This window comes from Elaeis guineensis, chromosome 3 (genome assembly GCF_000442705.2).
Source record: "Elaeis guineensis isolate ETL-2024a chromosome 3, EG11, whole genome shotgun sequence".
NCBI classification, from domain to species: domain Eukaryota; kingdom Viridiplantae; phylum Streptophyta; class Magnoliopsida; order Arecales; family Arecaceae; genus Elaeis; species Elaeis guineensis.
Window position 1 is genome coordinate 93,332,208 of NC_025995.2, and position 71,558 is coordinate 93,403,765.

General features: G+C 38.4%; 2 protein-coding genes and 1 long non-coding RNA gene across 5 annotated transcripts; 1 reads left to right on the forward strand and 2 right to left on the reverse strand.

The window, feature by feature from the left end:
- Window positions 1-32,585: 32,585 nt before the first annotated feature.
- On the reverse strand, window positions 32,586-36,106 carry LOC105041978 (pectinesterase). The gene is made up of 2 exons (XM_010919062.3): window positions 35,174-36,106; window positions 32,586-33,678 (listed from the first exon to the last, which is right to left on the reverse strand). The coding sequence occupies exons 1-2, from the start codon at window positions 36,036-36,038 to the stop codon at window positions 32,981-32,983; spliced, it is 1,563 nt and encodes a 520-aa protein (XP_010917364.1). The 5' UTR covers window positions 36,039-36,106; the 3' UTR covers window positions 32,586-32,980.
- Window positions 36,107-41,005: 4,899 nt separating this feature from the next.
- Window positions 41,006-50,607, reverse strand: LOC105041977 (uncharacterized). Its single transcript, XR_831454.4, has 3 exons — window positions 50,451-50,607; window positions 48,947-49,163; window positions 41,006-41,971 (listed from the first exon to the last, which is right to left on the reverse strand). It is a non-coding gene; the product is annotated as an uncharacterized lncRNA (long non-coding RNA).
- A 341-nt stretch (window positions 50,608-50,948) lies between these two features.
- Window positions 50,949-60,588, forward strand: LOC105041976 (ubiquitin-conjugating enzyme E2 34). Of its 3 annotated transcripts, none has more exons than XM_010919060.3 (11): window positions 50,955-51,113; window positions 51,710-51,878; window positions 52,022-52,173; window positions 52,615-52,669; window positions 57,310-57,348; window positions 57,561-57,624; window positions 57,739-57,800; window positions 57,881-57,920; window positions 58,280-58,307; window positions 59,167-59,258; window positions 60,039-60,588. In XM_010919060.3, exons 3-11 carry the CDS (start codon window positions 52,117-52,119, stop codon window positions 60,316-60,318), a joined length of 717 nt encoding a protein of 238 aa, XP_010917362.1. In that variant the 5' UTR covers window positions 50,955-51,113; window positions 51,710-51,878; window positions 52,022-52,116; the 3' UTR covers window positions 60,319-60,588. The 3 variants fall into 3 exon arrangements, with proteins under 3 accessions (XP_010917360.1, XP_010917362.1, XP_010917361.1); XM_010919059.3 differs by having other exon boundaries at window positions 51,710-51,764; XM_010919058.4 differs by lacking the exon at window positions 51,710-51,878 and having other exon boundaries at window positions 50,949-51,113.
- The last annotated feature ends 10,970 nt before the right edge of the window (window positions 60,589-71,558 follow it).

Sequence of the window (71,558 nt, forward strand, 5' to 3'; positions counted from 1 at the left end):
TGGATCAACTCAGTAATTGTGCGAGCATATTTCAAAGAATTTCAGATCTAAAAAATCTTGCATAATCCTAAAATAAAATTAATCATAAACATCCTTTTAGATCATATCTAAACTTTTATGATTCTAAATTTTATTTTTTCATGATTAAAATAATTTTAATCATATAGATTATATGTTTTACTTTTCATACAATTTTGTACCATATACAACAAATCTAGGATTTTAAGATCTAAGATTTTACAGAAAAATAAGTTCTTCCTTTCATATTTTTCTTCATGCGATTTAATCATATGGTATCCCTACACGCCATAAGAGCACTCCATCAAATAAGAAGAGAGGATCTTTAAATCTTTCTTATTTTCATGATCGAACAGTTTGGTGATCAATCCAATCAAAGTACTTGCTAATCGAATCATCTAATCTAATCACATATTATATATGCTTGAATTTGGATCTAATATAAATTATATCAGATCTGATCATAACCTTATATTACATCTAAATCAGATCATAAATATCACATGCAATATGTAAAATCAGATTTTATCAAATATCAGCACAAACTAGAACAATCTATTCACTATAAGGAAAAAATTCTACAGCAGAACAATCTTAATTCAGTTTGTGCGATCAATCATTAATTAAATTTAGATCTAAGATATCATATATCATATCTAAATAAAATTAAATTTTAGATTTAATATATACATATAACATGTCATAATGAATCTAAGCTCTGATATCACTATTGAAAAATATAGACAATTTCATGTATGTATTTTAAAATTTTTTGAAATAAAATACAACGAAAGATAACTAGATTAATCATATTAACCTAATATGCACATAATCTAATTATCAAATCAACCTACTCTAGGATCTATGACATGATATGTTACACATAAAATTTGAAAAATCCAAAAGATAAAATCTACATGCATATATGTGAGCAGTAGATCAAATCTACATCTATCTGAGTTCAGAACTCAATATCTGAGTATGGATCGATGATCGCCGTTGCTGAAAGATGTGGTAAAGATAACCATTATTGGTTGCTCGCAATCACACATGCATCTAGCCTCTATAGAAGGTCCACTTGAAGTCTCGATCTGATTGATCTCCTCGGGAGTGCTAGCTCGCGTGAAGACTATCTTCTTGACTGATCTAGATCTTTTCTTCAAATCTCTCGAATCTTTCTAGAGGTTGAAGATAGATATCTGGAGAAGATGAGGATGGGAAAGAAATATTGAGAGGAGATGCTCTTCTCTCTTCTTTTTCTCTTCCCAAACGCTTAAGACCAAATCCTAAAAAACTAGATTTTGCACTCACCCAAGAGAAGAGGACTCTCCTCTCTCTTTCACACCTGCCTAAAGAACTCTCACTATGAAAGCCCTTCTTCTGGTCTCTTACATGCACAAAAGTAAGAAATAAAATCTTTTTATTTCAATGTGTAAGGAGGTGGGTTAGAAGAGTCCAAGAGATGTTGGACTCTTCATGAGTTATCGCACCTTCTTTCAAATCTATACCAAAATAAATATGGGACATCCCCTTTCTTATTTTTCATGGTAAAATTGATTTTCCATCTAATTTTTACAGTGAAAAAATTCTCTTTGTTGTACAAAATAAAAGAATAAAAGGAAGTGGGCGGTAAGATCTTATAGATAAGGTCAAACATTAACCATATAATACCAGATATTATCCATATTTAGATGTGAGATATGGAAGGCTCTTTTGCATGGGGAAAAGTTCACACAAAAAAAATTTTGTGCGTTGTTGGTGCAAAAATCCGTCGGTGTCAGAGAAGCTGAAGTCGAGGGAGTCGCGGTCGCCGTCGGAACCTGCAAAGAAAGTCTAAATCGGAGTTGGGGGTGCTCCGACAAGACCCCCCGACGCTCAAGTCAGTTATCTGCCTCAACAAGAATGGAGTGCTCGAACGAAAATTTTAGCAGAGTTTCAGGATAGAAATTAGGGCTTAGAGAATAACGTATCTGGAGTCCCCTTTTTATAGACAGAGGGTGCAACAGACTGACAGCGACGTTTATAACCACCTGGTCGTGGGCCGCTCGGGGCCAGGAGGAGTTTATTATGAAGAATAGTGGAGTGGAGTCGTGGCTATCACCGTGGCCTGCCACATGGAGCTTGTTGCGGGGAGTGGATCAGTGTCCGTTGTCGCGACTTGCCAGAGAGTAGTGGAGCCGTGCGGAATCCGTCGCAGGAAGTGGAGCAGAGTCGTGGCTGTTACTGTGGCCGCAGGAAGTGGAGCAGAGTCGTGGCCGTTACTGTGACCCGTCAAAGGGTCTAGGCCTGTCGGCCGAAGCTCGGTCGAGGTATCTGACGGAGATAGGCAGCTATCCAACTGAGAGGAGCTCGGATGGCACTGGCGAGGTTCATCCGCTGGAGGGGTCCGTCTGCTGGAGTCCATGTGTCGTAAGAGTTCGTCCAGAATCTATCCACTACAAAAGTTCGGTCAGAGTTCGATCTCCATAGAAGTCCGGATGGGGATCATTTATCGAGGAGGCTCGACCGAAGCCTGCAGTAGAAGCTCGAAGTCCGACCCTTGTAGGAGTTCGAATGAGGTCTACTTGCAACAGGAGTTCAGGGCAGAAGTCCGACTCCCGTAGGAGCTCGGTTGAAGTCCACCTGCAGTTGGAGAAGAAGTTCGGCTCCTGTAGGAGCTCGGATGAAGTCTACCTGCAGTTGGAGAAGAAGTCCGGCTCCCATAGGAGCTCGGATGAAGTCTACCTGCAGTTGGAGAAGAAGTCTAACTCCCGTAGGAGCTCGGATGAAGTCTACCTGCAGTTGGAAAAGAAATCCGACTCCCGTAGGAGCCCGGATGAAGTCTGCCTGCAGTCGGAGAAGGAGTCCGGCTCCCGTAGGAGCTCGGATGAAGTCTGCCTGCAGTCGGAGAAGGAGTCCGGCTCCCGTAGGAGCCCGGATGAAGTCTGCCTACAGTTGGAGAAAAAGTCCGACCCCCGTAGGAGCTCGGATGAAGTCTAGAAGGTGGTCGACCACCGTAAAAACTTGGGTGGAGTCCATCCGTCACAGAGAATCCAGTCGACACTGATGGGGGTTTATCCGTCGGCAGAACTCGAGAACGTTGCGGAGGTTCGACCGCCGAAGAGGCTCGAAAAGATGTCGCCGAAGGTCGGACGTTGGTAAAATCCCCGAAGGGTCACACCTGACATGAACTTCGGTTGGGGGGGTATTTTATACCCAACATGCGTGATGAAGAATGGCATCCAAAAGTGGTTGGTGCAAGGGAGGAGTCCAATATTTCATGGACTCTAAGTTTCCTTATTTGACTCCAAACCAAATCACATCTGATCAAGTCCAAATAAATAGATAAAATTCAATCTAATTATATTCATAAATTTTTAATTAAATTTTAATCAAATTAAAAATTAATTGAATCAAAATTTTGATTAAATCAGAGATAATTTTCTCTTAGCGATTAGGTTATCTCATAATCTTATCGGGTTAAACCTAATTGACTCTAATTCAATTAGATTTGATTTAATCCTCTTTGCTCAATCAAATTGAGCTAATCAATAATCTAATTATTAATTAATTTTTTATTTATTTACTAATATTTAGTAAATAAATTTATTATAATTTTTGCATAAGGTTAACCATCAATCGAATTGACAATCGATTAAGCCCTTAAATGATTCTCAATCGTTGATCAACTACATGATCAGTCAAAATTTTTTTTGACTATGATCTCATAGGTTTGAACCTAAATTGATAGCATAAAAATAAATTTCTGAATGAATCGATGTAACCATCTAACAATGAGATCCGACATTTAGATAGGTCGAATGATGGCGAAGCAACATTCAAGAACTTACTGGCATATAATTATCGTATAACCCCTTTGACCCTAACGCTCAAAAACGATCTAGGATTTAACTGTCAATCCTACGTAAGTTATCTATATTATATTTTAATCTTTCAAATCTATCACATGGATTATCCGGATCCAGATTTTACTAAATTGAAATACATCGATACATTAACTTCTACTAATTCGAAGGGGTCAATCCCATTTTGACTCATACACCGACTTGATAAGTACTTGACTATATTCAAAAAAATTTTCATTACTAAATTAAAAATTTAGTTAGTCCGGTATCAAATATAGTGAGTTGCTTGTAAGTCACCATGATGATCTCAAGTCGAAGGGATACTTATACTCATACCCTTCGCAAGCTACTCTTGATAGCAGAGTGCTTCGCAGTTGGTCATATTCGTGATGATATACTATATCTCACTTATATGCCATATCAGTATCTCCACACCATTTGGTTACGAGGACAACCAACGTATATGGTACACAATGACGTACACTTGATATCACTATCATCCTAGTAATAGCATATCATTTGATCATGAACTAGTTTAAGAACTACGTGATAAATCCTCTTTTATTTATCAAAATAATTTTAAGGACTTCACACAATATAGGAGTTCATTAGATGATATAATCTTATGATAAAAAAGATCAAATAACTTTTATTATTGATCAATTCATATACATTTATAATTAGCACAATCGTCAAACGATTGACTTTAGGACACAATTTCCAACAGCCACTTGATCCCATCTCCATTATATCCTCTGACTTGAGACTTGCTCGAGGTAGCCACCTGACGACGTCGCTTATCATCCTCTCAAGTCTTTCATCTCGTGTCTGATCCATCTCCACCTGAAACTTCATCTCACACTGGGCCCTTGCTGGCATCTTTCATATAGATTGCTCCTCTTTGCACAAGAGAGTATCGATCAACCCTTCGCGATTGATCTCTACCTTGATTGCATCTGTCTTTTTCATCTTTAATCTTAATCACCACTTTTACAACCTGCACTCTAGTACCAATCTAGCTCTGATATTAATTGTTGCGCTCCAACACCATCCTGGCAACACCTAGCTATGATACTACTTGTTGGATAGGATCCGATACCACTCATTATAGTAAAAAGAAAAAGAAATAAAATAAAAAATATATAATCAAATATGTAGAATAGCCTAAGTGCTATCTCCATGAGGCATGCAAGTTTCATTATGAAAGAGAAAACAAGCACAAGAAATGATCCTCATACTCTTAACTTTCCATACACAAATCTCTTTTAACTACAAGCTACCCTCACAAAAGCTCTCTTAAAATCTCCCAAGAAGATCCACTCATAAGCATGCCAGTGCCAGGATTCTCGATATTTCTAAATGCTTTCTATGATGCAAATCGCTATATCATACTTCTACCGCACTCTGCCTGATGCTATGCTCTACCCCCAACCCCCTATCAGTGTTTTGCCTACGTCTGCTCTGCCGATAGCTCACTCTCATGCTCGTCGAATTACCTCTCGACTGTTGCCAAGCCCACACTTGGTTTTGTTGTGCACAAGGCTATTTACAGCCTCAAAACCCAAACTACATCAGAGAAATACTCCTGATCAGAGTCTAAAAGCCCTTTGACGGTCTGATCCATGCCGCAAGCCTTTCTTGGATGTTAGATGGTGCAAAATGTCTTTAGATCCCATCCTAATCTTGCTTCTAGCCATTCAATCAAGTCCTGGATCATGCCAGTGAGCCTCTAAAGCCATCTGATCGTGCATCGGTTCATAAAAAACCCCATGGACCGTGAGAAACCATTTGGAAACGCTCTTCAATCCATGATGAACCATGCAAAATGCACAGGGAAACGTCGTCGGTCCACACCTCACATGTGGACCGTGTGAAGACTGTGTCGGTCGTGCCTGCGCGTGCCTACCTGGGCTTGGGCCGCGCTCGCCTGGGCCTGGGTCACGCACCCATGATCGACCGTGAGGGCCTGGGTTGGCCCACACACCCACATGCACCTGGGCCAAGCCCGCATGTTGCTGGGCTGCACTCACATGCCTGAGCCCCCTACTGGCCTTAGGGCCTTCTTTCCTTCCTTCTAGCATTCACACTGCGGGCCCCACTAGTTCGTGTGCTGCATGCTCCATTGCTCTATGTCTCCGGACTCCTCGCGATGTACTCTTCGAGCTAGACTTCTCCGCATCGAGGTTTTCGCTCCTGTGGATCGAATTCAAAGTATCAAATCTTAGCAAAAACTCCAATCAAAATCATTCTATGGGAGGCCCCAGAGCTGCCATTGAAAAAAATGTCAAGTATTTTCATCATAAAAAGAAAGGCCATATAAGGAGTCATGCTATAAGTTCAAGTCTTGGATAGAAAAGATAGAAAAACAAGAAGATAAGCCCCTAGTTCTTGTTTGCTATGAGTCAAATATAGTCAATATCTCTATTGATTCCTGGTGAATGGATAGTGGTGCCACAACTTATGTTGAAATTTCTTTGCAAGGGTTCATAAGCAAATGGAAACCAAGTTTGAAGGCAGTTGGACTAAAAGTAGGAAATGATCTTGAGGTTGAAGTTGCATATATAGGAGTTGTCAAGTTGTCGTTAGAGTTTGATTTTGAGATTTTTTTAGAAAATACCTTTTATGTACCTTCTTTTAAAAGAAATTTAATTTTCATTTTTTTTAGATAGGATTGGATTTGATTCTAATTTTCATAATAAAAAAATTAATTTGATGTTTAACTCTCAGATTGTTAGTTATGGTATTTTGAATAATGGATTATATAAATTATATTTAGCTGGTGATAATCCCTATGCTTCTTTAAATATGGAGAATGTAGCTGCAAAGTATTCTATGATCAAAGATAGATCCTCTATGTTGTGGCACAAACACTAATTAGGATATATATATCTAAGAAAAGAATTGATAAATTGATAAAGGATGACATTCTATCCATCTTAGATTTTGGGGACATAGAGACTTACGTTGATTGTATTAGGGATAAACTGACTAAGACTAAAAAAAAAATGGATAATTCATAGTACATACCTTTTGAAAATAATTCACACTTATATTAGTGGATCTTATTCCTCTACAATCTGTCATAATAAATACTTCATCATATTTATTAATAATTTTTTTTCAATATGATTATCTTTTTTTAATTAAGAAAAAATCAGATGCTCTTAAAAATTTTAAAATTTTTAAAATTAAAATTAAAAAATAATTAAAAAAGATCATCAAGATTGTAAGATCTAACCATAGGAGTGAATATTATGGTAAACATGATATAGTAGAACAGCACATGGATCCATTTGCTAAGTACTTATAGGAGTGTGGGATTGTTGCCCAGTATACTAAGCCTAATAGCCCTGAGCAGAATGGTAGGGTTGGGAGGTGTAATTACACCCTTAAAGATATGATGAGGAGCATAATGAGTATATCTATTTTGTTAGAATATCTGTAGGGTGAAGCTCTTAAAACTGTCTTGTACATCCTTAATAGAGTTCCTAATAAATCTGTACCTAAAATATCTTTCGAACTTTGGATTGATAGAAAATCTAGCTTAGATTATTTTCAGATTTGGGATTATCCTGCAGAAATAAGAATATATAATTCGACAAAAAAAAGACTGACCTCAGAATCAGGCGTTGTTATTTCATTAGATATACAAAACATGCTAAAGGATATAGGTTCTATAGTCTTGAGAGAGGTAATAGAATTATAGAGTCACAGACTGCAAAATTTTAGAACTTGATGTGGCTAATGTTGAATCTTCTCTGACTGTTGATATTAACAGTAGTCAGGTTGAAACTGTCTCCATTCCTGTGTCTGCATCATATGAAAATATTGTTCCTACACTCATTGATAGAGTAGATATTCAGACCCCTGATCCTCCTGTTCTTATTGAAGATCTTCAACTAGGTCAACCTGTTGAGGAGGTGCCATTAAGATGATCTATCAGATAGAAAAGGTCTGCTCTTTTCGATGATTTCTTTGTCTATCTTAAAGAAAAAGTGACTGTAACATTGGGCATGTGGTTGATCCAATAACATATAATGATGTTGTGAGCTGTCTCCAATCTGATTTGTGGATAGATGCTATGAAGGAGAAAATACAATCTATGGCTTGAAAAAATATCTAAGTAATGATACTTAAAATTTGATGAGTGGTAATCTGAGAAAAATAAGATTGATCAGTGCATCTATCTCAAATCAATGGAAGCAAGTTTATTTTTCTTGATTTATATGTTGATAACATCTTGCTCACCAGTAATATTTTGGTTTGCTTAATAAGACTAAACAAATGCTATCTAGTATTTTTGATATGAAAGATCTTGGAGAGGCAATTTTTTCCTATGTATTGAAATTCATAGGCATAGATCATGTCATCTATTGGTTTATTACAGAAAGCATATATTAACATGATTTTTGAAAGATTAATATTCAAAATTACAAACCATATGATACACTTGTTGCCAAGGATGACAAGTTTAATAAAGATCAGTGCTCCAAGAATGAGTTTGAGAAAGATCAAATGAAGAATATACCTTATGCTAGTGCTATAAAGAGTCCGATGTATGCTCAGATTTACACCAGATCTGATATTGCCTTCATATTGGGAGTTCTTGGTAGGTATTTGTCAAACCCAAACTTCCAACATTGGATTGTTGCAAAGCGAATGATGAGATACTTACAGAAAATCAAAGACTATATGCTTATGTGTAGAAGATCTGATAATCTAGATTTGGTGGGCTATTCAGATTCAGATCTTATTGCATGTCCTAATAATTTTAAATCAATTTTAGAATATATTTTTACGTTAGCTGGAGGTACTGTATCTTGGAGGAGTATTAAACAAAACTTGACTGCTTCTTTCACTATGCAAGCTGAATTTATTACTTGCTATGGGACTGCTACCCAAGCTATTTAGCTAAGGAATCTTATTGTAGGATTTCGGATTGTTCATTCTACTACCAAACCACTAACAATTTATTGTGATAATAAAGCTGTTATATTCTTTATAAAGAATAATAAATCTTCCAATGATCTAAATATTTGAAGCTGAAGTACCTGATAGTAAGAGATCTTGTGAAGAAATGGGATATAACTGTTGAGCACATAGATACATAGTCCATGTTGACTGATCCTCTGACCAAGGGTTTGAGGCCTATATGCTTCATAAGGCATGTTGAAAATATGGGCATATTGAGTTCTTTTGATGTACTTGGTTCATGGGAATGACTTTGTATTTATGTTTTATTGATGTTTATTGTTATGGACCTTTTTCATCTCATACACTTATGGTGAATATTAATATACATTGTTGATATGGTAAATTGATGGTACATTTATATTAATTTTTTTGATTATGTGTAATATTTATTTTAGTACACTTGAAGATATCTCTTGTTTATGTATCTGTTATGTGAAACCTAAGACCCGGTGTCGAGTCTTAGATATGTTGTACTGTCTCATCATTGACAACTGTTGAGTATGTGATAGAATGGTTTATTGTTGAAGCCATTAAAATTTTTTTTGCTTATTTTGTATCCAATATGTTGAAGAGAAATTGGATGATCGATAATGAAAATAGCATGTATTTGGATCACTTTTGGATGTTATTTTCTTGCTACACTACCATAGTAAAACTCATAGCGATAGTGTTAATGATGTTCGTAATCATAGAAAGATTTTGTGTCAAATAAAGGATGAATGACTCCCATGATTCAGCGTGATTGATAATATTGGACCAAATCAATTTAAAATATTATCCATGGATTATATATTTTTCAAAAATTATGCTCATGAACTGTATTTTCTGTTGTTCAGTTCGAAAATTATTTTTAAAAATAAAATATTTTTAAAATTTTAAAATAAATTATAATTAATGTTGTCCAAGTGAGAGAATGTAAGAATTTTTCTAATTATGGGTTATCATTAATTATTTATTTATTTTATTTTATTTTATTAAAAACGGACTGATTATATGATTTAGGTTGATGAACATGTATGTAAACCCAATGTTGTTAGTAATCCTTGTATTTTGAGCTATATGGGGGTTTGAACCTAACTTAAACCTGTGATTGGGAGAGCCGGTTAGAATTTGTTTTAGATTCGGCTAGATCTCTCTTCACTTCGTATAGGGCCGGCATTACAAGCCACGGGCCAGACCACCCTTAAATTAAAGTCAATTGTGCTTGTCTGAGGTGGCGAAGGCAACTGTTTCCTCTATAAATACATGATGCAAATTGGTGTCATCATGATTATTGTTACCCAACGCTGGCAACGGGTAAGACGTAGCTGGATGTCATATGGGTCAAACTTAGATGGATCAAAGAATTATCAACTCATAATTGATAATTGGTATATTTGTATTTTACTCCAAAACATAAATCTAAACCTAATTGTGTAATTTTATATGGACTTGAAACGGTTGTCTGTATCAATTAAGAGTTCACTTGTCAGCCATGTATCTTAAAAGATGACAATAAATTAAGATCAAAAGGATGTGCATATGTATGTTTGTGTATGCATCCTTGCTGGTGCTTTTGTATGGGCATCCAGATGATAGCTTTAATCTAAATATAGAGAAAGATTATGATAAGATGAAACGGAAATAATTACAAACGTGAAGACATTTTTGTTGCATTTTTTCTTGTCTTATTATTTTAAACAAACTACATGACCTTTCCAATTATCCAAACCGAGTTCTGAGAAGTGAATGATGCAATGCATTTCTGTCACTACCTTGTCAAAAGCATGCAGACCCCAACAAGTCCAAGGTGATCAAATCTAAATTCTTCTATAAATAATCAGCTTACATCGTAGATAATCTGTTAGGACCTGTGCAAGGTATGTATTTAGTTCCATAATGGTTAGTTGCCGAAAAATCTTTAGTACTTATACAGCGCCAAAAAACTCATATAATATCTTTCAACTAGTTTTTTTTTAGATGATATTCTAGATTATTACAAATGGTATTATAACCTATAATCTATATAGAACAGGAGATACTACACAGGTCTATTAGGTCGGATTGATTATGAGCCAATCATGATGTTACGAATAGATGCATGGATTTGAATCCTTATCTGATGGGAATGTCAGAGCCTAAACAAGGAGAGTATGTTAGGATCCATGTAGGATGTGTATTTAGTCCCACATTGATTTTACATTGAAAAAATTTTGAGTAGTTATACAATACCAAGGAATCCAAATAATACCTTCTAGCTAATCTTTTGGAGTGATATCTTAGATTGTTGCATAATTCAAACTCGAGTCAATCAAAAAAATCCTTCACTCTGACTTATTTGTTTGAGTGGGTTCAAATAAGTTAGAGGGTCCTGGACTCCTTGTCAAGAATGGTCACCCCTGGTTCGAAGATCAGTGGCTTAATTGGTATAGGAGAGATGCCTAATCCACATTGTCATCAACTTTATATCCCATGGAAATGGAAGCAAGTAGGTGGAGCCACGACAACGGTAGCATGTTCTTGCTATGGCTAATCTTTTGCGGCATGTGCATTTCATAGGCTAAGGTGTCAGGTCAATTTTTTCTCCTATTGACAATACAACTAGGGAGGGCATATCCTTTTCGATGATGTTCCCACGCATCTTTAATTCAACTTATCCTAACTGATAAAGTAATCACATGCATCTTTAAATTATCGTCTTGTGAGAATCTTGCAACACATATTTTCCTTTCTTTTTTTTTTTTTTTTTTTTTTTTGACTGAAACAGGAGGTAGCAGAAGCTACCTCTTGCTATTTTAGAGGATAAAAGGTAATAACATAGAGAAACAGTTACAGGTGGAAGACAGGAAGGATTACAATCATTTCAAAACAAGAACAAAGTCAAGAACAATACCTTCGTACCATATTATGTTGCCCCGGCACCAAAGGTCTTCTTGAGAAAATTCCATTTTGGATGAACAAGGGGCACCCTAGCTATGATAAGTTAACAAAATCTTCTGAATAATAAATAAATAGTGCACTTTCTATTCAGAAACACATGATTATTCTGCTCTCTCCATATCTCATAATAAGTTGCTACTGTCAGCCGGTGCCTCGCTTTCTTTCCTATTTTGTTGAAGTTCCTCTTCTTCCATTCAATCCAAAGCTGTGAAAAAGATGAAGGCCGGCCTCTTAATCTAAGTTGAAGCTTGATAGTCGATCCAGATGCTTTTTGTGAAATAGCACATAAAAAACGGATGGCCAATGGGCTCAGTTCATCCACCACATAATATGCAACCTGAGCCGATACTCCACTCTTTCCTCGCAAGCATCTCCCCCATATGCAAATGGTTTTTGGTGACCAGCCATGGAAACACTTTGTCACTTTCTTTGGGATTGCTGCCCTCCAAATCGCCTTGCTAAAGGGGCACCTCAGACCTTCAAAGTTGATGAAATTGTAGAATGCGTCCACTGTAAACAAGCCATTTTATGCCAATTTCCAAAACTGATACATCCGGAATATATGATGGTCGAAAGGAAGCAAGCATGTTATTAAGTAACTCCCATACATTGATTCATCTCCATTGTAGTCGAGGGTCCCTGCACTTGAATATTCCAAGTAAGGTTCCTCCAATTCCATTGAGAGGAGACTGATAAGTTTGGTTTGATGGCTCGAGCATGTCCAAGTAACTCAAACCTATTATAAAAAGGAATCATGTCCACCTAAACATCCTCCCAAAATTTGGACTCCCCATTACCAATCTTGGAGGCCACATAACTCCAAAAGGTTGCATTTTGAGAGCAGATATCTTTCCAAGTATCTTCTAACCCTCATCCCAATCTCTTCCTTGATAATAAGCACAATAGATCAGGCGCCACCATGGGTTAGATGAACCAAACAAGAATTTTCAAGCCTATTTTGCCAAGAGAGATTGGTTCATCTGCTCAATGTTTTTCACGCCTAAACCAACTTGCTCATTTATCTTACATACATTATTCCACTTGACTAAGCAATGAAATTTTTTTTCTCACTATCTTTCCAAAGGAAGGCTCTCTGCATTCTACTAATTTTGCTAATTATCAATTTTGGGAACTTAAAAACTTACATATAATACAAAGGGTCTGCTTGGGGATGCTGCAGTTTTTGATCAAAAAATAATTTTTAGTAAAAGTTGTATTTTGATATCAAAAACTACTTTGACTTTTTTATTTAGCTGTCAATATCTCAAAATTGTTTAGAAATAATTTACTGTATATTTGATTAACAGACTCAAAAGCAGCTTTTGAATAATAAAATGAATAAAAAAGATAAATATCTAAAATGATTCTAAAACTGTTTGAATATAAATTTTTTTTTTCATCTTTCATTTTATAAGTATTTTTTTAAAGTTATCTAATGACTTTCTTATTTCTCTCAAAATTATCTTCATGTCATTAAGCGGGGATGGAGATAAAGGAGATTATTCAAAGAAAAAATCCTGATACACAAAAAAATTTGCAAAAAGAGGATATGATGTGGATAGAAATGAGAAGAGAGAGATGAGAAGAGATTAATAATGTGGATGAAAATGAGATGAGATTAATCTGAATAAAAAAGAGCTTCGATCAACAAAAAAACAAACAAAAGGAGATATAAATAGAGATGAAAAGAGACTAATAATCCTAGAAGGGACATAGATGGAGATGGGAGGAGATTAAAATAATCATAAAAATTAAAAAAAAAAGAGGATAAATGGAGATGAAAGAAGATTAATCAGGGATGTAGATGAAGATAAAATGTGATTAATCCGAAGAAAGAAAAATAGAGAAGAAAGTGAAAAAAAAAAAAAAAGATATATAAGGGGTATTTAGAGGATAACATGTAATTTTTCTTGAAAAACTAACTTCTCACAAATATGTTATTTAGTTTGTAGTGCTGTGTCCGTGGAAAGCATGAAGAGATTAGCTTTATGTAATTATGTTGTGAGAAATCTTAAATGCAATCTAAAATTTCTTTTGGATTGTAGTCAAACATTCAAAATTTTATTTTTAGATTTGAAATCACTTTTAACGATTATAAACACACCCCCAAATACATACAAAAGCATTGTTGTTAGAACGGCATTTACCAAAGTTAGTCTGCCTCCCCAAGGTGAAAATTTTCCCTTTCAAGCTCTAAGTTTTGAGCTCATCTTGTATAGTAGTGGTAGCCAACATTGCTTTGGAAGTTTTTAAATATGAAGTGGAAGGCCCAAATATATGAAAGGTAAATATCCTTGTTTACAACTCAACCAAGATGCAAATAAAGAATTTTCCTCCTTGGATATGTAAACATAATATAGAGCTCTTGTAAAAGTTGACTTTCAACCCCAAAGTACATTTAAAGTAGGCTTAGCAATGGGTCGGATGTAGGTTTGGATTGACCCAAACCCGACCTGATACCCCAGCATTTTGACTCAAACTCGACCTATGATCCGACAGATCAATATTTTCTTTATCCATACCCTATCCAATTAGGTATTGGGTTATCCGATTGGATATCTGCCCCATTTACATGAGATTTTTTAGGTGAAAATAGAATCATTGAACAATAATCCACTGCTACTCTTCAGTCTTTGAGGCTTTAACCAAGCTTAAAGGCTACAAGGTCCACATTTTATATAATCAATCTTTAGCCCTTCACTAAGCCACAAGGGGCATAAGGCCATATGAAAACGTAAAAACTTCAATTTGGAAGCTTACTATTCTGTAGTTCTCAAAAAGTATATATAGGAATGGATATTTTGGAAAATAAAATGTAATTAAAAGGATAAGATAGGAAAACAATATATATATATGATCATATCGGGTTCGGATCGGGTAATACGTCAGGGCGGCCACTATATATTCGAACCCAATCTAATCCGAGATATAAATTTATCGGATTCAGATCGGATAGAGTTAAAATTCAGTCAACACGTTGACCAACCCGACTCATTAGAGCTGGATCGGGTTGGGACCCATTTAGATCGAGTGTAATTGCCAAGTCTAGTTCAAAACCTAGGTGTATTATGACTTTGGCCACCGATGCACTTTACTTTTTGCCAGCACAAAATAAGAGATTATCGTTGGCAAATTGTAAAGAGGATAAGCCACTAAAATCCACATATCTCCAATGCCTTCTTCGAGGACAATAGTTGAGGCCCTCTTGAGCATCCAAGACAAAATATCAACTGCTAAAACGAAAAGCAATGGTGATATGTAAATAAGGATTAAGGCAAGGTCTCCAAGAGGGCCTCAACTATTGCCAAGAATAGTAGACTACATACCCAGCCCCTCCATTAGCTAAAAACTCTCTTGCTCTATGAAGAACAAAGTCCTAATTCAATTTGTCAAAGGCTCTGAAGTCCAATCTACAAAGAATTCATTTTTCCTAGATCTCTTGCAATAAGCTAACATTTTATAAGAACTAAGAAAGCATTCAGTGATACTCCGAGCATCCATAAAAGCAGATTGGGACTCCTCAATAAGACTAGAGAGGAATTTAGAGAATCTTTAAGATAAAATCTTGGTTATGATCTTATAAAGATTGTTCAGTAAACTAATATGATGGAAGTCTTTAGCTTCAAGCATACCTTCTTTTTTGGAATAAGAGAGATGAAGGTAAAATTCAACCACTCCAAGTCAAGCACTCTCCTGTGAAAGTCTCGAAGAAGAATTAGTAAATCATCCTCCATAATAGTCCAAAACCTTTAAAAGAAAGAGAGGAAAAAACCATCGGACCCTAGTGCTTTGTTATCCTCAAAAGAAAAAACAGCTTCCTTGATCTCATCTAATGTTTTTCCTTTTTTTTTTTTTTTTTTTTTTGACTGAAATAGGAGGCAGCGGAAAGCTACCCCTAGCTTTTTTAGAGGATTATTATAGGTAATTATGTAAAGAAACAGTTACAGATGGAAGACAAGAAGGATTACAATCATTTCAAAATAAGAACAAAGTCAAGAACTATTCCTTCGTACCAGATTATGTAGCCGGTACCAAAGATCTTCATGAGAAAATTCGGCCATTTTGGATGAACAAGGGCACCCGAGCTATGAGAAGTTAACAACATCTTCTGAATAATAGAATAAATAGTGTACTCTGTTGCGGCCAATCCCTCCATCGTCCGATCATCGGTTTGTCACGCACCTGCAAGAAAAGTCCTCACAGACTAGAGATGCCTCCGGCGGGGACCCTCCGACGGTCAAGTTAGAGAGGAGACTAGGCAACAGTGGAACTCAGCAAGAGGGAGGGAAAGCTAGAGAGCTCAAGAGCTTAGAGGCGCTTCAGAGAGCTTGAGAAAGCTTACCAAGACTGTTGCCTTACACCGTTTTATAGTAGAATGCGGTATGGTCCCGCCATTAATGGTGCAGACAACTGGAGAGTTGTCAAATCACCGAGAGCTGTCAAATCGGCGTTGGTTGTCAGGTCATTAACCCATGTCCTTAGCAGGACAATGCCCCACGGCGGTCGTACGGTATGTCCTTGGCAGGAGAATAGCTCATAGCAGTTGTACGGTATTTGGACAGGCTGGCCGACTGTATGTCGGTATTCGGCTGTCGGGTCATCGGGTGGTGATCCGGAGACACCGTCGGCTGATCTGGTGCCTTGTGGAAGTCGGATGTCAGCTGCCACCCCCGACAGTAAGTCGGTGATGTGGGTTCGACCGCTCGGTCGGTCGGGAGCAGTATGGGTCTATTCGACCGGTACACCTTCGGTCGGATATTGTCGGCAGTCATTGTTGGTCTGGTCGGTAGAGTCATCCATCGGTCCGATCGGTAGAGTCGGACGTCGGTCGGACCGGTCCGAGGGTGAGTCGGCGTACAGGGGTCAGTCGGTATATCCCAACAGTTGACCCGCACTTCTGAGTCCGATGTCGTGTTGGCCCGCATGAACACGTGGGTGATGGCCTCGGACGAAAGGAGTGGTTTTCCATCACGTCATGCCCCTTACCGAGACATCCCCGAGTGTATAGGTCGTAGCTCCGACATACATCGTTAGGACGTTCGGTAGGATCCAGCATAGTTGATCAAGGTAGTCAGTGGCGTGCGCCATGCTAAGGACAGAGCAAGCCCCGATCGCAGGCCGGCGTCCTGACTATCGTGCAGGTTGCATAGGATCCAATGGTTGAGAGTCGTCCTGACTGTAGGTCGAGCGTGCACGTCAGGTCGGATGTCGGTCAATCCCCGAACATGGCATGTCGACACGATCATCCCGTAGAGTCTGATAGTCGAGTAGCATCCGACGTATTCGGATAGGATAATGATTCAAGTCGAATATCCGTTGTCCGGCCATTGGTCGGGCATGCACGTCGGGACGTATGATAAACGATGACAAGCCGAATATCCTTCATCTGGTCGTGACCAAGTCGGTGTGTCGCAAGTCGAATACCCGTTGCCCGGACCTTGGTCGGGCGGATACGTCGTGGTGCATGATAAACGGTAGCAAGCCAAATATCCTTCGACCGATCGTGACCAAATCAGTATGTCGCGAGCGCGACTGCGGTCGTCCTGGCGTTTTTCCCTTCTTAGTCGAAGCTAAGTCGGCAAGTTAGCTAGCCGCGTTGGTCGAAGCCCTTTGCCTTCAGAGGCGAAGGCCATCGGTTCAGCGATCGACGATCGATGATCGAGCCATAGATTCGACGTAGATTCGGCGTAGATTCGACGATCGAGCCGTCGGTTCGACGATCGACGATCGAGCCATAGATTCGGCGATCGACTATCGAGCTGCGTTGGTCGAGGCCCTTTGCCTTCAGAGATCGAGACCGTCGTAGATTTGGCGATTGACGATCGAGCCATGGATTCGACGATCGGCGATCGGGCCGCATTGGTCGAGGTCCTTTGCCTTCAGAGGCTGAGGCTGTCGTAGATTTGACGATCAGCGATTGAGCCATGGATTCGACGATCGGCGATCGGGCCGCGTTGGTTGAGGCCCTTTGCCTTCAGAGGCCGAGGCCGTCGTAGATACTCCACTCCTTCGATCTCCATCAGGATCTGCACACGAGGAGCAGAGAGAGGGGTACAGGAGTCATACCTGCGATGCGTCGGTCTCAGACTCCATTGTCGGGGCGAGACCCATCTATCGGTGGGGCCTGCTGGGTTCAGCAGGAGCCTGATTTTTCTTTCACTTCTCTTTCTGACCCGTGCCCTCAGTCAGGTGCCGGTCGGAAGCTCCTTCGTCCGGCACATGTATTTGTACGCGCACTCCAGCAATTCGGCATACGTCCGGGGGAGGGTCTTGTCTAAAGAATATGTGAACCGGGACCCCCTTAGTCCCCTCTTCATGGTCGAGATAGCCATGTCTTCATTGAGATTTCGGACCTCAAGTGTGGCCACGTTGAATCGGACCACAAAGTGTCGGAGCGTCTCGTTTTCTCCCTGTTTGAGGGAGAAAAAACTGTCCGAGGTTCGCGGCGGCTTCCGGTTGGTGCTGAAGTGGGCCACGAAAGAATGCTCGAGCTGTCCGAAGGAGTGGATACTCCCTGAGTGGAGGCCAGAGTACCAGGCCCTGGCAGCTTTACGGAGCATGGCAGAGAAGCCGATGCAGAGGAAGGCATCGGTTGCCCCTTGAATTGTCATGAGAGCCTTGTAGCTCTCCAGATGGTCGACTGGGTCGGTGGAGCCGTCGTAAGGCTCCACATGAGGCATCTTGAACCGACTAGGGATTGATTCGTCGAGGATAAATCGGGAGAGAGATTGGGTGGTCCGGAAGTCGACGTCGTTCGAAGACTTTTGACCATCCGCCTGGAGCTGGAGAAGCCGACGGTCGATTTCTTCGAACTTGCGTTCGTAGTCGTCTAACCGTCGGTGTTGTGAAACCCTAGGGGTCGAACCTCCCGACGAATTTGAAAGTGAGGTGAACGGTGTCCGCGGCCGCTTCTCCTTCCTCGCTCGCTCCAGATGTCGAGACCGGCGGGTGTCGCACCATGGCCGCCTCGCTCCTTCTCGGTGGGAGTGCTGAGATGGCTGCTCTTGAAGAGGAGACGAAAGTTGACGCAGGCATCGGTAGCTGCTTCTGGACGGCATAGGGTGCACCGCCGGTTGTTCCGCCTGCGGTTGCGGCAACTGTGTCGGTTGCTGTTGGAGGTTTTTGACCGCGTCCGTCAAAACGGTCATTTGCCGCACGATCGTCGCGATCTGCGCCTCCGTGGTCACCACCGGATGCAGAGAGCTGGGTTCCGCCATGGAGGGCAAAGGAGGGGCCTCTTCCCGATGGGAAGAGTGCCTCGCCGATCCGATAGCTCTCGATCGCTGAGCCCTGATTTTCGTCATCTCGAGAGGTTTTTCAAGCTCTATGGAGCTCGCTGTCTTACCTCTGTCAACCCCTACCTGGCGCGCCAAATCTGTTGCGGCCAATCTCCCCGTCGTCCGATCGTCGGTGTCGCGCACCTGCAAGAAAGTCCTCACAGATCGGAGATGCCTCTGGTGGGGACCCTCCGACGGTCAAATCAGAGAGGAGACTAGGCAACAGTGGAACTCAGTGAGAGGGAGGAAGAGCTAGAGAGCTCAAGAGCTTAGAGGTGCTTCAGAGAGCTTGAGAAAGCTTACCAAGAATGTTGCCTTACCCCGTTTTATAGTAGAATGCGGTATGGTCCCGCCATTAATGGTGCAGACAACTGGGGAGTTGTCAAATCACCGGAAGCTGTCAAATTGGCGTGAGTTGTCAGGTCATTAACCCATATTCTTAGCAGGACAACGCCCCACGACGGTCGTACGACATGTCCTTGGCAGGAGAACAGCCCATAGCAGTTTACGGTATTTGGACGGGCTGGCCGACTGTATGTCGGTATTCGACTGTCGGGTCATCGGGTGGTGATCCGGAGACACCGTCGGCTGATCTGGTGCCTTGTGAAAGTCGAACGTCAGCTGCCACCCCCGACAGTGAGTCGGTGATGTAGGTTCGGCCGCTCGGTCGGTCGAAAGCAGTATGGGTCTGTTCGGCTGGCACACCTTCGGTCGGATATTGTCGGCAGCCATTGTCGGCAGTCATTGTCGGTCCGGTCGGTAAAGTCGTCCGTCGGTCTGGTTGGTAGAGTCGGACATCGGTCGGACCAGTTCGAAGATGAGTCAGCATACAGGAGTCCGTCGGTATATCCCAACACGCTCTATTCAGAAACAAATGATTATTTCACTCCCTCCATATCTCGCAATAAGTTACTACTGTCAGCCGGTGCCCTGCTTTCTTCCCCATTTTGCAAAAGTTCCTCGTTTTCCATTCAATCCAACGCTGTGAAAAAGATGAAGACGGGCCTCGTAATCCAAGTTGAAGCTTAATAGTCGCCCAGAAACTTTTTGCGAAATAGATGGTCAATAGATTTAGTTCATGCATAATATGCAACCTGAGCTCATATTCCACTCTTTCCTTGCAAGCATCTTCCTTATATGCAAACGGTTTTTTGTGACCAGCCATAGAAATACTTTCACTTTTTTTGGGGTTGCTGCCCTCCAGATCGCCTTGCTAAAGGGACATCTTAGACCTTCAAAGTTGATGAAATTGTAGAATGTGTCACCGTAAACAAGCCATTTTATGCCAATTTCCAAACCGATGCATCCGCAATATATATATGATGGTTGAAAGGAAGCAAGCATGCTATTAAGTTACTCCCATTGATTCATCTCTATTCTTGTCAAGGGTCCCTGCACCTAAATATTCCAAAGTAAGGTTCCTCCAATTTTCCATTGAGAGGAGATTGATAAGTTTGGTTTGATGGCTCGAGCATACAGTAACTCAAACCTGTTATAACGAGGGATCGCATCCACATAATCATCCTCCCAAAATTTGGTGGACTCCCCATTACCAATATTGAAGGCCACATGTTATAGCCCAAAAAAAAAAAAAAAAAAAAAAAAAAAAAAAAAAAAAAAGAGAGAGAGAGAATAGGGGATCAAACCGGGAAGAAGACTCCCGGTAGGAGTCTTCTTCTCCGGCGAAACCCAGGCAAAATCGGACTCCTAGGACCCCTCGGAGTCCTAGGATTTCCTATAAGAATACCCTCTTCCCCTTGAGACCAAAGATCGGCCTCTTCCCTCTCTCTTTCTCTCCGTTTTTCTCGATCGAAGACCGCGGACATCGTTTGATTTCTCGCCGTGATTGCCGCCGACGAGGCCACCGGAGGTCAAGGTAAGTTTCCTTTTTTTTTTTCCTCTTCCTTTCTCTTCCTTCCGTGCTCCTGTGCGCGGCTGCCGGCGACGAGAGTCGCCGATTTCCGAACGGAAAAGAGACCCTGTTTTTGAGCTTTTCTCTTTGGATTTTCCGGCACCGACGATCGGAATTGATCGCCGGCCACGCTCCTCCATGACCGGGGGGTGGCCCCCGTCGGCCGCCGGCCTCCGCCGCGGCGGCCATGGCCCGAACGGCTAATCAAGGCCGGAGGACCAAGGGTCCCCTGTTCCGGCACGGGAAGAACCAAGAAAAAAAAGAAAAGAAGAAAAAGAAGAAAAGAAAAAGAAGAAAAAGAAAAAAAAAATAAATAAATAATAATAATAATAATAATAATATATATATATTTATATATATATATATATATGTATGAACAAATAAATAAATAAATAAATAAATAAATTGAAATTGATGAGAGAGAGTTTCTCTCTCTTCTTTCAGTCTGAACCCTGACTTCTCTCTCTGGAATTGGACTTTCTCTCTCTACTTTCTCTCTCTAGGATATTTCTCTCTCTTGATGGATTCCTCTCTCTCTAAAGTTATTCCTCTAGGATTAGCGTAGTGGGAGGTCTCATCTGATGATTTTGATCGAGTTTAAGAAAGAGTCGATTTTAAGCGAGATTTTGATTTTGGGATTTGTTTAGATTTAATTTTAAATTAAAATTAATGTAAAAATATAATTTTGAATAATAGGCACGGAAGAATCACCTAGAAGTTAGTCGATCTGTTCATTCAGTGCTCCGTGAAAGGTAAGTAATGAATCATCTTCTCGAGATATTTCATATTTATTCTGAAAATAAATAATTATTCTCTGAAATTATGCATGAATTATGAATTATGTTTTGAAAGAAAAGTACTTTTGAAATATTATGGTACGTCGATTTATGCACATATTCAGTGAAAAATTATGATATATTATGGTACAAAGTATTTTGATACAGATCGAATTTATGCTCTCAGCCTAACTATGTTTCAGTGGCCCCGCCAATGGGGATTATACGTTGGTACTCAGTGGATCCTGTCAGTGGGGGTTTGCGCTGGTGTTTGTGGACCCTGCCAGTGGAGGTTGTGCGCTGGTATTTGTGGACCCTACCAGTGGGAGTTGTGCGCTGGTATTCTGTGGACCCCGCCAATGGGGGTTAAACGTTGGTCATAGTTAAGGCTGTTGAGTTACGAGTGTTTTAAATCGAATCGAATTTATGATTATATTATATGTGAATATTTAAAAATATTTGATTTGTATTAAATCAGCATGAAATATACTCTTATATTTATTTACAGTATTATTCTTGAAAATTATATAATATCTGAATTATCTAGTTGAGATATTTGTTACTTACTGGGCAGTCTAGCTCATTACCTTTCTTTCTATTTTTCAGATTCAGATAATTAATATCGAGCGTGGGACGAAATATTGGGACAGAGCTTTTAGAAGCGAGATTAGCATTGTCAACTTCATTGAACTTAGATCTATTGTTTTTATTTTTTTAGCAAAAATTTTATTGGATGTAAGACATTTGATTTAATTACTTGAATTATAGTTGAATAATAATTATTTGAATTTATTCCGCTGTGATGCATTGATATCGTGATGAGATGCCTTGCATATTTATGGAGAGAGTTCTTCATGAGTATGCGGCGGTTGCCGCGACCCTCGATTCACGATCTCGGGTCGGGGGCGTGACAATTAATATGGTACCAGAGCATAAGTGGATAAATTATGACCCATAGAATTTGACATAGTATGAGTGTAGGTGGGTAAACATTAGGAATATTGGGACGTTAGAGTATGAACATCATAATAAACCCATCCTAACAAATAGATAAATGAATCTAATAAAGTTTTACTACTACAAGGTTATCATGCCTCCCCGTAGAATGATAAGAACTACTCAGGAATTGCAAGAGAGACATCACAACCACGGGATGGTAGCACTCCCCATCTGACCAGTGGCACCTCTCAGGAGGAGGGAGTCGTAGATCCTAATGGGAGTGCTTCGAGAGCTCGTCAAGAACAGATATGACTCAGTTAATGCAGACCCTAATCAGGATGGTACAAGCGCAACAACAAATACAGCAGCAAATGTTTGAACAACAGCAGATACAACGAGATACACAACAACATTAGCATCCACCACCCCAACAGGAAGAGCAACCAGTACAACGGAACAACATTTCAGAATTTAAAAAGCTTGCTCCTCCAGCTTTCAAGGGGACTACTGAACCTTTGGAGGCTGACAACTGGATAATGGAGATGGAGAAGGCCTTCACTGTCCAAGAGTATCTTGATGAAGAAAAGATTCGATATGCAGCTTATTTACTACAAGGAGAAGCATACAACTGGTGTCAGCGACTACAGCACAAGCATGAACAAGATGGCGAAATACTTACTTGGGAAAGATTTCGGAATGCATTCTATGATCAGTATTTTCCTCGGAGTATAAGGATTCAGAAAAAGCAAGAGTTTATTTATTTGAAGTAAAAGGGTATGAGTGTGACTGAATATGAAGCAAAATTTACAGAGTTAGCAAAATTTACTCCGAGATTAGTGGATGGTGAGCAAGAACGTGTTCACAAGTTCGAGATGGGACTGAGAACTGAAATTCGAAAACAAGTGGTTCCATATGAATTGACAACTTATGCAGATGTGGTAAACAAAGCACTGATAATTGAAAGGGAAGTCAATGAAGAACGCATGGAAAGGGAAAGAAGGCAAAGAAAGAGAGCAAAATCAAATGATGTACAAGGGCAGAATAATATAAACATCAAAAGATCAGCTAATGGAACAGTAGACAATAAGACTCAACAGATTGATGGTGAGCCGTGCTCCAGATGTGGCAAAAATCATGCAGACAAGGATTGCTATTGGAATACCGGTGCTTGTTTCAAATGTGGTCAGAAAGATCATAAATTGCTAGCTGCCCGCTAAATACTGAAAATCAAGCTGGCAAAAGAACTCATGAAGGACAACATAAGGGTGGCGGACAGATTTCTAAAACCCAGGGAAGAGTTTATGCGCTTACTCAACAGAATCCACAGGCTTCCAATACAATGGTGACAGGTATGAAAAATTTCGAGGATGAAATTTCTTTTTAGGGGTGAAGAATGTTATAGTCCAAAATAAAAAAAAAAACAAAGAGAAAATAGGGGATCAAACCGGGAAGAAGACTCCCGGTAGGAGTCTTCTTCTCCGACGAAACCCAGGCAAAATCAGACTCCTAGGACCCCTCGGAGTCCTAGGATTTCCTATAAGAATACCCTCTTCCCCTTGAGACCAAAGATCGGCCTCTTCCCTCTCTCTTTCTCTCCGTTTTTCTCGATCGAAGGCCGCGGACATCGTTTGATTTCTCGCCGTGATTGCCGCCGACGAGGCCACCGGAGGCCAAGGTAAGTTTCCTTTTTTTTTCCCTCTTCCTTCCTCTTCCTTCCGTGCTCCTGTGCGCGGCTGCCGGCGACGAGAGTCGTCGATTTCCGAACGGGAAAGAGACCCTGTTTTTGAGCTTTTTTCTTTGGATTTTCCGGCGCCGGCGATCGAAATTGATCGCCGGCCACGCTCCTCCGTGATCGGGGGGGTGGCCCCCGTCGGCCGCGGCCTCCACCGCGGCGGCCATGGCCCGAACGACCGATCAAGGCCGGAGGACCAAGGTCTCCTGTTCCAGCACGGGAAGAACCAAGAAAAAGAAGAAAAGAAGAAAAAGAAGAAAAGAAAAAGAAGAAAAAAAAAGAAAAGAGAAAGAAGGAAAAAGAGAAAAAAGAAAAGGAAAGAAAAAAAAGAAGAAAAAGAAGAAAAAGAAAAGAAAAGAAAAAAAATAAATAATAATAATAATAATAATATATATATATATATATATATATTATGAACAAATAAATAAATAAATAAATAAATAATTGAAATTGATGAGAGAGAGAGTTTCTCTCTCTTCTCTCTCTTCTTTCAGTCTGAACCCTGACTTCTCTCTCTGGAATTGGACTTTCTCTCTCTACTTTCTCTCTCTAGAATTTTCTATCTCTAGGATATTTCTCTCTCTTGATGGATTCTTCTCTCTCTAAAGTTATTCCTCTAGGATTAGCGTAGTGGGAGGTCTCATCTGATGATTTTGATCGAGTTTAAGAAAGAGTCGATTTTAAGCGAGATTTTGATTTTGAGATTTGTTTAGATTTAATTTTAAATTAAAATTAATGTAAAAATATAATTTTGAATAATAGGCACGGAAGAATCACCTAGAAGTTAGTCGATCTGTTCATTCAGTGCTCCGTGAAAAGTAAGTAATGAATCATCTTCTCGAGATATTTCATATTTATTCTGAAAATAAATAATTACTCTGAAATTATGCATGAATTATGAATTATGTTTTGAAAGAAAAGTACTTTTGAAATATTATGGTACGTCGATTTATGCACATATTCAGTGAAAAATTATGATATATTATGGTACAAAGTATTTTGATACAGATCGAATTTATGCTCTCAGCCTAACTATGTTTCAGTGGGCCCCGCCAACGGGGATTATACGTTGGTACTCAGTGGACCCTGCAGTGGGGGTTGTGCGCTGGTGTTTGTGGACCCTGCCAGTGGAGGTTGTGCGCTGGTATTTGTGAACCCTGCCAGTGGGGGTTGTGCGCTGGTATTCTGTGGACCCCGTCAATGGGGGTTAAACGTTGGTCATAGTCAAGGCTGTTGAGTTACGAGTGTTTTAAATCGAATCGGATTTATGATTATATTATATGTGAATATTTGAAAATATTTGATTTGTATTAAATCAGCATGAAATATACTCTTATGTTTATTTGCAGTATTATTCTTGAAAATTATATAATATCTGAATTATCTAGTTGAGATATTTGTTACTTACTGGGCTGTCTAGCTCATTACCTTTCTTTCTATTTTTCAGATTCAGATAATTAATATCGAGCGTGGGACGAAATATTGGGACAGAGCTTTTAGAAGCGAGATTAGCATTGTCAACTTCATTGAACTTAGATCTATTATTTTTATTTTTTTAGCAAAAATTTTATTGGATGTAAGACATTTGATTTAATTACTTGAATTACAGTTGAATAATAATTATTTGAATTTATTCCGCTGTGATGCATTGATATCGTGATGAGATACCTTGCATGCTTATGGAGAGAGTTCTTCATGAGTATGCGGCGGTTGCCGCGACTCTCGATTCACGATCTCGGGTCGGGGGCGTGACAATTAATATGGTACCAGAGCATAAGTGGATAAATTATGACCCATAGAATTTGACATAGTATGAGTGTAGGTGGGTAAACATTAAGAATATTGAGACGTTAGAGTATGAACATCATAATAAACCCATCCTAACAAATAGATAAATGAATCTAATAAGATTTTACTACTACAAGGTTATCATGCCTCCCCGTAGAATGACAAGAACTACTCAGGGAATTGCAAGAGAGACATCACAACCACGGAATGATAGCACTCCCCATCTGACCAGTGGCACCCCTCAGGAGGAGGGAGTCGTAGATCCTAATGGGAGTGCTTCGAGAGCACGTCAAGAACCAGATATGGCTCAGTTAATGCAGACCCTAATCAGGATGGTACAAGCGCAACAACAAATACAGCAGCAAATGTTTGAACAACAGCAGATACAACGAGATACATAACAACATCAGCATCCACCACCACAACAGGGAGAGCAACCAGTACAATGGAACAACATTTCAGAATTTAAAAAGCTTGCTCCTCCAGCTTTCAAGGGGACTACTGAACCTTTGGAGGCTGACAATTGGATAATGGAGATGGAGAAGGCCTTCACTGTCCAAGAGTATCTTGATGAAGAAAAGATTCGATATGCAGCTTATTTACTACAAGGAGAAGCATATAACTGGTGTCAGCGACTATAGCACAAGCATGAACAAGATGGCGAAATACTTACTTGGGAAAGATTTCGGATTGCATTCTATGATCAGTATTTTCCTCGGAGTATAAGGATTCAGAAAGAGCAAGAGTTTATTTATTTGAAGTAAAAGGGTATGAGTGTGACTGAATATGAAGCAAAATTTACAGAGTTAGCAAAATTTGCTCCGAGATTAGTGGATGGTGAGCAAGAACGTGTTCACAAGTTCGAGATGGGACTGAGAACTGAAATTCGAAAATAAGTGGTTCCATATGAATTGATAATTTATGCAGATGTGGTAAACAAAGCACTGATAATTGAAAGGAAGTCAATGAAGAACGCATGGAAAGGGAAAGAAGGCAAAGAAAAAGAGCAAAATCAAATGATGTACAAGGGTAGAATAATAAAAACATCAAAAGATCAGCTAATGGAACAGTAGACAATAAGACTCAACAGATTGATGGTGAGCCGTGCTCCAGATGTGGCAAAAATCATGCAGACAAAGATTGCTATTGGAATACCGGTGCTTGTTTCAAATGTGGTCAGAAAGATCATAAAATTGCTAGCTGCCCGCTAAATACTGAAAATCAAGCTGGCAAAAGAACTCATGAAGGACAACATAAGGGTGGCGGACAGATTTCTAAAACCCAGAGAAGAGTTTATGCGCTTACTCAACAGAATCCACAGGCTTCCAATACAATGGTGACAGGTATGAAAAATTTCGAGGACGAAATTTTATTTTAAGGGTGAAGAATGTTATAGCCCAAAATAAAAAATAAAAAAAAAAGAGAAAACAGGGGATCAAACCGAGAAGAAGACTCCCGGTAGGAGTCTTCTTCTCCGACGAAACCCAGGCAAAATCGAACTCCTAGGACCCCTCGGAGTCCTAGGATTTCCTATAAGAATACCCCTTGAGACCAAAGATCTGCCTCTTCCCTCTCTCTTTCTCTCCGTTTTTCTCGATCGAAGGCCGTGGACATCGTTTGATTTCTCACCGTGATTGCCGCCGACGAGGCCACCGAAGGTCAAGGTAAGTTTCCTTTTTTTTTCCCTCTTCCTTTCTCTTCCTTCCGTGCTCCTGTGCGCGGCTGCCGGCGACGAGAGTCACCGATTTTCGAACGGGAAAGAGACCCTGTTTTTGAGCTTTTTTCTTTGGATTTTCCGGCGCCGGCGATCGGAATTGATCGCCGGCCACGCTCCTCCGTGACCGGGGGGGTGGCCCCCGTCGGTCGCCGGCCTCCGCCGCGGCGGCCATGGCCCGAACGGCCGATCAAGGCCGGAGGACCAAGGGTCCCCTGTTCCGGCACGGGAAGAACCAAGAAAAAGAAGAAAAGAAGAAAAAGAAGAAAAGAAAAAGAAGAAAAAAAAGAAAAGAGAAAGAAGGAAAAAGAGAAAAAAGAAAAGGAAAGAAAAAAAAAGAAGAAAATGAAGAAAAATAAAAGAAAAGAAAAAAAATAAATAAATAGTAATAATAATAATAATAATAATATATTTATATATTTATATATATATATGTATGAATAAATAAATAAATAAATAAATAAATAAAATTGAAATTGATGAGAGAGAGAGTTTCTCTCTCTTCTCTCTCTTCTTTCAGTCTGAACCCTGACTTCTCTCTCTGAAATTGGACTTTCTCTCTCTACTTTCTCTCCCTAGAATTTTCTCGCTCTATGATATTTCTCTCTCTTGATGGATTCCTCTCTCTCTAAAGTTATTCCTCTAGGATTAGCGTAGTGAGAGGTCTCAACTGATGATTTTGATCGAGTTTAAGAAAGAATCGATTTTAAGCGAGATTTTGATTTTGGGATTTGTTTAGATTTAATTTTAAATTAAAATTAATGTAAAAATATAATTTTGAATAATAGGCACGGAAGAATCACCTAGAAGTTAGTCGATCTGTTCATTCAGTGCTCCGTGAAAGGTAAGTAATGAATCATCTTCTCGAGATTTTTCATATTTATTCTGAAAATAAATAATTATTCTCTGAAATTATGCATGAATTATGAATTATGTTTTGAAAGAAAAGTACTTTTGAAATATTATGGTACGTCGATTTATGCACATATTCAGTGAAAAATTATGATATATTATGGTACAAAGTGTTTTGATACAGATCGAATTTATGCTCTCAGCCTAACTATGTTTCAGTGGGCCCCGCCAACGGAGATTATACGTTGGTACTCAGTGGATCCTGCCAGTGGGGGTTGTGCGCTGGTGTTTGTGGACCCTGCCAGTGGGGGTTGTGCGCTGGTATTTGTGGACCCTGCCAGTGGAGGTTGTGCGCTGGTATTCTGTGGACCCCGCCAATGGGGATTAAACGTTGGTCATAGTTAAGGCTGTTGAGTTACGAGTGTTTTAAATCGAATCGGATTTATGATTATATTATATGTGAATATTTGAAAATATTTGATTTGTATTAAATCAGCATGAAATATACTCTTATGTTTATTTGCAGTATTATTCTTGAAAATTATATAATATCTGAATTATCTAGTTGAGATATTTGTTACTTACTGGGCTGTCTAGCTCATTACCTTTCTTTCTATTTTTCAGATTCAGATAATTAATATCGAGCGTGGGACGAAATATTGGGACAGAGCTTTTAGAAGCGAGATTAGCATTGTCAACTTCATTGAACTTAGATCTATTGTTTTTATTTTTTTAGCAAAAATTTTATTGGATGTAAGATATTTGATTTAATTACTTGAATTACAGTTGAATAATAATTATTTGAATTTATTCCACTGTGATGCATTGATATCGTGATGAGATGCCTTGCATGTTTATGGAGAGAGTTCTTCATGAGTATGCGGCGGTTGCCGCGACCCTCGATTCACGATCTCGGATCGGGGGCGTGACACCACACGACTCCAAAAAGTTGCATTTTGAGAGCAAATGACTTTCCAAATATCTTCTAACCGTCATCCCTAATCTCTTCCTTTAAGTAATAAGCACAAGAGGTCTGGCGCCACCATGGGTTCGATGAACTAGATAAGAATTTCCAAACCCATTTTGCCAAGAGAGATTGGTTTATCTACTCAATGTTTTTCATGCCTAAGTCAGCTTGCTCCTTTGTCTTATATACATTATTCCAATTGACCAGGCAATGAAATCCACAAGTGCTCTCATTATCTTTCCAAAGGAAGACTCTCCGCATTGTATTAATTTGTTGATTATGCATTTTGGAAGCTTAAAAACTGACATGTAGTATGAAAGCATTATTGTTAAAATGGCATTTACCAAAGTTAGTGTGCCTCTCCAAAATAAAAATTTTTCCTTCCAAACTGTAAGTTTTGAGCTCATCTTCTCCAACAGTGGTAGCCAGCATTGCTTTAATAGTTTTTTAATATGAAGTGGAAGGCCCAAATACATGAAACATAAAGATCCTTATTTATAACTCAACAAGGATGCAAATAAAGAAGCTTCCCCCTTGGCGATATTTAAACATAATATAGAGTTCTTGTGAAAGTTAACTTTCAACCCTGAAGCACATTCAAAGCCTAGCAATATGGCTTTGGCCGCCGACGCACTTTGCTTTTTGGCCAGTATAAAATAAGAGAGTGACGTCGGCAAACTGCAAAAGAGGATAAGCCACTAAAATCCACATGTCTCCCAATACCTTCTACGAGAGCAAAAGTTGAGGCCCTCTTGAGCATCCAAGACAGAACATCAACTATTAAAATAAAAAGTAATGGTGAGAGGGGGTCACCTTGCCTTAGCCCATATTTACATTACATCCATTTACCAAGTTGTCTAGAAGGATAGCGATGAATGCCAAGGACAGCAGACTACACACCCTGCCCCTCCACTAGCTAAAAAACCCTCTTGCTCTGTAAACTTTAAGAAGAAAGCTCCAATTCAATTTGTCAAAGATATTTTTGAAGTCTAATTTATAAAGAATTTATTTTTTTCCAGATCTCTTGCAATAAGCTAATTTTTCATAAGATTGAGAAAGCATACAATGATACTCAGACATTCTATAAAAGCTAGTTGGGACTCCTCGATAAGTCCAGGGCGAAATTTAGAGAGTCTTCTATATAAAATCTTTGTTATGATCTTGTAAAGATTGTTTAGTAAACTAATAGGATGGACATTTTTAGCTTCAAGCATACCTTCTTTTTTCAGAATAAGAGAGATGAAGGTGAAGTTCAGGCACTCCCAATCAAGCACTCCCCGTGAAAGTCCTAGAGAAGAATTAGCAAATCATTTTTCATAATAGTCCAAAACCTTTAAAAGAAAGAGAAGGAAAAAACCATCGGACCCCAATGCTTTGTTACCCTCAAAAGAAAAAATAGCTTTATTGATCTCATCCAATATGAATTAATGATCAAACTCAAATAAAATAAGTGAGGGTTCCCCATACAATAAGCTCCAATCAATAGAATGCACGGGTGAGGAAGAGTGACCAAAGAGCCCCTTAAAGAAAATGTGAAGCTTTCCTGCAATTTCCTTTTGATTGTTATAATGAAGTTCCTCCTCTTACATCCGGAATCCATCTTGTAGAGGTCAGCGATATTCCTATCCCCTTCCTTGAGCTATGTTATCTTTGATCTTTGCTTTCAATAGATTTCCTCCTAATGATTAATCTCCTCCAAAAACTCTCTCCAAATACTTAAGAGTTTAATTCAGCAATTGATAATCCTTCTTTCTCCTCCTTGTCCAAAATGTCGATATCACGAAGCAACTTGATGTTTGTTCCAAATTTTTTCATCAAAGGACCACTTTTTCAGAGCCACTCGCATTCCTAAGATTCTCTACCCATGCACCAGCTAAGTTTGAGCTGCCTTCGATGCAAAAATATTGTCATACAAGGTAGTTATACTCTCTCTCTCTCTCATGGTCATCCAGAAGATTTGTTCCTGTCAATGTCATCCCAAAAAATGACAGCACATAAAAAAATCTGTATCAATTCCTAGAGTTATTAAAAATACGTATCAATTCCTTAGGTTAATTGGATCATATTAGGATAAGTTTTATTCAAATGCAAGTTAATCATTGCACCTTCCATTCTAAGCCTCACTAATGTGCTTTGTTAATAGGTTTTGCAGTATAGTTCGAAATTAAGGTTGCATTTGGTTAACTATTAAAAAAATATTTTTTTATTTTTTGATTTTTAAAAAATAAAAATAAAAAAATAATATTTGATAACACCATAAAAAGCAAAAAGTAAAAATTAAAATAATCAAAATAATTATTTTATATAAAATAAAAAAATTTTCTTTCCAAAACTTGCTTTTGTATTTTTTTTGCTTCCCCACATCTAAAATACCAAATCAAAAAGTAAAGAGTTCGAACTCTTCTCCCTCATCGAGTTCTTCACCTCCCCATCCCCTCCTTCCTTTCTTCTCGAATCTTTCTCCCTCGTCGAGTTCTTCATCTACCATCCCCAAATGTTGCTTCTTATTCTATAGCAACGTAGTTACCAAACATAATTTTTATTTTTTTATTTTTACTCAATAATAAAAATTAAAAAAATTAAAAATATTTTTTAAAAATTAAAAATCAAAAAATAAAAAGTGTAACCAAACGCATCCTAAGATTATTACCTCCATTTAACATACAATAGCAAAACCCAGATATAATGGACCAAAATAGCCAACCATAAAATCATCCACAGGAATAGAAATTGGTTCATTTACCAATCCACAATCGCCATAACCACAGGTCTTACTGAACAATTAAGATTGACTTCTCGAATCCCTCTTTATGGTCTAATTAGGTAATTTACGAGTAGTAAAATAACAAGTCGATAGTTGTGGAACTACACATGAATGCAACACTTCGTGGCTTGTCGCCTGTTAGAAGTAAAAAAGACATTATACATTAGTCACAATCCTTCTAGGAGCCTAATAAAACTTCCCAGCCGAAACACAAAGTTTAGCTTTAATTGCATCTCTTTATTCCAAAAAATACCTCTTCCTTGCACCACTAAATACATATCCATGTGATCCCATATCCCTCTTCAATAATTACTCCATGCCCATCTCCTTCTTAGGAGCAAATTGCTTAGAAATTAATACTACAGGACCGATGCCTACATACAAAACAAGTCAAACATTCTCATGTCAACATCGACACATATCTAGCATCATGCCAAAGAATACGAAACAGGCAACTCGGCACCAAATATCCTTTCTCCTCTCTCACACTCCATATTAATTTGTCACACCGTCAAACCAGAGGTGTACTTGACCCCAGTGGAGGGCAGCCAGAGGTTCCCATCAATAAACTGACCCACGGTGAAATTAACCGCCTCAGCCGAGTTGGTCATAACGTGGTACCCGGTCCACTTGACTCGGCCAGCCAGCCCCGAACCGGGCCCGGAGTTCATGTACTCGGCATAGTAGAGCGTATCGAGCGCGAAGTTCCCGTCCCACTCGAGCCAGCCCTCGGGCCGGAGCAATCCCCCGAGATAAGACTGCATGAAAACGGTCCGGGAGTACTCCTTCCACGGCCGGCCCAAATAGGTGGCGGTCGAGTTGGTGAACCCGGCCAGGTCGGAATCGGCAGAGATGTTGCAGAATTGTAGGGCGAAGCCGGTATTCTGGTTGGGGTCCTTGCGGCCGTGGGCCGTGACGGAGTTCTTCTGGTCAGGAAGCGGGCGGCGGGCGAGGAGGACGCAGTTCTGGAAGACGGCGGCAGCGTTGCCGAAGACGAAGTCGACAGTGCCGGTGATGAGGCACTCGCGGTAGAATTGGCGGAGGGCGTGGGCGTAGAGGGTGTCCTGGTAGCCAAGGAAGCTGCAGCGGTAGTAGACCGAGAGGTCGGAGTCGGAGCGGAGGGCCACCGCCTGGTGCTTCGAGGGGCCCGCCGTGTTCTCAATTGTCAAGTCCCGGGCGATGAACCCCTTGCCGGAGACCGCTGCACGCATGGCCACGCACACAAACACACACGTGTGTCAGCATCTTCGAATTTGGACCATTAGGACCACTCAAAAGTCTTACATCAGAGACAACCTTGCCGACTTTACAACATACCGAGATATGCTTTGCCCACTTCGTATTATGTCACCCAGTGCAGATTTGTAAGTGCTTGAAACATGGAGCTTTTATCGTTTAGATTACCACAAGCATTAAGGATTGTTTTGCCGTTTTCGCTTGAAAGTAGTACTATAAGTACCTTTAATTGTGCTTAGAAATCCAGAGTGCCACAATGACTTGAACGGGATGAGAAACAGAGGCGAAATGATGATTTTGTCCTCCTCGCTTTCACCGAGTGTCACCGAATTGCTGGGAGAGATCAGAGAAGACGACAAAAAACATCAATTATTCCCTCTGATCACAGCCGGATACAGGGGTTTGGACTATGTGATCCCATCAGGGCCATTTGGATGGACTTCATATGATCAGACGGACAGAGATATATGAGAACGTCGGTGCGGCTCCCGTCCAACCTGGATATATGTACATTGGACCCCACGCGCTCAAACTGGGGGAGGGGGAAGGAGGTCAGATCGTTGTCACTTCACCTAAATGCACGTAAGTCTCAGCTAGATCCAAAGGATATAATATCCTCCAATTACCAACAACTATTAACCTTTTAGTTCTTAGGAATGATGAGTAGTTGCTTACCATACACTTACCCATTATGATTGGCATAAAAACTCAATAATTTTGATCAAAAGAGTGATGCTATTCAGGCTCCAGAGCCACGTCGACAATAGTTTGCAGTACGTGCCTCCTTCGTACCAATTAGGCAGGCGTGATAGGGCCCACATTTTTTTTTTAAAGCTTTTTCTGTTGTAACGTCCTCGTAAATGCTACTAAATAATAAAAGAGTCCTCGTAAATGCTACTAAGTATACAAGAGACACCGAACACCAAAAATCCAAACGACACGCCACACATTTCGCGGATCTTGACCTTTGCCAGTACAACTCCCCCACTTCAAAAATATCCCCTTATGCAAAAACAATACTAAAAGGATAAAGTCTTTGACCAGCATTAATTCAACTCAAAGGAAGACGAAGTAGATACGAGTAAGAGACTAAAGAGTAGGCCATCCCTAAAAGAGTAGGCATCCATATCTCAGTGCTTCTATCTATTTTTTTATTATTCTTTTATATGGTAAAAGTTTTGATTGTTCATTTAAATAATTAAGTATTTGAGGCAAGCTGCTAGTTCGATATCAAGTGACCACCGGGAACTAAATAACGCTTACACCAAGATTTGAGGTAGAATTATTTCGAGAATGACTTCTTATCCCTGGTTTGTAGCTTATTACTTATAAATTATCCTTCTGGAAGAACAATTATATAAAAAAATTAATGATTTTAAAATTAAATGTAAAGTATTTTCTCTGCTTATCGGAAAATAAGAAAGAAATCAAAAGCTAGAATAGTGTCTCTGGTTACTCACCGAAAGTGGCGCTCCGGTAGGTGGTCCAGCCGTCGACGAAGTTACGGCTGCCGGAGATGATGGTCTGGCCCATGCCGTCGCCGACAAGCATTATATTCCACCACTTCTTCTTAATGTCCACGTTCTCGTTGTACACCCCTCTCTTCACGTAGATCACATACCTCTTCGTGCTCTCCGTCGGCGCCGCCTCCACCGCCGCCCCCACCGTCGTGTACTGCCCACTTCCGTCCTGCGCCACCACCGCGTCCGCCGCCACCGCGCCCGGTGCCTGCAGCAGCCTCCGGTCCCCCGCTGATACCCATTTGGGGAACCCCTCGCTCACCTTTCCCAACAGCCTTCGCCGGCCGGCATTCCCGCCGCCGGATCCGGCGACAACCTGACGAAGGCCGTCGGCGACAAGGGAGGTGACGGTTTCGAGGCCGCCGCCGACAAGGGAGCCGACAACGCTGCTGGTCCCATCGAGGGACTCCTTGCAGGTGTCCTGATTCCCGAGGGCGGCGCTCAGCCAGGAGCGGAGGTCGGAGCGGCGGTTGCCGGTGCCCTCGGCGGCGGAGGAGGTGGCCGTGGAAGTTCTGGAGGCCTGGGAGGCGGAGATGGTCAAGGAGAGCTCGTCGGAGGAGAGGTCGAGGAGGTCGAGGCAGTCTGAGATGGCGGAGGAAAGGCGCAGGTCGCCGCCGAGGACGCCGGAAAAGGTGGAGATGACGGAGATGAGCCTTTGGATCTCGTCGAGTGTGGAGCTGAGGGTGGAGAGGAAGGAGCTCGAGGGGGCGAAGGAGCTCCCCAGCGACGTGGAGTTTGTGAGAGAGAGCGCCGGCGAGAGGAAGAGGAGAAGAAGAAAAGCGACGGCGATTGGAGAACGAGCCATTTGAGATCACGGAGAAAGAGAGAGAGAGAGAGAGAGAGAGAGAGAGAGTATTAATGGGGAAAGAGCGGTGAGAGAGAGTTTGGTAATGTCACGCTTTATAGAGATTAAAGAGCTGCGGGCCAGCTAGAGAGAGAGAGGAAAAGAGGTTTCTTTTTTTTTGATAAATAAGAGAACAAATCTTTATTAGAAGAAAGAGTTTTTTTTTTTTTTTATGGACAGGAAAAAGCGCTTCAGTGAGTAGATCGAAAGGGGAGTTGGGTTGCCACGCTTTCTATTAATTGAAAGCTTTGTTATCCCGGTTGAGCCTCCACTGGATGGGAGCTCTGTTTCTTTAAATTAACGAAGCGGAGAGAAGGACGCAAACCAAAATCTCTATTTATGATGCTATTTTTCTGATTGATATTTGGCCAGTGTATTTTTTTATATTTGGAGTTCTATTATTTTCCGTCCTAAAGTAACGGCACGCGCGTGCGAATACTTGCTATTTATTGTTAAGTGAATCTCAGATGCACGAGATGACTCTTTTTCATTGTTTTGATTGTTGCATCTGGGCCGGACCATACTCCTACAAGTTGCATTAAAAGATCATTTTGCAGCGTTTTATGTTACGGCACATTGGTAATTGTGATGAAAAAGACTTTAAATTAGATAAGATAGTGGTTGGTAAAGCCATAGTTAGTGTTACTTTAATGACACAACCAGGCAGCTCTTATCTAAGAAAGAAAAATATAAATTTTAATTTACTACAACTACAAACCCATTAAACCAAATACCGGGAATGTAGTTGCAAATATAACCCCAACTACCTGCATTTTCTATTTGCATATATCCAAATGCTATCTTGCAAAACTAAAATTTTGTAGGTAAAACATGTTTGATTGAAAAAAATTAAACTTTGTACCAAGATTAGAGATAAGTGACTTTCATTTTAATAATTTAGTTAGAAAATATTGTGGAGGGAGACTTTAGTCCCATTAGAGATATTCTGTTAGGCCTTCTTTTCTTAAGTAGAATTGTCAATTTGGATTGGATCCGTCGGATTGACCCATCCCACCATATAAATGGAAGGGATTGGATTTATATTTTAGCAACTCATTTAAAAGCTGGTCAAATGACTCATTCTGTTTGGATCGGCGGATTAGGACGGATTGAGGCAGGTCAGGACGAACTCACCTATATATATATATATATTTCAAAAGAGGGTTCTAATGTTATTGAAGAGATAATTGATGAAAAAGAGGAAGAGGATGAAGAATTGAATGATGAGGACCACAATAATGATATGGAAGATAATTTTTTGAGATTTTGATTTACTTCTAAATTAGTTAAAAAATTAAAATTTAAAGTCTTTTAAATTTATATTATATTAAGTATTTAGTTTAAGTTTGACAATTTTATTTTATGACTCTAAAAATTGAGATGTGAGTTTTTGATAGGTTGATTTGAGCTTTAATTGAATATGAAATTTAATTTATATTACTGTTTATATTTTTTTTTGAATTTTGACAGATTAGACCATTTAACCTGCGGCTCATGGTGGGTCAAATTGGATTGGAATTTTTTCAATCCGTCAATTAAACGGATCAGTCCATCTCAACCTATTTAGAGATGAATCGGAGTGTATCAGAATAGATTGTAGTGGGCCGGTCTATCTTGATAATTTTATCTTTAAGAGATATCTTTTGGATCTAAGCTCAAAGATAAAATTCTGACAGCCGAAGACATATCAATAGGATCCAAGAGCTCAACGTGTAAACTGCAATATATTTGAATGTCAAAATGAGCAATATTTTTTATTGAAATAGAGTCGGATCCGTCGTATAAGTCCAAAATTCTCTACCCACAACAGAAAAAATTTTATTTTCACTCGATTACACAGAGAAATAGAAATATCTAAATTCTTCGAAACATAATCACCATACTTTTCTAGTATTCAAAATCTATTCCCATTCTTATTTTAATTCTACCCTCTCTCTCTCTCTCTCACATCCATCAATTTATTTTTATTAAAGAAATATTTTATTTATTTATTTATTTGCCTAATCCATTGATCACCATGATCATGTGATTATTTCCTCGGGGTTTTTTTTTCCTCAAAAGGACATGAGGCCCGACATGAAGGACACCGTCACTGCTTGGAAAGATACTGCAAGGTGAAGATACTTTAAGACCCCGTCCGAGATCACGCATCCATGGGAGGGCCGCTGCAGCCAAATTAGACCAAGGAAACAGGAGATACACCAGGATACGCACAGCACCGCGTGTCGGCGCTGGCTACCAATGTAGACTCTGGCCGGTTGAGCTATCGACACGTAGTAATCTTGGCCAGTGTAGTGAGAGAAAGTACGCGGAACTCTCTCCCGTGTGGAACCCACTGCTATCGGCATGCACTTTGCTTCAGCTGCAATCATCTCTACATCAATAAGAGGTTGGTTGGGTCATGCATCTTTTACGTAAAATATGGCCTTCTCCTAACTAACAAACGTTGCACTTTTGCATGTAAAATGTCCGGTTAGTAATTTTGGAGAGCATGGACACACTTGATTTGTTATGCATGCCCAAGGTTTAATGCTTCCGTAAAAAGATCACTTCATGGAGTCTATGAGTCAAAATTTTCAGACCATATATGTTGCTGATTGGATCTTTTACCATTTCTGATTCTGCCGACACCTCGAGCTCCAAATGAAAGCAACGTGTTGTACCCCCCCCAAAAAAAAAAGGCAACGCGTGTATGGTTCAGCCGTCACACTCTATTCGTTGTCGCTGGGATATGAAAGCACCAGTTCCTTGGCATGAATTAGAATATACTTAACCCGTCATAGTATAGATGTTCACTTATTCAATGCGAAATGTTCGGCTCGTCCCTTCAATTCTTTCATTTCGCTTTAGAACTCTATCCCAACCCCATACATCACTCTCCATGGAATAAACATCCCACGTTCTTCTTCACTTATTCTAGTCCATCTCGCATTCAATTCCCTCACAGGCGAAACTGTCCCACCACCCAACGCTATTTAATTTACGTGGTTTGAATCTTTGTGCTCGTGGTAGGGTCACCTTCTCTTATTCCAGCGGACGGGCTCCTCTAAAGTTTTGTGATGGACGTGGTATCAGACCTGCACTGTTCTGAGCCAAGTGACCACTGTCCTTTTAATAGTAGAACCCCATTCATTGTTTAGTGGATAGACTGTAACGATTTCTTCTTTTTTTTTAAAGAAACACGAGTCATATACTGAGCCAGTGCATGCTTTTCCTCCCAATAGGTTATGCCACGACTTGATTATGGTCCGCTTAAAGGGAGATCAGCTATGGGAGCTGACAAGCGGATGATGAGACTGTGGAAATATCCTTGGTTTTTATTAACAAGCAATCCTCCATGATTTCTATCACTCATGTTGGTTTTTATAATTTCAATATGTGGTCTATTCAATGCAGTCAAAAAAAGCTAACTTCAGAAGAATTTAGAGCAGAATCATGGATATTCCTTATTCTCTTCCTATTGTCTGATTTTCATTGAGGTTTTTATTATTCATCATTTTTTTCCCTTTCAAATTGATCTTGTTCTCTCTTCCGAGATGTAAATTATTTTATATTTATTAATAGAAGGTGGATAGCTTCTTTCAGTCTCTCTTTAAAAAGAGAGAGACGGCAGATATTAAAGTACCTCCTTTATTAGTAGCATATGAACAAGCACCACATCTTAACGACATGCTGGCCTTTGTAGAAAGTTTGATGCTTCGTCTTTTGCGAAGCCCTTTAATGCAGCTTTTTTCTTTTGAGTAATTAAGATTTCTTAAATCACCGTTACTCTTCTATTTTCTTATTATTTTTGCAGCAAAACCGCGTCCAGGCCTCAAAAAGACCTTATAAAGCATTCTCCATTTTAACACCATAGATTCCTTTGTGATTGTTCTGGCCATTTTTTCTCTTTTTATGTTCAACTACGCGGAAACCACCACCTTGGCCATGAGTCCATGACCACTCGGGATCAAACAGTGCGTAACAAATAGAAGATTGTGATCAGCTCCTCCACTCTGCAGGTCACGATTCACCATTTGCCTGTCATCTTAGTTTTTGGAATAGTTCCAATCCACGAAAAGAATCCAAGAAGACCGCCTTCGAGATATTAACTTTCTAGTCATTATAAATACAAATTAGCTATCTGCTGTTCACAACTCAGGGGTCATTTTACTATTTGTTTATTGTCCAAGTTTTACGATGATAACTTCCATCAGCGACAAAGGCGCAAAATTATTTTTCATGGTTTTCATAAATAGTTTCATATATTTTGGTTCAACAATAATACTTTTCATATAATATGCTATGTACCTGATAGTGAAAGAAAGTTCTCCATCCTTTCTTGAAAGACATACAAACCGACCAAATCAACCTGGAAAATACAGAAGCGACGAAACAAAATTCCACCATATATTTTGGTTTATGCAAGATACTACAAACAATCAACTTTGGTTTTGTAGCACAAATCGATAGTCCTCAAAAAAACAACAGCCAAAAAATTTTGATAATGTATCCAAAAAAGTATTTTTAATGCCCCGTTGTCCGGCTTACAAAACCAAAGAAGATCTTAGGACGTGGGAATGTGCACACAGAAAGAGGGGGGAGTATCTTGCTTTTGCTTTCACAATATCTGGCACTCTATGATGCTTGATATATAATCATAATCCATTCTTATTAGGCATGCAGTCAAAATGAGCAAATGATTTGCTCCAAAAAAAGAATAATAGAGCAAATGGATGAGACTTCTTAGATAACCATTGAAAGCTTGCCAAGAGCTTTGCTCCAGCTCACAGAATAGTCCATGTAAATTGGAAATAAAGAACCCAAGGTCTCCCTGCAATATCAAGCAACAGAAGATATTGTGCAATAATCCATCTTTCATGGAATGAAGATCCCAAGGTTTTCCTTCTATATCAAGCAACAGAAAAGACAGCTATTCAACAGTGTAGTGAAGAGATGAGAAATCGAAGATTGTTGTCAAAAAAGTTTCGACTTTTCTAACAACAAATGCTGAAGAAGACAGGCTTCGGCAATATTTCTTATAGCACACATATGCTTTTCAAAGAGGGTTATGCAAATATATGCCCTACTTTTACTACAATGCTGGAATTTTGAGCAAAAGTAAAAGTTTTCAACTAAAATGATTAAAACTTTGGTAGAATTCTTGACCAATAGCCATCCAAATGATATTGGAGCCAGAAAATCATGGGGCTGCATGGTAGCATATGCAATTCTAATGGTATAATAATGCACTAATAATGAGCTTGGTATGCAGGATACATATGACGAACTATAAGCTGTAATCTCTTGCATACAAGCACACAGATATTCTGACATCAGGAGTCATCATGAAATTGTATGAAGAACATCCACCGGCAGGTGAAACATATTCTGATTTCTGAGTTCCAACATCACCTTCTCATCCTTCTGCCGATGCAATTTTAGCGCCATTGATTGGAATGCCTGGTAAACATGGTGAAATAAGAGTATAAATAGTGATATTTCTTTTTTGAGAAAAACAGTGAGTGTTTGCATGAGAGTGAGAGTGAGTGAGTGAGTGTGTGTGTGCACGTGTGTGGGAGAGAGAGAGAGAGAGAGAGAGAGAGAGAGATTTTAAAAGAAAAGAGTGCCCTTCTGTAAAATAGAAGTTGTTATTATAATGAGCTCCAGAGAGAGTCTGATGAAGCCAATCTGGTTCATGCCACCATGGTATGTTCCTTCTGCTGTATGTGGTGTTTTGGCTTGGAAGCCTTCAGTTTCAATCTCCTACTGCTTGGCTATCTTTTGCGGTCTACTTTTGTTTGGTTATAAACTGGCAGTCCATGCGGTTTGAGTTATCACCTGCTACTCTCCACCATTTCTCCTGTTTCACCCCTTTAGCTCTTGTTTGCTGACGCCCATGTGAGCGACCACCTCTATATCATTTATCAATCAAATGGTTGATCATCTACCATGGTTTTACTCTCGAAAAGAAATCTATTATTGAATTTGCATCTATACATATTATATATGTTAGCCCTTTGCTCTACAAGGGCATAATTTTCTTGGGCGTCTTTAAAGAGACTGGTTTGAAAACATTCACAACAGTTTAACCTTGGCATATAAGAAACAACAAGCAATATTATCCATCTTTGCTTCTCAATGGTGCAGTTATTACAAAAGAAAAGCCAAGAAAGATAACAAGCAATTGTCCTTTGGTCACCACTCCTGGAAACTAACTTTATAACCAAGCAGCGAGTGTACTGAGAAACTCAGAAAATATAGCCATCTTCTCTAACCCACATTTTAACCTGATTTGTTTAGATTGATGACCAGAAAACTATGTTATGTATTATTATCAATAATTAAATGGAAAACATTCCCAACCAATGAAAAAACAAATCCACAGCAAGACTTCCACATAGCATGAAAACAATAAAAATGCAAAGCAAATAGAGGAAGAAAAATACTAAGTTACAAGTCTAAGTACCTTAAATAGTGCAAAGCAATGGATGAGAAGAAATGATTAAAATATTTTCACCAATTAATAACATGAAGGGCAACGGAAACCTGATTGAACACTGGAAATTTCTATTTTAGATTTATGTTGCAAACAAGATGGAAAAAGAAAAAGGAAAAGAAAAGGAAACTTGTGCAATAAACTGAGAACCATAAATGATAGTTTTGATGAGCCATAGATAACTATAAGTATATTTGAGTTGAAAACAGAATCTTCTCAGAAAATAACTGGGTCAAATATTCCAAGGAGAGCTCTCCTGGAGTTCAGCAATTGCATCAATGGCTGTCAGCTTCTTGATCTACAATTGCTACATACACGGAGTAACTAATACAAAGGCAATGTACACATCCTATACCATTTAGAAACCACTCGGCCAATTCTGTAGCTGGTGAGGCGTTATTAAAGATTTATTTTTTTATTCTGGCCAAAAGTCAGAGAACATGTGAAAGGCCAAAGGCATTACGAGTCCCTTGTTGATCTATAATTTTGCAGGGTTTTAGAGGTCATACATCTATGCCAGCCATAACAGAGGAAACATGCCAATAGGTCACAACCACTGTATGGTAGTGGAACCAAAAAACCTGATGTAGATGCTCTGGAAAAGCATGAATGTCAGAATTGTTAACACTAAGATGCTTAAAACTGCCCAGAAAATCCAGTGTGTCAAGATAGCTTTGAAGTGATGGAACTACAGTTCAACGGATTAAATAATAACTTACAGCTGCAAAGAAAAAAGAAGTGGCTCCACCTAGATTTCTCTAGAAGCAGTATGGGTCAAACTTGGTAGGGACATTCCACATTAGACTTGGTTTTAGACCAAGCAGCACCTCGTCAAGGACAGAACATCCAGATGCTAGAGATGCTGGTAATTTCTAATACATTCTAATATTGATCAACTAGGGACTTTACAAGTTTGGGTGGGACTGGACATTACCATGGTGATCAAGCATCTCTAAGGAAATCTCAGTAGCCTTCTCCATTCATATCATGCCATAATTGGTCCATCTGTTCATCGAACTTGCAGATTATCAGATAACATTTATCCTTGGTGAGGGCAATATGGTGGCTGATTATCTAGTGAAACAGTGCTGTGAAAGCAAGACCACAGAATTGGAACATATAATGATTGGATCATGTAAACTTAATTTATGTTGACTTTAGCAACCATCCACAAAGAGTTGAAATGACAATGCCTATCCCCTGTTCATATTATATTTACTGGTTTGTCAGTTCGAAAGGCCATACAGCCATCGTGGTTTCAACAGTTTGGGACACTACCATACTTGTGGGTTCTGTAAGATTGTAACCTAAATGTATGTTGATTTCAGCCAGGATAGTCTGAAAAAAATTCTATCATCTCAGTTTATTCTTTTTCTTTACAAAAATTAATAGTTAATATTAATTTTTTGCCAAGGACTCAAAAATTGCAATTTTCTTGCACCACAGTCAATATGGAACTGTCCTATGGATATTTGAGAAAAAGTCAATTTTTAATGCTTCTTATATTTACAAGATTATCAGTTCCAAAGCCATGAACCCATCTTAAAAGCAATTGAAACTTTGTTTGATAATTTCCCAATGGAAGTTGAGAACTGAGGTGTGAATTAAAGCTTGTCCTAAAGCAGAGAGTAGGTTTAATCGAACTAATATCTTAGGACGAGCCAACTCTGTTAAGACCTGTTTTGGGAAATTTGAAGGATAAAATGAGGCATCACTGACCATGAATCAAGAGCAGATATGTCAGAAATCTTATATCTGTGAACTCAACAAGGTGCTCTTAGACATGGTAGAATATCCTTACTGCAAGAGAACTAGTTGTGAGTGGTTAATGTACAAAAAGTGGGTAATCGTTAGTGGGAGTTATGCTGTTAAGCAGGATGACCCAAAATTTACCATTTTGGCTATCCTTCATCAAAAGTAACATTATCATGGTGGGCAAGTGATTTAGCAATACTTGGAGTTAAGTCTTGTTGGCTTGTGAGGTTGTATACAGTCAAAGTATTTATAATTTTGCCACATGGCTCTCCTTTTCTTTGATTGTGGCTTTTATCAGCTCAACTCATATCCAAATCAAAATTTCTTGTACCAATGTTGCATATGATGGGATTTGGTTGACCAGACATATCAGTATATCAGATGGTTCTCCTACAGATGTTCATGTGGGGCTGTAGACTGCTATGACCTTACTTTAACAGGATCTGTTATATGGAGGCTTGTACAAACAGTGTCCTTGTTTGGAGGTTTAGAGTCTATAGACTACTACTGCACTGCAACATCATCCTTTGTCGCACTACCTATCCCTTCTGGTAATGGAGAATCACATTGACGGTCACGAATTACCATTATTGTGAAAATTCTACTTGTTACAGGTAAGGTGCCATTAATCTGCAAGCCAAACACAGACATTAGGAAAGAAAATCTTGATTTCAAAAGTCATGTGGAACAAGGGTCAGATTTGACAATAAAAGTTATCTTTGGAGGCAGATGGTCGACCTTTATCTCATTCCTCATCTAAAGGCACAATTTCTTGGACTGAGAGATGAAAAAAGTATATCAAAAAAAATGAAGAAAAAGATATATATATATATATATGCAGAGTGGTTATGATGTCATGCAGTGAATGTTCAGAAACCAGTCTTTATTCTAGTTCTCAGCGAACAGCCAATTTCTTAATTCTTTGAGACATCTTAAAAACATTAGAAACTTCAAACCCAGTGCTTCATTTGAAAAAAAAGGCACCTATCTCATGATAACAAATAAGATGCCACCCAATCAAGAGGGAATGAGGGAAACCATGATTGACTTGTTTCGGAAAAAAAATTTGTAAGAGAAATGAACTCATTGCCGTTGGTGTGCCAGTAGTGGATATTTCAAGAACATTTCCTAGAAGTTAAGACAAAAATAAACTCACTGTTTGATCTGGAGCCTAAATTGAGAAAATATATAGCTATGAATGTAAAACACTGCAAATCACTGTTGGTTGTCCATGAATGGGCATCATCAGCTGATGGGGGCTGGAAACCCATTCCCTTATGCCACAAGACCTTAACTCCTATTGTATCAAATTTCACAATAAAGAACCTGATGGATGGATGAACAGAGTCAAACATCATCAAGGAGGTGGCAAATGACATGGGTGCGTTAAAAATGGTGTTGGTACAAGATTGAAAGCGAACCTAGACACTTCATTGTCACAAAGGCCCCTGAATGCCCTTCAAACCATCCTTAGTCCAGCTAAGGATGGAAGGTTGCACTTGAATCACAAATTTCAAATAGGCTTAAAGTGTTGAAAGTCAGGTCAGCTTGTAGCTTTAGAGGCATTTAATTGTCAATCAATCAAAAAATATCACATCACCATGATCATAAAGCATAGAATTTGGTATGAAACCACTTTCAACATGTCCATCATCAAGCAAGCTCTCCAAGCCAAAAAAAACCAAAGTTGTGTCAATGCAATTCGAGGCTGCAAATCGAAGGCCAGAATCCATCATCCTAGGGGTATGGATGGCAACACCATCAGTACGGTTTAGATGGCAGAAACACTGCCATCAGTTGGTTACTAACTCTTAATCGACCTAAGTCTGTTGATGGTAGTTAGTATACTGTCCTTACCCAACTAATAGCAGTTAGGTCACCATAAATTGATTTTTAGTGACCAGGTCACCTTTAAGGCTGAGATTTTGTCTCTAGAATCCTTCTTTTGCAAGTTTTTTGAATTTTAGTCAAGTTCTAAGGGATCCCATGACTTTCTATCATTATGAGGGCCCTAAACTACTATAAGTATCCCTTGTTCCCTACTTTCTGATCATATTGAATATTGTTGAATTTAGAAACTCTATTCTAGCATTTTCTTTAGTGTGTGACTTCGCCATTCTAGGGTGTCACTCTATAGCAACTTTCATGCAACTTGAAGGCCTCTTCTTCCTGGGCAACTTTGGAAGATCCTGTGCAAAGTCAATGCAACATCAATGGATACATGGGAAGCCTAAGAGAAGACTAGTGCAACTCTGGTCAGTTTGAGGGGATCAATTGGTGAGAATCCATCTAGTCATCCTAATTTAGATTTTTTAAAAAAATTTACTTTTTGATTCCAGATTAGCCTTTTTCATTATATTTATATTCTTGCTTCCAAAATTATCGTAAAAAAAAAAAAACATTACTTTTTTTTTCAATTTTCTAGAAAATCTCAATTCCTATCTAGGGTAGGAGAGGATTTGTTTTCCTTATCGAGTTTATCCTTGTACTTTTTGTAACTTAGATCGTCTCATAGGAATCTAGAGCCTATTACTTCCACGACCTAGATTAGGTTAACCTTTTTGCTTCTGTACGTGCAAGTTGATCTCATGTAGCTGGATTCCTGGTCCTATTAGTCAAAAGGGTTTAACAATATTAGCATGGTTAAAACCAGGGCAATACCCAGTCTCAAGCCTTGCATAGTGTTTTTTTCAACAAGCGCCTGATGGTGTACTTTTACATTATATCTTTAAATGATTGGCGATGCCCACAGAGTTATTAAGAATTCTACATTAAAATGGTCAATCGTGGTCAAGCTTCAGGAGGAATTATATTTGGTCCCTTGTAACTTTATCTTTAATTAAGAAAACTTTTCACTTTCATGAATGCAAGTTCTATGATAAATTGGATAGAAAATAGACCTGTCCAATTGTCTACAGGAGATTTTAATGGATTTAATGCTCATAAACAGTGGCTAGTATCCATGTTTCTATTAGGGCTAGGGAAATTCTTGGTATCGTGCATATAAGTGTAGAGCAGAAATCCGAGAAAGATTCAAAACAGGTGCAGTATCTCTAAATCTAACAATCATATAAGAGATTTTTAAGTTTGGGGGGCTGGATTCTCCATGTAAAACTCTATCAGCTGTAGTAAAATTTAGATTGGTAGTCTTCACAGGATAGCACAAGCAAATAATCTATAATTAACAAGATTCATTATATATTCTAATTTAATATAGCACATAATACACAGATATAGGTCTGCAATGGACCCTCTTCAGTAGTGCATAACATGTAAATGACCATTAAAATTTCATGTATGTCTTAAATAAAACCCGATAGAGCTTGATCTAAGACTAATCATAACCTTAATTACCAGAAGCGGGTGCAGGTTTGGGAACGGATTCAGGGGTCGGTGGGGGAAGTGGATGCAGGTCTCTTATGTTTTTTTTTTTCTTTTTAATAAGGAAATGGGTGCAAGGATGAGTCTAGAAGGAGGTTTCAAAGTTAGTGATTCCTGCAACTGACTTGAACTTGACTTCATCACCTTTGATTCAGAGCATATAATCTTCTCGATGCATCTAAAGATTCTGATGTTTTTCTTGGAACTGATATAGACTTCAAAACCATCACAATCCCCAGCAATTGTTCTTTTACTTTCTATTGGCACTAAATGGGTTCCTGTAGTTGTACAAGAGTACATAGTGGCTTGATACATAGGAAGCAATTCGACATACAAAAGCTGGAACAAAAGGCTTAGCTTTAATGATCTGTTATTGGTTGCTAGTAACATCATTAGCATGAGTAATTGAAAGAGCCTCTCTTGAATGCTTGCAGCTTATATCAGATCCAGACAGAAGTAAGAGAAATATTCTTGCCAATTGGCTAATATAGTGATAAGTCATATAGGCCAACATCCCTCCAAGTGCTGCATTAGTAGAGCATGCTAGCATCTCGTTAGAAAAAAGAAAGAACAAGTATGATGAATTAGCTTGGTGCAACTACAAGATATTCTACTATATCAACACAAGAAGATAACCCTGTACAAAAGGGGGTCGTTGATAATGATAGAAGAGCGAGGAAAGCCAGGATCATGATTGTGTCTACAAGTATCATGTAGAGACTTACAGAGGTTTGATGTAATTGTTAAGTTTGCATTTGACATAAGTAAATGGAAGTCAAGGATCCTATGAAGATGACCCAAGTAGCTGGTGTTTTGGAGTACTGTACACATAATTGTGATAGTTATATAATGTTTGAGAATCACGACACTGCTACACACATTTTTGGGTCTAGTAGTTGTTGATGTCTTTCTTCCATCTACCTTTCAATTGACATGAACCATGAAAATTGGTAAGGTGTGACTGCATATGAGGATTGACATCGAGTTGATGGCATAATCACAAAATCATGGTCAACACTTTGGTGGAGCCTTCAAAAGAAAGGTGCTCAAATCACCAAATAAAGCCAGACATCATAAGACACTGCTTCAAAGATCTAGATGAGGATGCACTCTACAAAAGCAAATGGAATTTAGCCCTTACGTCTTCTCTGTTGGAGAGTGGCAGAAACCATTCCAATCTATTTGTTCTGTACATTTACAGAAAAAAGACACTTAGCTGCTAACAGCAAGATTTTTAATTGCAAGAGTTATTTACCGATGGATAAGAATGTCGGAATATCTGAGAATGAAAGAACCTAGTGGCCATAGACCTTGGATAAGATGGAATATGTTAACCAAGTCTCCACAAAAATGAATGCCCAAGAAGGAAGAAAAATCCTTGCACATTTGTAATCTCTAGCCACAAGCACCATCACTGGGAATCAAAACTTATATATAGATCAAGCTCCCAAATATTACTCCCGCAATAAACCCTGATCACAATGAATAGATGATTCTGGATTAGAAGTTAAAATATGAGATAACAACGATGCTGAAAAAGAACATAAAAGGTGTAGTGAAGTGCATCACAAGTCCACATCTTCATCTCACAAAAAGGTATTCCACAGGTAGGAACATATGTTATAGAAGGGCAAGAGATGATATACTAGTGAAGATAATTAACTAAATCTGGAAAAAGAGAATGTAGTTTGGCATATCTTCTATACAGTGTTTTAGTTGCGTATTGTTGGGGTATGAATAGGAATATATTCTTGTAGTGCAACCAACTACTTTTGTTGCGGTTACACCCAGCTTCCTTTTGTGTGATTGGTTTTAGTTTTCTTAAATTCGTTCAGGGAGAAAGAGAGAACAATGGTGACAAACATGCCTCGAAATATACATGGCATTATAAAGGATGAGAAACTCTCTTCTAGTTCTCTAGTCATAAATAACTAGTAAAACCATTAAATTTTTCTTCACATAAACTTGGTAGCCAAAAAATCTTATACCTAGGGTGACTTACTTTCTCTAAAACCTAGCACCTTTTTCCTTGATGTACATTCTTCGAATGGTTTACATGAATGTAGTGTTCAGTTCCTCGTTTCGGGAAACCAATCAGAATGATATATCAAACATGTTGTTTGTGAAAAATTCCACTAACGGAAAAGGACTTTCCAAGTAACTATAGAAATGAAACAATATCAAATGAATTTAGTACGCCCAAGTAGTATCTGAAGAGGTTCTCCACCAGTTGGTAATGTCATTCATGCTAAATGATCCCGCACAAGAATGAAACAATATTTGAACATTATGAACAGAAAAAGGGAAGAAAATTCCGGCAACTTAAAAGTTAATGTCACAACTCCTCAATTTACCACTCAGCTAGAAGTTTTATACACTTCACCTCATTTTAGATTAAATAACCAACTGGGTGTCCCGTTCTTTTCAATTTTGCATCGACTTGGACTTACTATCATATAAAGCCCAACCAACACGTTGTCTCCAATAACTTGCGATGCATACCACACATAAAAACTTACATTCATATTAGTTTATTTTCCTTTCATGGTTACGAATTTATCAGAGGGAAAAAGACATATTGATCAAGTATCAATCTAGTTATTCGTAACTTTTTTTTCGAGAAAGTTGCATCATTTTTTCCTTGTAGGTGATTAAAGAAAGTTGTTTTGGTCTCCAAATTATCATATTCCAAGATGCTTTAATGCACTCAATAAAAGAAGGCGAATCAAAAGAGCAAGAAGTGAAAAGAAGCATCGTACCTGCCTCCTCCTGTATTCCTCTTAACCGCTTCCTTCAGAATACAAGAACAGCATGTGAACGGTCTCCAAGCTTTTGACCTCAACCCAATCCCTTTGAAGCGCTCGAAACATCAACGAAAAAAGAGTATATATATTGAAGAAGGGTTCGATAGCGAACGAGAGACGGAACCAAGTAAAAGGGTCTCAGCGTTAAGAATTTAAAATTAGGTTAGCCGTCTATCTATAACAGGAAACAGCTTTGCTAATCTACGTGTTTCGGTGTCACGATATGGTTTGTGGGTCCAATTTTTGATACGTACTAGAAGCTCGCCACGAAGACTATTTGCTGTATGAGACTAGAAAGCTGATCCCTCGCTGGTCAAAGGGAGGATGAATACGATCCGTTGGATCATGCTTGACGCGATGGGAGGTGGAGATGGAGTTGGGGGAAGGGTCGAGATAATAGCTCCACCATTCTTTTTTTTTAATTAATTATTATTATTATATAAAGAAATTTGACGCGCAAGCCCTGTACCGTGCCCCCCTTGCCCCCCACCCCCTAACCCTCCCTCTCTTCGATCTCCATAGCCGTCTCTCCTGGCTTATTCCCCATTGCCGTAGGCGCGGACGATCTCAAGGTTGCTCCTTTGTTGCCCTAGGATTCTCGGAATTGGCCTCCCGAAGGTTTCCCCCTCCCTCTCTATATCTCTCTGTGTTGGTTCCTTTTTTTTTGTTTCGATTCTCGCTCGGATCTCGCTTTCTGGTATTTTTTGAGAAGTGTTTTATCTGAATTCGTGGTGGAATTATGGGATCGGTCGGTCGGGGATCGGAATTTTTTTGTGGGTCCGTGATTTTCTGTCTTGAATAACTTGGCTTTTAAGTTATTGCATTCTTATGATTTTTCCTTTGTTGTGTGAATTAACGCCTCGATCTTTTAATTTTTCTTGTATCGGTTTGTTCTATTTGTAGAATTTTGTAATACATGGTGAAATACATTAGCGTGAAAATTTATTTATTAACAATTCATAGATCTCGCAATGTCTCTACCCGGTGGGATAGGAAGTCAAAACAGGCTTATTTTTTTGATCATTCGACGTTGTCCACTGCATTACGAGTTCAAATTGAGTTCACATCACAGCAACCGTTTGCGCTTTTCAATTTTACACAGGGCATAGATATAATTTCAATCCTCATAGTGCTTATCGTATATGAAGAGCAATATTATGATGACAAACTTTGTGAAAAAAGAATCTGAAAACCTCTTCTTTTTCTGGAAATAGACATCGGGCTCCAACAGGTGAGATTGACCCAGGACGTGACGTTTCTTCAAGTAGGGTGAGATTTCTGAGGGTTGTTTACATGAAATATGACATAGTAGAAAGGTGGCTTCCCTTGGTTTGGTTCATGTTTTCACACAAAAAGCTTGTTGTTCACCGATTACATTCATTTGTATGTGAAACCTACTATGCTTTTTTTCTATTTGTATGTTTATGCTACTCTGTAACATTACATGTGTGCTGGTTTCTTCTTTTCAATCTCAGAATTTTTCCTTTATGTTGGAATTCAATTATTTAATCCTATCTATTTTGCAGTGACCGAAATTCAGTTACTTAAGGAGAATTACCTTTGAGGATTTGTTAAAAAGGGGACAGTTCTGGCTTTACAGTTGTGAGACCTGCTATTGCCAATGGCAGAGAGGGCCTGTGTGAAACGCCTTCAAAAGGAATACCATGCAATTTGTAAGGTATGTTAGGTCCATATTTATAATTCTCATAGAGATTAGAATATTACATGAACTTCCTGTATCTCCATGGCTCCAGCTATTGCCCTGCCTTCTTGTTCAGCACATAATCAAAAAGTCAAGAATTAAGAGTGATCAAAGCAAATGCACTAGCTTATAGTTATGTGAAATTTTGGAAAACAAACTGACCATTTCAATAATGAATGTAGTTGTTATTAAAATGATATGGTAAACCTTGCAAGTTACATGAATTTTGTTTTAAGTGGACCTTTATTGCAAATTCTGTTGGTTTTGGTGGGAAAACATGTATAATTTAATTTTTCTACTTGCAATATGTTTTTATTGGGATGCTCTATTTTCTGATAGAGAGCAATGCTACATCCCCACACCCCCCCACCCCATCTATTTTGAAAATTTAACTTCAATCAGTTCTAATATCTGCAGGAACCACCACCTCAGATCGTGGCTCGTCCTTCACCGAGTGATATACTAGACTGGCGTGAGCAATTTAATTTATTTTATTCCTGTTTTGTTTTACATAGCATTTGTTTCATACAGTATCAATTAGTTGTGGTTTGCATGTCATGTATGTATATGCTGCATGATATTTGTAAGACCTTTAACTTGTTGCACTGCATATTTTTTCCCCACAACAAGGATTTAGTTGCTTTAAAACTTATGTTAGCCATGGGTTTTACGCGCACTAAGTCTAGAGAAGAGTAGTGATAAGTTCCTTATGTTAATTAGTATAAGAAGTATGTACAATACCAAGGAATTCTTCTATCTTTTCTCTTCCTTTTTCCTTTGGCTTCCCCTGCCTAATTAAAGCTTCATATATGACATATATCTTTACTAACTGGTATATCCAACTTCTAAAGAAAAAACATATATTCCATTGTGTTTATGTGAAGATTAAAAAAGCTGCCTTTTTGCACTGCTATAATTGTAATGTGCGTGATGCAACCTCAATAAGTACATAATTCTTCCCAGATCTCCTACATAGAGCATTTGCATGGTTGAAGCATAAAACATTGATAATCATACTTCAACACTCATGTCTTTTATGATTGAAAATTAACCCAACCACTTATGTCCCATGATCTTTACTTCAGTGTGTGCTTTTAGTCTAACTCCTCAATGTTATTGGGCCAGTAATTACCAAGATGACAAGTCTGTTGGTGGCTTCTATTATCACTTTATCCTTTCTCTCGTTGGTTTTTAATAGAGAACCCAACAATATTCAGCTAGAATATATCATCATTTGTCTTACCTTTGTTTGGAAAGTGTGCTATCCTTGCTCCCAAATCTTGCCTCTTTGAGTTCCCATTTCGATGATTACAGACCTTAATGCTCTGCCAACAAACTAGACTCTCACAAAACAAAGCTCAATGTTTTATTTCTTTATTGCAACAGTTTTAATGATACATGTGTAAACACTTTCACCTTTATTTTTTTATTGAGCTTCTATTATTTTCCTTTTGTACAAATTTTATGTGTTTTCTCATCCAAATGTGCTTGGATTCTGATCTATAGACAAAAAAAGGGATGGATATCTTGGAGGTTCTCTATAACTTTGTAAAACCCACTCTATTATAGAAGCGCTATAGGCTTTTAACATTGAATTACATTGAAGGTTGGATATGCATATTCAATGTTTTTAGTAGTAATGTGGTAAATTATATGTATGCTTTGAATAAGAGGATATCAATGTTGAAATGCATCATGTATACATCAGAACATGGAACTAGTTCTGCATAAAGTGACATAAATAAGATGCAAAACAAGCATTATTAGATACAACGTGATCAATCTAATATAAATCCATACAAATTCTGAACAAGTCCGTCCTTTTCTCTTCACTGCAATCACTTAAACATATATCAGTTGTCATATTGGCAGTGAGAAAATTAAGAGAATATGAGATTCATCGTATGTAAGATTCACTGGAGTCCTTTTACCATATTTTGAAGTTTTCATTTCGAAGAATCATTCAAGAATTGGTGCCATGATGGGTGTTACATGTGCTTTTTCACACTACTTCCTTAGCCAGATGGAATAATCCATGCTCAAATATATTTCTATGAATTTGCTTTTTAAAATTACTTCATATAATATTTATCTAGGAAAATGCTATTTCTTTCACTCAATATAATCGACAAAATGTCTTTATACTGGTATTCAGCAGTTAAACCATTCCCATATTCCAAGAAGCTGTAAGAGTGTTCAATCTCAATCTCACTTTATAAAATTAAAAAGTTTTTTAGAAAAAAATCTACCTTGGGATGTGTCATTAGAAAAGCAATTTCAATATAAAAAGATAGAGCTTACATGTTCTGTTGATCTATTGCCTAATTGCAAACAATCATGTCATAACAGATTCCTATGAAGAAAACAACCACATTCTCTTTGTAACTCACTAAATTCAAATCCTTGGGAGAATGACTGTTGTCTCCTCTTTACCACTTGAAAGAGGTCTTGAAGGTGGTGTATTGTTTAAAAGAATCACTCATACATGCAAATAAAATTGGTTACAAGAGAGTACTTGAAGTAATAATGTGCTTTAAATGTTGTCATTTTGTTGAACTTCTTTATCATTCTTCTCATGATCTAGAATGTATATTTGAAGTTTCTTCATTATACACTATTGAAAGATTTTAATTCATGTTTACTCTAGAACTCTTTCCTAACTAAATGGGAGTTGTTATCTTTATTTCTATATTGTTATCTGTGTAAAGTGTATTAAGATCATGGTTGATAGAACCATCCCGAATTGTCGACAAAACCATTCGCAACCACCCAGTTCGGAGTGCACCGAATTGTATCGATGGCCGACCGGGATAGTTTTGGCATTCGAAATGAAATGCCGCCAAGGAGGGGAGGGAGAAAGAAAGAGAGGAGAAGAGAGTGGGGTGATGAAAGGAGAGGAAGAGGGAGAGAGAACATTTGGAGGCTGTCAGAGGGTCACTGCACCTACCAGAGGGCCGGTAGGGAGGGAGAAGGAAAGAGAGAAAGAGAGGGGGGGAGAGAAGGAGAGGAGAGAGAAAGAGAGCCTCCAGAGGTCCATTGAGGCTATTGGAGGGTTGGAGGCGGTCGATCAAAATAGGAGTGGATGCCCTTATTTCGTCGTCTTCCTTTTTTTTTTTTTTTTTTTTTGTGCTATTGGGTGAAGTCCGCAACATCATTGCCGACTTTAGTTAAGGCTTATTTTTTAAGTTTGCCAATTGCCAACTTCATCCAATATCGCAGAAGAAAAAGAAGACAAAATAAGGGCACCTACCCCTATTTCAATTGGATGCCTCTAGGTCTCAGGCCCTCAGCAGGCCTCCGGAGGCTCTCTTTCTCTATCCTCTCCTTTTCTCCTTCTTCTTCTCTCTCTCCCCCCTTCTCCCTTCCCCCTGTCGTCGTTGGCCCTCCGGCAGCCTCTGAAGGCTTTCTCTCTCTCCCTCTCCTTCCCTCCCCGCTCTCTCTTTTCCTCTCTTTCTTTCTCCCTCCGCTTGCTATGTCGGTTCGAGCCTAGTACATAACGCTACAAGGGCATACTGAATCATGCTGCTGCCAACTGGTCTGGGTTTGATGCCAGCACTGCGAACATTGGTCAAGATTCCTTATGAATGTGCTGGTTGGGCTATTATTAATTAAATAGTTTCGGATGGATCTATAAAGAGTAATTAAATCCTGATATCTTTAATTTGAATGTGATGAGATGAGGCTGTTTGTCCATCCTTGTTCACTTCTTTTGGTCATGACACCTGCCTTAGTTCAATGCCTATTTTTGTTACTATAATTAGTGAATTCTGATTATTACTTTTTATAAATAGTATATGCTGCAAGTCTTAACAATTTTGTTGTCTTGCTAATCCAAAGAGGAAGACTAAGTTTTTGTGGAAGGGATTTGTTGTTAGTTGATAATGATTTAGAAGGAAGATTGTTTACTATTACTTTTGTAGATCTACCTTTTATATTCATTTTATCTTTAGGTGTTTGCCCCTTGAAGAGTGACATGATCATGATCCGCATACCCATGATTCTGTCAATGACATTTAACCTATTATGAGATCATACCAAATCTATCTTCCCTCTAGCGCCGCCCCCACCCCCCCACCCCCTCTCTCTCTATGTGTGTGTCTCACACACACTTACAGACATGTCGAGGGCTTTGAATCTTGATGATAAATACCATTTTGATGGTTGCCTGGTATGGTGAGATCCTGGATACAGGGGCATATGTCTCAGTGTTCCTTGGTGAAAATTAGCACAGAAAACAAAAGAGTACCAAGCATTATGTGGTTGGTGTAGGTCCAACAATATGCCCCAATATGGGGCAGTGTGCGTCGTTTTGAGGTGATACAGCAAAATATGTGCACAGTTCTCACAATGCCACTTCATATTGGCCCTTGGTATATTGATAAATATCTGGTGTGCATGAGATTTCAATTCTTGAATATGTGCATAAATGATGTAGGTACATACATAAATGTATGTAGGTATGTATGTATGCATGTATTCATATATTTGGATGTGTGCATGTAACTCCATGTGCATGCACTTGTGCATGTCTTTATAGTCACACGTGCACATGGTAGCCTAGTGAGATAACCAAAAATTTTGGATTCCAATGTGACAGCCTGATCAACTATTGCATGAGTACTGACGATTTTTTTGGCCTTCACCTTTAACTTAAAAGTATGCAAAACTCATGACTAGTGATACCAACACAACCAAACAAACTTCTCAAGTTTATTCTTCTCTTTCTTATAATTTTAGTCATTCTCGATTGTGATAACATACTTTTAATTAGTATGTTTCCTAATATTCATTTTTTTGGGCAACAAAATCAGTTGTTATCAGTGCACACTAATCGAATATTGGGAAAACATTTTGCCTTTTTTCTTATACCTTAAACTTTGAATTTTACTTGAAGCCTTAGAGGACACTTTTTATCACAAATCCTGCTTTAGTTCTTTCTTGACAAATTGCACATCACTTTTATGCACACCTTAATTAATTAAATCTAGATGGAACCTTGAATAGTTTTTCCAAAGTTGTGGTTTTGACCTTAGAATTTGTCTTATTGGATCTATCTAGCTATTTCCACTATTTTGAAGTGGAATTGATGATTCTATGTTCCCTTTTGTTCAGATTTTGTACTTGAAGGAAGTAAAGGCACGCCATTTGAAGGTATATGATGTTTGGCTCATATTTCTTATTCTGCTCTGCAGAAAGAGTGTTGGCACTTTCTTTATATTTATTGGCACAATGCTTTGATTTATTTCCGTATATAGTAATACTCATTGCTTTAATCAGTTTGAGTAAATTAGATCATGTTGTTTCATTTGTTGCAAGCTTTCCTACTGTTTGTGTTGTCTGTTCTTACACTAATTTTTATGAAGGTGGATATTACTATGGAAAACTCAAGTTTCCACCTGATTATCCATACAAGCCTCCAAGTATCAGGTAATAAAGTCCTTAATACGAATTTTAATGCAGATTATTACCATCTGATTATTTTGTTTATAGCTTGCAACATTCTCACGAAGATTTACCCTATCCTTGTCTTTGTGGGTTAAGCATGATCACTCCCAATGGACGTTTCGCCCCTCACAAAAAGATCTGTTTATCCATGAGTGACTGTAAGTTTTTGGATGAATAATGCTTTTATTGCTTTATTTTGTATTTAGGTGATTTTTAACATAACTTTATTGTGTGTCAGTTCATCCAGAGTCTTGGAATCCAATGTGGTCTGTATCAAGGTAAGGCAACCAATGCATGAGGATGAAAATTCTCCATGAAGCTTAAGTATTAAACTTTTTTACACTGTTCTGAACTTCCTAGGGTTGATTTAAGTGTCTTCATATATGTAACATGTGAACTTCTGTCAATCTAAAATTTAACGCTTTCTAAATTGACCTTAATATTTAGTAAGGTAAAGTTTGAGTTTTGTTTATATTGACTTTTTTTTATATTACTTTCACTACAATCTAGAACATTTCTTTGTAAAAGTTATGAGATCTATATATATATATATATATATAGATCTATATATATATATATATATTTTTTTTTTTTTTTTAATTTTTTTATGGCTCTGACTTCTAATATTTTGGTGCAGCATTCTCACAGGACTTCTGTCTTTCATGGTAAGTTCCTCAACTGGCCATTGTCATCTGCACTCATGTTTCAAAGTTGGTTAAAATATTCAAGTAGCAGATGTATATAAGCATTAATTTTACCTTCTCTACATTTTTTTTAAAAAAAAGGAAAAAACTCTAGCATTCTTGAAGCATCTGTGTGCTTTAACTGATCTATTCCCATAGCAAGTTTCCTGCCTCAGACTTTATGGTGTAGAGACAATGGCTAATGGGTTCATCTTCATTTTGAAGAAGGAACTTTTTAATCATTTAATACAGGATGTATGCTTTGTGTGAGGGAACCGGCTGGCCTTTCCCCCCCTGCATTCTGGAGAAGCATCTGAAACTTCAACTACAATCTTGCTTGTGTTTGTTCATTTTGTTTCAAACACCCACATCAGGGAAAGAACAAAATAAAATTGTGATTGAAATGTGGCTGGACCATTGATATTAAAGGAACAACCCATCCTAATTATGACATTGGGGCAATTCAAATATGTTGGCAGTGAATCTCTGCTTGGGCCTGCAAGTGGGTTTAAATGGGCCTTTTGGGTGCAAAGATGTCTATCCTTGCCTGAGCCAGCTGGGATATGGACTGGCATCAGTTTATCTATGTAGGGTTTGGTTATCTGTTGGTAGTACTTTGACCCTTTGGGTTAAGATTTTCAATGCTTGGATGTGCTGATTGGTCATATTTACATGTCTGGTTCAATTTCACTGTAGTTAATTAATGCTAAGCAGCTCCAAACTCAAAAAGTTAATAAACCCATATATTTTTTTTTCAAAAGAATAGCCTGCTGTTTGTTGTCTTTGCTAGTTCAATTTAGCAACTTTCTGATCTCAATGCTTATGTTTTTTGAGCATGCAGATGGATGATGGTCAGACAACTGGCAGCATTAGGACTACAGATGATGAAAAGCGAAAACTAGCTAAGGCTTCACTTGCATACAATTGTGAAAGGTAGAAATTCTTGGATTTCACATGCTAAATTCATGCATGAGATTTAATTATAAAGTTCCGAGTTGATAAATATATTTTCAATATGATGGCCATATTCATTATTCTAAGAGTTGGAAAAAATTTTCAGTGTGGTTCCCACTCTTTGATGAATTCTGTCTCTTATGTTGGTTCGTATGTCAACAAAAAATGGTCTAGGATTCTTTTGGTTCGTATGTGCAATGAGGTAGTATTATTGGTTGACTAGCAAGCACCTTAACATATTAATCAGATTAGACGTGAAACATGAAAGTGTTCCTTTTGCTTTTTTGATGTACAAAACAATATGTAAGTTTTATGAAAATCATGTAAAACTTGTTGCAATAGGAGCAGAGTTGAGTTTATGAGTTGATTAGTTTTCAGTTAAGTCTGTTAGATGTGAAATCCCTAGCTCTTGGGTAAGATGGCAATGATTTTACATTTTAGGAGGGTTAGCAAAGACTCTTCCACGTGGAAGTTGTGGTGATTTTAGGTCTTGCTTTTTATGCATGTTAGGTGTTGTGACCTGCAGGCATGTTATTGTAAGTTGCAGCATTACACTTGTAAGCCGAAGTCCACAATGAAAGGAGAACCAATTTTGCATTTGTTTGTTGAGAAAATTGAACTTATGCTGTTTATATAAGTTTTTGGAACCTATCAATCTCTGTCATAATTCTGCAGTTTATATAGAATTGTGTATGGACGCTGGCATCTACCTCATCATTGTACTGGTTATCTGAACGCTTACTCTTTTTCTATCAACAGCAAAAACTGCCCAAGTTTCAGAAAGCTGTTCCCAGAATATGTGGAGAAGTTCCAACAACAACAGATCCCAGAGCAATCTGTATCACAACAGCAGATGAGTGAACATAGGAGCTCTCCTCCTGGTGTGGTTGAACAAGCTGCAAGACTCGAAGGTGAAGACCGAAAGGTTGTACAAAATGCTGGAAGGAGAAAGCAGAGAAAGCAGATACCATTCTGGTTACTGCTGGTGATGGTGTCAGTCTTCGGCATTGTGATGGCATTGCCCCTGCTGCAACTGTGACCTGATCAGTTGACAATGCATTATGGTGCAGACCTTAAGAAAGAGTCTTAGATTTGTGTAGTCAAGAATTTTGTAAAGTTGGTCGATGTGGAATGGTTGAATCCATAGTAAACCCTCGTTTGACCTCTCTTGATGAGCATGATGGAATATTTTAGCTATTTGGCTGGTTATTGCCTAGCGGCAGGATCCCTGCTTTGCCTCTGTATTTGCTGTGCTTTTTGCTTTGCTATTATGAGCATGCTAGCATGTTCTCTTTTTTGACCTTCTTTATTGCCACAGGCTTTCTGTAGTGGGAAAATGATTGACTGAAGATATAAATGGTTTTCGTATACGGCAGGATTTTTCCAAATGGATCCTTAAAAAGACTAGCAAGCAAGCTGTGGGTGATATGAGGCCAAGAGTTTGCCATACCTGTCCTAGGTATAAGTGGGTTGCGTCAACTCTGTATTGTATGCCTCTTGCTTTGAATAAGACCTTTTTTATCCGTAAATTTTTTTTTTCTGGCATGTGCGTTTAAAGAGTTGCTTATTCTTTCCTCTGGAGAGCAAGAAGGTTAGGGTGGGTGGAGGGGGTATCTGGGGAAGTTGTTCCTTAGAATAGGGATTTTTTAAAACTTTTTTTTCTGGTTTGATGTCCGTTCCAACTTATTTTTAAGAATGGGTTATTTTAAGAAACGTCAATGTTATTTTTAACACTAAAAACATCATTTCAAATAACAGTTTTATTGCCAAATTAACCATACTCCCAACCTATATGAAAAATATTTTAAAAAATATAAAAAATATTATTTAAAATAATATTTATAAAAATGTTATTGAGAATGGTATTTCTAAAAACGTCATTTTGAATGATGTTTTTATAAGTGTCATTCAAAATGATATTTTTATTGATGTACCACCTTCTGCACACAGAGGGTGTATGATATATTACTCTAACAATTCTTGCGCTAGAGGACGACCCATGAGTTAATCCCCATTGAGCAACAGGTGTAGACAGAGAATTGTTTTTTTAGAACTCTTGATGGAGTCGAACGTAGCGGAATTGGAGTCGATTCAGTTTGAATTAATTGAAAAGTTCGTTACACATTATATGAAAGATAAGAGAATCAAGTACTAAATTTAAAAGATCATTAAAAAAAAAATTTTTTGATAAAATTAGATTAAATAAATTATAAGAATGAAATCTGAAGCTTGTTTTCAATTAGTAATTCAAAGCAATTATGAGATTTCACTATGCCCCTTATAAACCATATGCTGAAGGCTCTAGTAAAATTTTGACCAAATTTCAATGGTACCTCCTCTATAAAGAAGACAACCAAAATTACAGCAAAATGTCTATAATGGCACATCCTTATTTTTTTCCCCATAAATAAGATCTGTTCAATATTCATAAAATTTATAAAGTAAAAAACAAGCTACCTCAGCCAAGTAGCAAGCATAGAAGAATACAAATATATACAATAAAGCTAGTTAATTATATAAATAATTATATTCAAACAACTGATCAAAGTAAACTATGACAATGTAACCTATTTACCACAAGGCCGTGGTCTCCCTTTTGGTCGTTTTGATATTCTTTGAAAGGTCATCAAAGGTTGTTGGGAGTCCCTTTGAATCACTTGCGATATACTCTCCCCTACATCAACAGTAGGATTTATCATATCAATATCAGTGTGAGCTAAACCTCACCCTCGGCCTCGACCTCTGTGTATAGGTGGCCTATCCTCTGCCGCAGCAAAACTGGCATCTGGCTCTGGATCCTCATGATGCTCAAGTATATGCGATAATATAATATCTAGTGCCATCGATGAAGATGTCAAAGATGGATCAAACATGCCCGATAATGGAACAGGGTCTATCTGCTTAGTGAAATATGGCATTGATGATGATGGATGATCCCAACTGCTTGTATCATGCTATATCTCAGAGATATGCGGCGAGTCCAAATATCGCATCTTTGAAAAATATGGTGATGCCATTAGAACATATGGTGATACTGTAGGTGATCTAGTATGATAAATCGGGATGTGGTTAGGTTGCCCAATATCTTGATATGTATGTCTGATAATGTCATTCAATTGGCTCAATATGACCAATGACTCCGATTCATCATTAGTAGCGATAGCATATTGTATAGAAATTGCTATGTCATCCAAACACTCTGTCTGCATAAATCATATAATATAGTTAACAAGTGGAAGTAAAATGAAAACTCAATGAATTGAAATTCAATGTGACATTGATATAAAGCGTAATTTTTGTGGTCTTACCAAAATGCGCACAATGAAACTCTCACTCTCATATTATAGAACTATATACCGAGGCTGTTCAATAATCCGTACTGTAATGCTAAGAAATCAAGTTATGTAGTCTTCGATATATGGACGGCCCCCCAATATATGATCACCATGAACTATGTGATATCGTCGTGCATTTCAAATGGTGATATACTTAGCATGCTTGATACGTCAGTCAACACGAGCTCTCCCTCATTGATTAACACGATGAAGCCACTGGCTAGTAACAAACTGCTCTGGGATGTCATAAATCCGGTCAAATTGCCGCAGCATATGATCTGAAAGGTGCCACTCCATCACATCAAAATAAATAAGTAGCACCTTAGCAGCCCATATATCATGTCTATCCATGCACATCTGTGGTAATATGGATAATATCTCATTTATGTATGGCTTTCATAAAAATTGATAGAGTCAAAAATAAAGTTAGATTAGTAAGTATATTTTTCAGTAGATTATGAATACTATAAAATAATATTTATATATAAATTATAATTATCGGTCTACATATATCAACCAATGTATTCAGCTGGCATCTATAAACCCATGCCACCTTTGTCGACACGTGGTGAACGTTGAATGCAGCATTCCATCTGCTTGACAGTGTGCTCATATTAATTGAACTTCATCAGATTAAAAGTACTAAATTTCAAATAATGAAACTAATATTTTTATACCTATATCTCCAAGATATATCTAGCCTAAATAGAATATTAGGGTCTTGCTACTCCGGTGGCATCTCAAGCAATTGTCTTTGCAATGGACTGATAGTCGGCATCCTCTTCCATATCCAAATCTATCAATTTTTTAAAAAATATATACATAATATGTCCAATTAAAGCTACAATAGAATGTAGAAAATTAATATTTCTATATTACATACCTGCAATAATACAAAATAACCACAAATCTCTGACTGATCATGATAAGAACTACAGAGGTCGAGGGACTCACATGGGGAAGAAGGAAGGGAGGGAAGGGGGTGGAGGCAGCCATGGGGGATCTCATCGCAGGCGGTGCAGGGGGGGAGATAGAGAGTGAGTGAAAGAGAGAGAGAGAGTGATCAGGATATGGACTCAAACCAAAAGATGTCATTGAGAATGGTGCTTCTAAAAGTGCCATTTCTTTTGGTGTTTCTTAAAAGCACCATTCTCAATGACATTCTTTTAAGCACCCTTAAGAATGGTGATTATATTATTTTTTTTTAAACCACAAATTCTAGTATGGTGGAAATGGCTGGCTGGCTCGGCACTAAAAGCGTCATTTAGAATGATATTTTTATTTATAGAAATATCATTTCAAATGATATTTTTCAAAAAGATCCTATTCTCAGAAATAAGATGAAAGCCACACCAAAATAAAAAAAAAAGTTTTAAAAAAACAATAAACCAAGAAACGATTCATATTTGGGGGGTTGCACGGAAGGAGCCTCTGGTTGCTAAACAAAAGGTCCTTCTCTTAGGGCAAATTCTAATTCATTTTATATGTATCCATTGTTGCTCAATTCAATATTATGCCCTGAATGATTGTGATTAACTCTTGAAACTATGCGAAACATTTGTGACAGCAATTTTAACTCTTTGTAAGGGAGCAATGAAAAATTAGTTCCACTCTCATTTACCTTTTTTTTTGTAATTTTTGGTATGGAATCTTTCTCTAAATTTACAAAGGGTTAATGTAGCATTGCTTTTATTTTCAAAAACCCAAGAAGAAGAATAGGTCAAATTTCTACAAAAAAATAGTGTATTAGCGATGGCTTATTTGCCACCGCTAATAAAACTCTTTACCGATGACATGTTATAAAGAAAAATTGTCCCATCGCTAAAATGGTCACCAATTATTAGCGATGGCTTATCTGCTTATTAGCGATGGCTTATTTGCTTATTAGCGCCAGCTTTAACGTCGCTGATAAATTTAATATTAAATATTACCTATTAGCGACGGCTTTAGCGATGAAAATTAGCCATCACTAATAGTCTATCCTAAAATCCCCCCTCGAATCCCCAATCTCCTTGTTCTCCATCCGCCATCACCCCTTAAACCGCCGCCTCCATCCCCAATTTTCGACCTTCGTGCTGTTGGAGGCTACATCGCCGCATCCGAGTCCCCGCACCACCATTCCCTCCTTGGATCTAGCATCCCTATGCTGGATTGGTCATCGTCGATCTCATGTCGGCCCTCCCCATTCTTCCTCACCTCCAGCCTCTTCCTTAGCGCAGCCGGACGCTCGTCGGAGCCCCATCCCGATGCCCCGACCTCCTGTATTCTTTCCTTGCCACCGTCCCCATGCCAGATTGGATGTCCTCGCATCGAATCGAGTGTCTCCTTGCCGGATCCGTCATCCCAAGACTCCCCCCTTCTTCTCTCGCCATGTCGTCGAAATGTCACCATCAGAAGCCACCATCCACAGTCCCCCACCGCCTCCTCTTCTTTCCTGCACCGCCAAGTGACTTTTAGTGATGGCGATGACAACGACGATGGCAATGGAGCTGTTGCCACATGCCGTTCCATCCTCTTAATTTTTTAATATTTAAATTTATATTGATCAAATTTATTTAAATTTATAATTTTTGATGTAATTTATGTCCAAGAAGCATATTTTTTATCACCGACAAGATCCGGATGAGTGCCACTACCATATGAAACTTCACATCCAGTGGTGCTCTTGGAAGGTGGAACTACTCTGGAGAGCTCTCCAGCGAGAGTAGCCCCACTACCATTGACGGTAGTAGTTCAAAGTCAGACCACTGTTGGACCGACTTTGGCTCGCTTATCTACTCCGGCAAAAATAATATGGGCTAGTCTGATTGGGTTTAGCTAGACTCGGACCTCATATTTTAAAAATTTATAGGGTCTATGCCCGACCCGAAGCCTGAAAAAATTTTCGAGCCATGCTCATGCAAGGGTGTGGTCCGACCCAGTCCAACCCATTTGTAATCCTATTTGTAATGTTGCTTGGTACTTCGGAACCTCCAGGATGGGATTTACCTTTGTCCGCATACTGGTGTGTTAGCATGGCCTAGTCGTCTAGCATGCCCCAAGTCCGCATGTGCAGGATGCACATCCTGACCCTCTCCATTTGCGATGCTGCTCGGTACTTTAGAACTCTCTAATTAAAAAATTTTAAAAATATTGTATTGCATAGAACCATAAATCTATTTTTTGATTAATGTACATATTCTACGACATTCATACATTGATATATTTTTATACGGATGGAAGAATTATGTATATTAGTCAATTAATTATTCAATATGGATAGTTTGAGAAATATAATTAATTATATAGGTCATTATAGTAGTCAAACGATATGGTGAGGATTCAAAAAAAAATTTGGATGGTATTTTTCTTTAATTCTCCTCATACATTTTATGCTGTGTGATGGAGAACTAAGAGAAGATGCTGTCAAAATTTTTTTCGACCCCTATTATATATCGTTTGATTACTGTACTTGACTTATAAAATTAATATAATTTTTGAATGAGATAAAACCTTCTATACCTATTAGTTGATGATAGGATGCAATTATTATATAAGCCATTTGAAATGATAAAATAATTATTTAGCTATTGCCTTGCATTTGTATATACAGAATCTTTAGGTGGTGTGCTATGGATCATAGTTGGATAGACTGTCGAGTAATCAACGGGATGATTTCTATTGAATACAAAGAGGATGTAGAATACTTTTGCAATTATGCTTTTGGAAATGTGGCATTTTTACATCAAGAGCGGGCTCGTTGCCCTTGTAAGAGATGTGGCAATAGAGAAATACTTGATAGGAATACAATGATTATCTATTTATATAGGAGTGAATTTATGTTCAACTACAAGTATTAGTACCTATATGGAGAGACGTGAGAGACAGTTGCAAGGATTAAAAATGAACAGGATAGGGATACAGAGACATAATTATGGATGTTGCTAGTCCTAAATTTAACTGGGATGTGGAGGATGATCCAAAAGCTGACAGCGATGATTTCTATCGTATGCTGAGAGATGTTGATGAACCACTGTAGTCGAAATATGAAATATACACTGTTTATTAGCTGTGTCAGAGTTATTAAACTTGAAGGTCGAGTTTAATATGACGGTCAATTATTATGATAGGATGGTAGCAATCATAAAGAAAATGCTATCGAAGGATAAGAAGCTTGTTAGGAGTTTCTATGCTTCAAAAAAAAATGATGAAAGGATTAGGCATGGGATACGAGAGGATAGATTCAAGCCGTAATGATTGCATATTTTTTTATAAGGAGATCCAATTGAAGAGCTCATGTGATGTATGTGATGAAAGTTGATTTAAACCGAGACAAGAAGGTAGGAATCAAAAGGACATACCATACAAGATTTTTCGATACCTTCTCCTCACTCCTAGGCTTCGGAAGCTCTATTTATCTAAGAGTATTATCGGACAAATGAGATGGCACAAAGAAGAAATTTGCAAGTACTTCGATATGATGACTCATCCGTCAGACAGTGAGTCATGAAAGAAATTTGATACTTTCCATCCTTTATTTGCTCAGAAATTATGTAATATCAGACTGAATCTATCTATCAATGAATTTACACCATTCAATCATGTAGCAGCACCTTATTCATGTTGGTCGATCTTTATTACTCCATACAATCTGCCATTTGAGATGTGCATGAAAGAACATAACATCTTTCTTACATTAGTCATTCATGGACCACGACATCCTGATAGAAGTATTGATGTATATCTAAAGGCTCTTGTTGATGAGCTAAAATTCTTATAGTTTGATAGCATACGTACTTTTGATGTATCAAAAAAATAGAATTTCATAATGAAAGCTATATTAATATGGACCATTAATGATTTTCTTACTTATGGAATGCTATCATGTTAGAACACTCATGGGAAGCTCTCATGTTCCTATTACATGAAGAATACAAAATTATTTCAACTTGAGCATGGTCGTAAGTCTTGCTAGCTTGATTATCATCGTCAATTTTTTTTCGAGCATCATCCTTTTCGAAAGTAGTAGGACAGTTTTAGGAGGAATAAAATAGAGAAGGATAAGGCACCCCCACGACTCAGTGGCATGAAAGTGTTTCAGAGGATATCTCAAGTGGATGAAGTCTAATTTGACATACTATTTGACAAACAAAAATCTCAGAGGTTTGATAGAACTCATAACTGGGTGAAGAGCAGCATCTTCTGAAAATTATTGTACTAATCCATCAATTTGATCCATCATAACCTTGATATCATGTACATTGAGAAGAATGTATTCGATAATATTTTCTATACTGTTACGGATGTTAAGAGCAAGACAAAGGACAACTCCAAGGCCCGAGTAGATATAAAGAACATATGCAAGCTTCTTCTATTAGAGCTGATTGAGATGTCTCAGAAAAAATTTCTGAAGCTGAAAGCAACTTACACCTTAACGAGAGAGTAGTTGAAGGATGTATGTAAATGGTGCAAAAATTTTAAATTTTCATATGGTTATGCAAGTAATCTAGCTTGATGCATCAATATCAAAGATTGCAGATTGTATAGGCTAGAGAGCCATGACTGCCATATGTTCATGCAATGATTACTCTCATTGGCTTGGTGTGATCTTCTTTCCAACCCTGTATGGATTTTTTTGATCGAGCTTAGTCTTTTCTTCAGAAAAATTTGTGCTACCGAACTATCCGCCAACCATATCTTCAATTTTGAGGCTAGCAGTGTAGAGACTATATGTAAATTGGAGAAGATATTCTCTCCTAATTTCTTCGACTCCATGGAGCATCTTGTGATTCATCTGACGTATGAAGCTAAGGTCAGGAGACCAGTACAGTACAGATGGATGTTTTCATTTGAAAGATACATATATAGTCTCAAAAAAAAATGAAAAATAAGGTCAGAGTCGAAGGTTCTATTACGGAGGCTTACATAATTGAAAGAATTTTTAATTCACAGACAAAGCTGACTCAAGTGGGTCAAAATGATGATGGTGATGGTAAGGGATCAGAGGTGGAGATCTCAGTATTTGCCTATCTCGCTTGTGAATTTAGGCACGAGATTCGTCAAGTATTAAATGATACTAAAATTCAACAGGCACAGAGATATATTTTGCTAAACTGCACAGAGATCGATCCATATATTGAGTAAGTATCCATTACAATCTCAACTCTTTAATCATTTATTATTCTGTACTTATCTTATACATATATAAATAATATGATGAGATGCTGAGATGAGACAACTCGATAATAAGCAAGGAAAAAATTTTCACACAACACTCATAGAACTTTGCAAATTAATTCCATCAAATGATAAGCGATCATTGTCATTTTATTTGTTTCAATTTATTTTAATTTATTTTTTTATAATATGCAGGTCATGCAGGAGGGCGAATCCATACCTAAGAAGCTAAGACCATTAGGTTACAGGCTAAAAAAGTATGTGACATACTATAATGGCTGTAACGTAAATGATTTTAGATTTCACATATAGCAATATAGATATTATAAGATTACAATGAACAGTGGTATATGTATAAAGGGCAGCTGGTGAGCAGAGGCGAAGAGTGACTACTATGGAATCCTCAAAGAAGTGATCAAGTTGACCTACCTTAGAGGTAATAGTGTCATTCAATTTAAATACCGATAGTTTGATATCGATAATTATATGAAGGTTGATCAAACATAGATAAAAAATATATGTCAATGACCCCTTTGTGCTAGCTCAACAAGCTGTTCATGTTGGGGTAGATCCCTCAATTGCAGAATACAAATCACCCACTCAAGATCACAACAACATCTGGATAGTGGATATTGATATCACATGAGAAAAAGAAGAAGAAAAAAGAACTACAAACAAACATAATAAAAATATGTGGATCAGCCTCAAGCCTACCTCTATAGGGTGTGCAAACTTCACTATGAAAGAAACAAGATCAAAGAATACAAGAAAAACTTATCACTCAACCCTTATATAAGAGTCTCTTAATAAGAAGCCCCAAAATCCTCATAAAAACTTTCTGAAACCTCTCAAGAAGTTTTTCTGCATGACCAAGACATCACCAGCTATCCGACCCAATAAACAGATCATCAATCGATGTTTTATAGTCTCTAAAAATCCTAAAATAATGTTTCACTAGGAGATTAAGTCCAAATCAAAGCCCAAAATCAATTTTGACCGTCCAATCGTGATCGGCTTGCATTATGGCTATTCGATCTTGCAATCAGGCATTCTCAAGCTCCTGATCAAACTCAAAAAGTCCCTCAACCATCTAATCATGAACGGCTCACTCCAGAGCTGTCTGATCGCACTCTGATTCATGCCATTGCCTATGTGCCGCGACAAAGCACGGTCCACTGTGGATCGCGATACCCAGGCAGGCTTGGGCACCCGCACTCACGAGCTGTGCGCGTGCCTGGGCTGGGTCAGTGTGCTGCTGGCCCAGCTCCAGCACACTACCAGGCCTAGCCCGCATCGCCTTTGGCCTGCGCCGGCCCGTGGGCCCCTCCGATGACCCATGGGCCATACTAACTGCTCCCAGCTTGCTCCCTCACACATATCTTGTTCATTCGGACTCCATTTGGGCTGATTTTGGTCTCGTTGAATTTTATTTTTTATCATGAACCTTGTTTTAGATTTATTGTAGACTGAATCTTGAGATATTTTTTTCAACAGTTCCAGTATATTATACTCATTTTCCATCAAGGGAGAAAAAAAGGAAAGATTGGTGGGCTGTATGTCAAGTTAAGTTCCGAGCCGTTCATTATGAGCTTGAAGAAAAGAAAGAAGAGCCTAATTTATCATAATACTTTCAGGAGGATGAAACATTAGGAGCTCATCAGTATTTAATAGATGCAGAGCTGGATGCTCCAAAAATTCTCCTACATGATGGCCAACATGAGGAGATAGATCATACTGAGTTTATTTTTAAGGAGCATCCTATCCAAGAAGGTGAAGAAGAGGAAGAAGTGAAAGAAGAGGAGAAAGAGGAGGAATCAAAAGAAAAATCCGAAGGATACCAAACATTTAAAGAGAAAGATGAGTAGTTAATCCCAAGAAGAAATGAATCGACCCCAAGGATAAAGAAGTCAGCTCTAGCATGTTGGAGAAGACTGGCACATAGCAGGAGTTGACCTCAAGATAGATGGAGCTATTTTTGAATAATTTTAATTATTTTTTTTCATACTTGCCTTGCATCATTTCAATTATTATATTGCTTGTCATATTTGTATACTTAATCCGTGAATCTATTTATTTTTATTTTCAGAGATTACAGAATAAATACTCCTAGAGGATGGAGTTGTGCTAGCTGAGGACAGAGCTCCAGAGGAGAGAGTTCTTATGCGGGCAGCTCATATGGTTCTGCAGCATCCACACCACGGGATAAAATCTAACACTAGAAATTCTCCATTAGGTTATTTTATTTTTTACTATCTGATATAATATTCTTTATGATCTTTTGCTACTCTCAGGTTCGAATGATATGGGATCACCATTGATCCCACAATCACATGTGGCAGCGGCCAACTCTGAGCCTCAGCACCATGGTAGAGGATCCACCTGGCTCACGGCACCTCTAACTCGATCAGAGGATAGAGAGCTAGTGTATATTCAAAGCCGCACGTAAATATTAGATCTTCGAGCAATATTTTTTTAAAAAAATTATCATTTTATAATCAATATTTATTGTTAAAAATTAATTTTGCAGGATATTTAGGGAGCCTGGGGTATCTCATGTTATTATCGAGATCATCCGGCGATTGATGTCGCGGTCGATGAACGAGTTCTCCAGTTGGTCATCGGAGACTTGTGACACTGCATGAGAGATGTTCCTGATAAATTAAAGGTCTTTAATTTTTAAATTCATGATATATTTATATTCTATTTATTGATACATACCATTCTTTATTTTACAGTTATACTATCGATTCGAGACTCCTCAGGATGAGGAGACCGACCATCGAACCTT

Excerpts from the sequence above, each read along its gene's own strand:
- LOC105041978 (XM_010919062.3), bottom strand. The coding sequence starts at position 36,038 with ATGGCTCGTTCTCCAATCGCCGTCGCTTTTCTTCTTCTCCTCTTCCTC. Across the intron at positions 33,679-35,173 it reads CTACCGGAGCGCCACTTTCG|CGGTCTCCGGCAAGGGGTTC; the intron begins GTGAGTAACCAG and ends CCATGCGTGCAG.
- LOC105041976 (XM_010919058.4), top strand. The coding sequence starts at position 52,117 with ATGGCAGAGAGGGCCTGTGTGAAACGCCTTCAAAAGGAATACCATGCA. Across the intron at positions 52,174-52,614 it reads AATACCATGCAATTTGTAAG|GAACCACCACCTCAGATCGT; the intron begins GTATGTTAGGTC and ends TAATATCTGCAG. Across the intron at positions 59,259-60,038 it reads CTTGCATACAATTGTGAAAG|CAAAAACTGCCCAAGTTTCA; the intron begins GTAGAAATTCTT and ends TTCTATCAACAG.